At 29.0% G+C, this 72089-nt stretch overlaps 1 protein-coding gene and 1 long non-coding RNA gene across 3 annotated transcripts; one reads left to right on the top strand and one right to left on the bottom strand.

The window, feature by feature from the left end:
- Positions 1–8573: 8573 nt before the first annotated feature.
- Positions 8574–18026, bottom strand: LOC136081081 (uncharacterized). The gene is made up of 3 exons (XR_010638875.1): positions 17788–18026; positions 16312–16401; positions 8574–9709 (listed from the first exon to the last, which is right to left on the bottom strand). It is a non-coding gene; the product is annotated as an uncharacterized LOC136081081 (long non-coding RNA).
- A 9544-nt stretch (positions 18027–27570) lies between these two features.
- Positions 27571–43722, top strand: LOC100207524 (apoptosis-stimulating of p53 protein 2). Of its 2 annotated transcripts, none has more exons than XM_065800516.1 (8): positions 27571–27679; positions 35767–36163; positions 40777–40988; positions 41150–42319; positions 42461–42594; positions 42695–42861; positions 42939–43141; positions 43250–43722. In XM_065800516.1, the coding sequence occupies exons 1-8, from the start codon at positions 27656–27658 to the stop codon at positions 43277–43279; spliced, it is 2337 nt and encodes a 778-aa protein (XP_065656588.1). In that variant the 5' UTR covers positions 27571–27655; the 3' UTR covers positions 43280–43722. The 2 variants fall into 2 exon arrangements, with proteins under 2 accessions (XP_065656588.1, XP_065656589.1); XM_065800517.1 differs by lacking the exon at positions 27571–27679 and adding an exon at positions 34899–34972.
- The last annotated feature ends 28367 nt before the right edge of the window (positions 43723–72089 follow it).

Below are 72089 nucleotides of genomic sequence, written 5' to 3'. Positions count from 1 at the left end.
CCATTCTCAAGATTTTCAATCAGTTTTGGTAAATTAGAAAATTTGGAGAGCACAGTCCAAACTATATTGAAGTGCTAAAAAACGCAGTATTTGCTTAGTAATACAAACACTTTTAAAGTAGCTTTCAATTTGCAGATAGCTCGTAAAAAGTAAAATATTAGCCTCCTATGAACAATTGTTTGACATATAATTTAATATATGTTATGATAATATATGACATGCAAAATATAAATAATAATCCAACAACATATAACAGAAATTTCCTTTTCGGCAATAAAGTAATTGTAGCTAACCCAATTGTACCCCTAATAGCCCACCCCTAAGGTATGGTTTCTAAAAAGAATTTTTTAATACTTTTTCGTGTTATATTAAACCAGATCGAAACTTATCGGCAAATGTTAAACTTCATCAAAAAAAAAAATTTCGTTTAAACGGTTACGATCATTCAAAACTATTTCAGGGGGTAAATGAGCGGAATGATAAACTTCTTATGGTCATAAACCTTAAGCGAAAGAAAGTTTTTGATGAAAATTAAAATATTTTAATAAGTTTTAATTTAACTAATGATAAAACTTGAACACTTTTTAATGATCTCAGAAGACGTAGTTCTAGGAAAGAGGCAAATAGTGGTCGGGAAGGGCCTAGGTTAGCTCCATTTACCTAAACTTTTTGCATTTCATTCTCATTTGTACCAGTATCAACATACTAGAAATTTGAGTCTTGAAATCTTGAACAACAAAATTACGGGACATTTGCCTAAAATACGTGATTTCTCCCCAGCAACCCGGTAAAAAAATTATTTTTTACATTTTTGGAATAAGGAAGAGTTTTCTGATGATAAACAAAAAAATATTTCTGGTGATGTGTTGCAAGGAGCATGTTCCTATGCACCGTGTAATAGTATAAAAATATAACATTTTTATTAGGCAATGGGATTACCGCATTGGCTGTTAGCACACACAGTGTTATAAAACAGGTTCTAACCTTAACTTTCTGACCCGGAGACTCCTTTAGTAGAATGATAGTCTATACTATGGGGATCACTTAGATATAAGTATCGAAATCAGATTACAACGTCCTGGCATGTTATTTACATTTGAATTTTCATATTTTATTGATTGAACAAACATGTGAAATGACAGCTTTTTTTGCTTTTTATCGATGGTAAAACCTTCAGTTTACAAACAAGGAAAACAAATGATATATTTTTGAAGCTATATAAGTAACAAACATATAATATTTTTGCAAAATAACTTTTTCTTTTACATGGAACGAATTCTAAAATAATTCTTTCTTTAAATCACTTCTTAAAATGACTTTTTACAAGCAATTTTTCCTATTGAAGTTAACGAGGCAACATTGTAACTTCTTTCTGTATACTAGATAATATTGGGATTTTTTAAATTTTGACAATGTATATGAATGTTTTGATGCATTGCTTCAGTCACCGGTTCTGAGTAAAGCCCAAGAGCTTGACCATGTCTGTCGATGAAATCTTTCATATGGAAAATACTGCATGGACCTTGGGTGCTACAGACACATTTTGCAATGCCAGATAAGACACTCTGAGTGCTTCAACTATTTTTGGGTACTTTAGATGGTTGCATCAAAAAGAGCCAAACACTATCACAAGGTTGCATCAAAAACAGCCAGACACTATCACATTGAATTTTTGAAAAACCTCAGTCAATGGGATGGCTGCATAGCATGAGTGTTTCTCAGCAATTGATTGAAGAATATTAGTACTGTGTAGCAGCTTTCTGAATTCATTTCCTGCAAAATGTCCGCCATGATAAGACTGTTGTCTAATAGGTAAGACATCAGTTTAAAGAGTTGCTTGAGGAAAAACTTGAAGTAGCACAACAAACGGATGATTAAAAACTCTGATTAGGAGATACAATTTCATGGGAGAAAGGAACTTCAAAACCAATGTGTCTCTGGGTAGTTTAAATATTGGAAAAGGAACAATATTTTTGTAGCCACGAGCATTTCGAGTATTGGAACCTGCTGACTTAAATAATGGAATTTTTTTCTTCTTGAGATTCAAAAGTCTTCATTTTCCCCTGATTGATACGTTTCTTCGAACTAGATTCACACCAGGTGCAGTTATGCGCACTTGAGTGTGCTTGAAGCCCACAATTAATATTTGGAAGTTTTAGATCACAGGACAGGACATTTCCCGGTCTTTCAAATTAATCAACTCAAGTACTTGCAAAACGTTAGTATAAATTTTTTGCAGCTCCTCAGAGACAGCAATAATGACGTTTGATTCCAGTGTCCTTAGAAACCTTGCTTGTGCATTTGAGTTTTGCTGGGGGAACCCTAGGTTCATGATTTAATTTGATAATTTCCCTGCCAACTTTCAGAAAACCACTTCTTTTATCAAATCTAACCTTTACAATGTGATTTTTTGACGTACATCTCATTGATATAATTTCATTTTTAAGATCATAGTTGTATGATAGTCCTAACACATTATGCGTTTTCTTGAATTGATGAGCTTGTGAAATGATGTGCAAGCTGCTCGCTGAATTCATAAAATTTTACGGCGTAATTTTTCTCATCAATTTGTTGTGAGATTGACTAATTAATAGTAGCTGCTAACCTCTTGATGTCATTGTTTGAAAGTTCTATGTTTGTTTGAACTTGATCAAGTGTTAAAACTTATTGATGGATTTGGAGGAGAAAATTGTCGAGCTGATGAAGAACCTATAATGAATTCAAAGTGTTAAAAGTTTAACCTATCATTAATTTGAACTAGAAAAAACTAAATTCATACCTGGTGTTACTGGAAGCATCCTTCCACCATAAGATTCAATTAATTAAACTGTTCCATGTGGAGAAGTAGCTTTATTTAAAACAACAAGAGCTGAATCTCTTTCTGATGCCAAAAGATTTTTTGTAGTAACAAGTTTATTTCTGAAAGTGTCTTTTGTGCAATTGTGAGGCAATCATCTTCTAATAATTGAAAAACAATCTAAGCATCTTTTTTTGACTGTTGAACAAGGTATTCTAGCTGCTGAACTTTGTGGAGATCAAACAGTCATAGTGGGAGTCTCGAATTACTCTTTGAAGTTTAATTGTCTCAAATTTATACAATGATGTGATATCCTCTACACTTTCATTTAGATTTGATGTTAAGTTTGATGTTAGGTTTGATGTTTGTTCGTTGACTTTTACTGAAGCAAAAAAAAAAACAGTTTTCCTGCATTCTTAGTGGTTTTTAGCAGTATTTGACATTTTCGGTCAAATTAGATGTGCACAGTTTAGCTTTCATCGGTAAAGTAAAAGCGGCGTACATTTTTCTAGAATACAAAAGTAGAAACTTTTTCAAAAATTATTTATGCCATAATTAAATCCGTTGCATATCAATTTAAAAAGATTTTTACAAAATAATCATAATTTAGGGCTGTAGAAATGCGAAATAAGCTGTCATTTCGCATGTTAGTGCAATCAATAAAATATGAAAATTCTATAGTAAATAACTTGCCAGGACGCTGTAATTTGATTTCGATACTAATATCTAAGTTATCCCCATAGTGTGGGCTATCATTTCACCAAAGATTTTCTCTGGGTCATAAAGTTAAGGTTAGAACCTGTTTTATAACACTGTGAACATTGAATCGCAAACAATTTTTTAGATAAATTGACTCGCAACAAATCTCACAGCATTTTGCTGTATATACAGTTTTTTGTAATTTGTCGGATTTTTGGCAAATAGTTTCCTCTAAAAATATTTATGTTATAGCATGTTAGAAAAATTATGCTAAGCAGTACCTTTACTTGCTAGCCTTGCTAAAAGCTACTTATGCGTACCAGTATCCTCTGCTTCATAACTAAATTCGCAAATAAATAAAAACTGGTTCAATATCGCCTTTAGTATCAATTTTTTGATACATGAAATAAACTTTACACAACAAAAGCTAAATATGTCAATTTTTTATGAAATCACTGTATATTTTTGTATGTACATATTCTAAATATAAATGGCTATTTTCACAATGGAAGAGATAAACTGTTTTTCAACTTTTTTTTCTTTAGATGTAGTTTAAACACCTTAAAATTATTGTTAAAATAAGTTTTGAGTAGAAGATATTTTAACCGAGTAGATAAATTTGATGAATGTTAGCAGCTGTTTTTTCTTAATATTATTCGGAAAAAGTGAGTAAAATTTGAAGGTATGTTATTGCAACATTTTAAACAAAACATATTCATATTTTGTTTAAAAATAATCTTTGAGATAATATATATGACTTAAGTAAAAAACTTTTGGGCTTTAAAAACAATTCAAGTGCTTTTTTGTTTCATACACATCTGCAAAAATGAGGTTGCGTCATTGAACTAAAAAATAAAAAAGCTATTTAATTACCGCTATGAAGTTAGGTTTTAGAGCAAGCTTTTTTTAGAAATTCTATATCATAATGTGAACTTTCTATTCTAAAAAAAAATTAGTTAAAAAGCATTATATTAACTTATAATTATAGGTTAAAAGGTGTTGCATCACTTAACCCATCAACGGGATAATTAGCGTTTTAAAAAATTGCGTGGCAAGGAAATCAAAATATCATCCAAATATTTTTAAAGGTATTCCAAGAAGTCCTTACGATCTAATCATAGAGCACCGTAGAAGAACATTTAATAGGAAGTTCGCGCCTCCTTCCCAACCGATGTCACAAAACTTGCCCTGAGGTGGGGTTTGAACCACGTATCTTACGTTTCTGAGGCAAGTGTGCTACCATTGCTGCTCGAGAAACATAATTAGCTTGGTATTTTGCATAAAGTTATTTTGAGTTCTTCAATTTTGTTCAGTTTTCGCTGTGAAATAAATTTTGTCTTATAGTATTGTGAAGAGCTATTAGTAAATATTTGTAAATTATTGGATTGTAAATTGTTGGCATTTTCTTATAAAGTTGTTCATTTTTAAGAGTTGGAATCATTATTAGAAATAAGAAAAAGACGTTATGCAGAATACCAAGCTAATTATGTTTCTCGGAATCCTGATAATAAGAAAGAAATTTCCAGAGTAAGATCTGAGAGAGAAAATGAAAGCCGAATCTAATAACAAAGCAGCCTGTACTGCTAAAGCAAAATTAAGAGTTGTAAAAAGTCGCCTTCTAAGGAAAAAACTTGAAACTCATTCTCAAAGACTAAGCTCATCTTTTAAAAATGTTCAACAAAGAGAAAAGCATTGAAAAAAGTTTTAAAAACACAACGAAATTCAAAAAAAAACAAAAAACAAGCCGAAATTCTTTCTATTTTTTCAAATAACTTTGCTTGTAAAGAAAATTCGGGTCTACCTCCAGTATGTTCAAAACTGTATGGTCTTACTGAGGAAAGACCATACAGCTTTGTATTGGATGAAGTTTTATAATATAAATCTTATAAGTACAGATTTATAATGAGGATGAAGTTTCCTAAATATCAACGAACAAAAAAATGTCACTCGGATTCAATTATCTGACGGAAAATGAATAATATTCCGATACGTCATTTATATTATACGCGATTTTCTTTTGAAATTATACGCGAGCATCAGCACATCAAAATTGGACTCAGCAAATTTTGTGACCTTCGTCATGTGAAATCTGTTACGAAATTTCCGCATAATGGTTGTGAATGTAGTTTAAATAAAAATATGCAATTTGCTTTTATGCATTAACAAAATCAATTCAAGCGTCTTCAATCAAAGTTGGATCTGAAATGAGCAATAACTTTGTTTGTAAACCTTACCCATACGATTGCGTCTATGACAAATTTGTTGCATGCAAAGGTATGAAACAGTTTGATAAACACTTACAAACTGTTGTGCATTTGGTTTCAAAGTATCTTGGGTTGAATGGAGAAAGCCTGAAACTAAAATATATCCAAACATAAAAAAAATTTTAAACAGGTTTACTGTAACAGAACTCATCCAAAACATTAAAGTTTATCAACAAAAAATTAAATAAAAATAAAACTGCAACAAAAGTAGTGTCAATAACTATTTTTTTAGAAAATTTATATCATTTATGTATTTATTTTAAAAGAGATATTTTAAATCAAAGTCATTTTGTAATAAGAGACTCTTAGATTCTTTCCTGAATTGTTCCGAAGAGATGTTTTGAATATCATTTTTTTTTGTAATAAATTTTGAAAAGTGTTTCCATAGAAACGGTCTAGGGTATTGACTTTGGTAAGAACTTAGTTTTAAATTAGTTTTTGGTACAATAAAGTTGTTAATTGAAAATTTAGCAGGATACTAGTGCGAGATTTCACTAAAGTAAGACTGAAATACAATAAGAGAAAGCTCATGTTTTACTTTAAACATGAATTGTAGAACTTGATGTATATTTAGTTTATAGACACTAAGGGTACCAAGCTTTCTTAAGAGAGGCTCGCAATGTAAAGTTCTGTGTGCACCAAATACAATACTACATGCCTGTTTTTGCTTACTATAAAGTTTTTTTAATTAACTATAATTAGTACTACCTCATACAGCATTACAGTAAGAGATAAAACTATGAATAAATGAAAAGTATATTTTTTTCAAGGAAGCAGTGTTAAGATATGGTTTAGTTTCATATTATATGGAAATATTTATTGAGATTTTATTTTCTATGTATTTTATATGTGGTTTCCATGACAAATTTTTACCTAGTATTACTCCTAAAAAATTAACGGTTGGTTCCCTTTTAATAAATGTTTTATTGATTAAAAGATTAGGTAATTTTAGAGGAACATCATCACCTTTACTAGGTTTGGAGAATAAAATAAATTAAGTTTTTTCTACATTTAACGAAAGCCTATTAATTGTAAACCACTCATTTATTTTTAATAGTTCTTCATTAAATATTAAAGAGATCTTTTATGTTTTTGTTGGAATAAAAAAGATTAGAGTTGTCTGCAAACAATATAACATTTAAAATACTTGATGCTAAGTTTAAATCATTTATACACAATAAAAATAATAATGGTCCAAGATTAAACCTTGGGGCACACTACATGTAATGTGTTTTTCTTTTTCAATTTTTTTATAAATAATACATTATGACCTGTTCGCCAGGTAATCTTCAAACCAAAGAAAGTTTTTATTTTTTACTCCATAGAGTTCCAGTTTTTTTATAAGTATTTTATGGTTAACAGTGTCAAAGGCTTTTGAGAGATCAATAAAAACTCCTAAGGTAAAATAGTCATTATTGAATGGATCTGATACATGATTAATCAGTTCGATTACCGCATGGTTAGTTGAATTATCTTTTTTAAACCCAAATTGTTTACTGTACAGCAAACTGTTTTACATCAAATAGTTATAAAGTCTGTTGTACATAATTCGTTTTAATAATTTTGAGAACCAAGGTCACTAGATTTAAAGTTGGAGTGATTACGGCAACTTTAAGTTTTTTGGCACAACACCTAGTTATAATGAAAGGTCAAAAATATGAAATAATGACGGTTCAATGATATCGAAAACTGACTTCCCGTCAATTAAAAGCTTTTGGGGGAGATTATTTTATGCGCATTTATTTTTATCAATTATTTGTTTAATTATATTCCACGTTTTTTTTAGTGTCGCAGTTGGTTTTTTCCAACAACTTTGCATAATAAATTTTTTAAGAGCTTATTTTTGTTTTTTCAAATAAGTTTTATAGCTTTTGCAGTTTATTTCATTTTTATATGTTTTATGCCTTAAATATATAACATAAAGTTTTTTTTTTTCTTAGACGATTTTATTAGTCCCTTTGTCATCCACGGGTTTAAAAGAGACTTGGATTTTATAACTATTTTTTAACAGGAAATGCTATGTCATACTGTTTACAGAATTGCGCTAAAAATAGTTCATATGCATTATTGACTTCATAGGATTGTAAAATAAGATTCAAATCGATATTTTCTGATAAAAGAGTTCGAATATACATTAAGGAGTTTTCATTGATCTGTCGCGTTAAAATTGTAGAGTTCGAGGGGGAATTATGTTGGGTAATGTTATCAGTAATTAAGAATATTAGAAAGTGATGTGTTAAATCAGTTTTGATTATGCCCGTTCCTAAACGATAGTTTTGAAAACTGCTAGTACCTATATTATCAAGTAATGACGATGTGGAAGAGCGCTCACTTCATGCTAGAGGTTCCGAGTTCGATTCCCACCACGTCCCTGGTAGTACCGCGCTCAACTTATTTCTCCGCGCAGCGGCCTTGTTCGTCAAGGTTCGTGTTTCGGAGTTATAGAGTTGAGAGAGGGTTATAACCACAAGTAGCCTCCTCATCTGTAGTGGCCTTCTCGGCCTTGGGGAGGTGAATTACAAAAAAAAAAAAAAAAAAAATGTAGTCTTAGTTATTCTTGTTGACTTATTTATTGTTGGTTTTAGGTTATATTGGGTAGTGTATCTAAAATGTATTGAACATTTTTATTTGAAGCCTACTTAAGCCAATTTAAGATAAAATCACCAGCTAAGTAAACATGATTCTGTGTTAAACTAGTTTTGGTTAAAAAACTGCTTAAATAAGTTTTAAATTTTCTCAAACTACCAGATGGTTGTCTATAAATAGAAAGAATTACAATATTTTTGGTGGTTTTATTTATATTTTCTATGCACAACAACTCACAATCTGTTTCATTAACATTAAGATCATTACGTAAAATAAAGTTAATTGATTTGTGGACAAAAATACTAAGACCACCACCAGCGTAGATTTTTCAATTAGATCTTTCTGATTGCATTCCTTCACGACAGTATGGCATCATAAAAGCTCATAAATCAGACGAAAACTATATAATGAGACCAGTGGTTTCCACTACCGGTACTCTGCATTATGGTTCCTCAGAATATTTTTTAAAAATAGTACAACCAACTCTAAATAAAATAAGGTTACTAAATTCCTCTTCATTTGCCAACGAAACGAAATCTTGTGTTATTTATTCTAATGAAATTCAAGTCTCATTTGATGTGGTAGCTTTTTACCCCTTGGATCCAATTGACAAAGCGATTTATGTGATTATTGGCATACTCAACATTGATAAAGATGATCTTCAAAAAAGGACTAGGTTAACTATTAGTGACATCGCACATCGTCGTTGTTGCAGAGGCATTTTTGCAACATTTGGGAACAAATACTTTGAGATTTGCGGAAATAAACTTATTCTCACCGAAGTCATTCAAAAGGTATGTAGATGACAGCCATGCAAAATTTGACTCTTTTGACGTTAGATTTAGTTGGTCGATGTCGCACAACATAACCTAACATAACTTTAACGTTGGATTGATGTCGTGTGTCCACTAGATAAAATTCTTTTTTTGTTGTTTTATTTTATCATTGGCTCCAAAATTATTAAACAATTCAACAGTTTTTTTGTTATTATCTGCGACTTTATCAGATTTTAAAGATTTCTCTGATTCAGTTATTCCATAAACTGTCATTTTTGGCTCTTTTATTTCTTTCATTTTGTTTATTGATAGCTGCATTTACTACCAATAGTTGATCTGGTGATCGTTTTTATACGCTGCGTTAGCTATAATCCATTCAGTTTTTAAGTGCATGAAAATCTATAGAGTTCTCTTCCATAGTTTTAATTACATTGTAAAGAATTTAAATAGGATTTAAATTTTTTTTACAATTTTTAAGACCCCTTGTGACATTTTTGTGAAGGCCTTGTCCAGGTGGTCATTCAGACTTCCTCTTGTGTTGTGGTTGCAATATCCAGGTTTTTTTTAGTTGTTGATTTCGCCTTTTACTATAAATACAATTTTCATATAAATACATATACAAAAAAATAAATAGTTGGAGCAAGAAAAAGACATAATATCACCATTTTTATAAAAACGTAATTTACAAATATTTTATTATAAAGACACAAATACATAAACTAGAAGATAATATCGTATTGTTTTATATAAGTTAATACATAAAAAAAGCAAATAGTTATTGCTTAACTCCTTACATTTTTTACAGTAGCAAAAAACAAAAAAAAAGTATTTCATACGTATAGCATTCTGAGAGAGAGGTAATATTAGCCTTCTTAAGAAGCGTTGACGTAGGACGCATTTTATGTTCGAAACTATTATTTACCTATGCTCACCGCCATTTTTGTTTCTACAAGCTGTCTATTAAAAATACTTTAACTCTGTCCATAAAAAATCATTTATAAGTTTGTGCGTAGACAGTGACCCTTCATTAAAATAATTATAAATTGTAACCAAACTAACAAACAATTATTAAATGTTGTGTGCATGAATGTTTTAAAAAAGAAATATTATAAAGATAAAAAAAAAATAAAAAAGAAGTAATATTATTAGTAATTTTTATTAGAACTCTACTGCGTTAAATATTTATCATAACCTATATTGTGTTCGTGAATTTTAATGTTTTAAAATTAAATTTAATTACCAAGTATTTCAAAACACGTCAAAGAAACCATTTTTCTTACCACGATATAAACATTAATAGAGCAAGAGCCCTTGGCTGCCAGACCTACGTTATTTTATAAAAGCTAAAAATTTCTCAGCGTCTGTTTCCAACACAAGTGGGAACGATGGTCATATATGTATTTTAGATCATAGTGGCGTTGGTTGGTAACAGGTACCAAAGGTTTTTTAAAAACCAGCTAAACTATGTCAAATTATAAAGCGTAATTTTCTGACAATTTTGTTCCTAGTAGTATTAGATTTCATGCCATCCATTCCTAGACACTTATCATGGTGGCGACCCCTTGCCAGACACCCTTAAGCTACGAAAAATTGTAATTAATAATAACAACATTGTCGGTTTTATATCTAAAAACATTCTAGCGAAAACCTTAGTTACATAACAATAGGTGACATATGGGGTACAGTAATTAAAAATGAAAAAATCATTTTACCAAAAATTCATTTTTATATCAATAAAATCATAGAATTTTCCTATTTTTTTGTTGAATTGCAAAAAAAACTTAGGTATCTACATCTAATTTTTGTTTAAAATAATTCAGTATCAATTTTTATCCATAGCAACGCTTTGATTTTTCCGTTGCTACGCATTTTTGCGATGAAATTATACCACAAAATGCAATAAAAACACCTTTATACTGACTGTATAATACAAAGTACTGTTATTCACCTATATCTTCTTGTTTATTGACTTGATTTATGCGCGTTTATTGCACACAAGACAGCTATTTGTACCACTTTATATTCTTGTAAAGGTTATTTGTGACTCTATGCCTTAGTTTTTTTTTAATATCTTGTCTAAATAAGTGCTATGGATGGATCAAACAGCAAAGTATTTTTAAAAAAGCTTTACCAAATGTAAAATCAAAATTTCATGAAAACAGTGATAAAAGGGTTTACATTTTTAAAAAAACCACTGCTATACTTTCAGGCTGAAGTTCGATTGAAAATATTCAAGGCTCATCCTCCTTCAATAAGCCGTCGAACAAATAATTTGTACAGGATTTTGTAAATATAAATGAAGATATTAACTTTATTATGAGATTTATTTTACCTTAAAATATAGTTATGCTTCTTAGAATGTGAAGATTTTGTAAATTTACAATTTGATTCTTCTAAAAAAGTAAGTCTTGGTATTGGACTGTAAACTTGTTGCAATGGATGTTAATAAGAAACTGTTTATTTATTTATCTACTACTATTGCTAAAAAGAACTCTAATGCAAAGCAAAATGATCTAGTTAAATGTGTGTTTGACCACTTAAACACACATTTAACTAGATCATTTGACACATAAACTCTAATGTTGTAGCATTACGTTAATTAGGTTAAAGATTGCAATCAGTTTTGTCTGTGCATCAAAATGTTCATGTTACAAATTCCAATATAAAAGTTTAGCAACAAGAATGACATATTTTTGAATTTTTTTATTCTAGCTGTTGTGAACACTATCAAACCAATAATTATAGTCATTTCTTCTGATAACTTCCCTGAAAAATGTTTACATGAAAAAAGACAGATTTCCAATGAATCACTAAATCAAGTTATACGAGATGTCTAAACTGTATACATGTTGAAAAAACTGCTCTAAGTGTATTAAAATTTTTAGATAACTTTTTAATGAGTTTGGAATGACATTTAGTAATAATGGGCAAAATTGTAGTTTATGAAGGACACCAAACAAGTCTCGGAAGCAGAAAAGCAATGGAACCATAAATCAAAATCGAGAAAAAAAAAAATGTTATTAGAAATACAAAATAGTTTTTGTGATTTAAAAAAAACATTAGTTAATGTAATTTTAAAATGAGAAGATTTTTGAACTTAGTTTGTTTCCTTTTTTTTTTTACTTGCATTTTTCTCAAAATCATGTTTTTTGGGCTGGTGACGGAGTTATTTTCAAAACTGATTATCAAATTGATTTGAAATTTGGCCTACTTATTTATTGTATTAGTATTTACAGCATACACTAGAATAATCTTTACTGTTTCTCTCGTTTAGTATTTTTTAAAGATTTTTTGCCCTTAAATTAACCCATTTTTGCCCAAATTTACAAAAATGCTGATAATTTATCGAGTTTTGGACCTAACTTAAATTCTTTTAGTCCATGACATAATGACACATAATATATCACCAGGCAAAATTTTAATTATAAATTATGAAAGGTTGCTGAAAAATCTTTGTCGCCTTTTACCCCGTTTTTTGACCTTTAATTATTTTTAAATAATAATTTTTAAAAAATTTTTAAAATTTTATTTAGTTTTAAATAGTAAATTATACAATTTGAGGAAAAAAAAAACATTTGTAAAAGTTGAATACAAATCTTTTTTCTAATTACTGTACTACCATCTTAGTTAAAAAAACGGCATTTAAAGACATTATACAGTTAAGAAAATACCGCAGCAGAAAAGAATACAATTGCAATCTGGTTAACTAGATATTAGTATTGAGGGATATTGTTTTCAAATGAAAACAATAAATAATAATATAACCTAAATATAATCTATATACAAATTCAACCAAAATTACTAGTTTACTATATTATTTTGTGTATACTTTTAATAATATATAATTTTAATATGAATGATATAATATAATAACACATTATATTATATCATTCATATTAAAGATGTAATTTTGATTATATTATATTATATTATTATACTATAGATATATCTTATATAACTAGGATTGAATTCCTACAATTCAAACATATTTTGAGACCCTTTTTAATTTTCAATTTTAGCATTAAAAGATGGAAATTAGTAATGCGTATGTCCTCCATTACACTGGATCACCTTAAAAGTTCTGCCTTTCATTGACTCCACTAGTCGTTGAAGTGTAGTTTGATCCAACTCGGACCATGCTTCATGGATTTTACACTTTAACTCAGTAACGGTTTTAAATTGGTGTCCGGCTGCTTTAGCGTCATAAACTTTTCTTGATAGCATTCCCCACACGTTCTCGATTGGATTTAAATCCGGGCTACAAGCTGGCCATTCGAGAATCGGGATGTTGTGGTCTTTAAACCATTTCATAGAATGCCTAGATGTGTGAATTGCAGCATTATCTTGCTGAAATATGGCATTATCATCCATATTTTCATCCATATAAGTTATGAGAACATCATCCAACATTTCTGTATACTTTATCGAGTTCATTTTAGGTAAACCACAACACAGAGTCAATTTTCTTGAATAAGAAAATCCACCCCAAACCATTAAACTTCCTCCTCCATAACATCGTTTTGTTTGTGGGTCATTTATTCCTCTTAGATTATGCCAATAACAACTGTAAGAGTCCGGACCATCTATATTGAACTTTTTTCATCTGAAAATATTACGTTTTGCCACTCATGAGTCCAATGCATATGGTTTTTAGCAAACTGTAATCTAGCAATTTTATGGTGTTTTTTTAACATTGGTTTTTGGTGTGGTTTCTTCCACTTTACGTTTGGTGTTGTACGTAGAATATGTGCAACATGTTTATTGGTGACAGGCAATACAAATTTATCCTTTATTTGTGTTGCATTCAATTATACTTGGTTGCTTCGAAGCGAATTCGATTAATTTGCCGATTTGTTAATACTTTGTTGCCGTTTGTTGCTTTTTTTACACCGTAATTGTCACCTTTTGCAATGTAGTTTCGTACAACGTGGTCAGATCTTTCAATTTTTCTTGCTATTTCTTGTATAGAAAGTGCTGGTGAGATTTCTGAGCCACGATATAGATAAATTTGTATTTTTTCAGCACCTGTCAAATACTTTTGTTTAGGCATTTCGTAAAATGCAATAAAAATGATACTGGCAGAGCAAAAGATCAAATTACACTAAAATTTATCAATTTATTTGTTTAAAAGTGATTAAAAATCAATAATTACCGTTGTTAATCTGATTGCGTCTATAGATATATTCCAATTAAAAAATGTGCTTTTGTATATCAAACATACTCTCATGTTAATAAAGACACATAGAAAAAAAATTTTTGTGGTTTTTATTAGCCCACAACACAGCAACTATTTTGATAATAACTTATATGCATATCAGTTGACAATACATAGAAAAAAATTAAGATAAAGAGAAAAAAATTGATGCGTCTAAACGAATATGCCTCAGTGTATATTAAACTAATTGATTGCTTCATCAGTTATGCAAATATATCATGGGTAAGTACGCAACCATAAAATTTAAAAAAAATTATAGCTTACATACACATACGTGCAGAATCAATTACTTTAAAAATAAGCGTGAATACGCTAAACGTATAATGAAAGATATGAAACTGATGGATATTTTTAAATTAAACATCAATCAGCATTTAACTTTTATATATCGATTCAACAATAATCTCTCTCATGAAAACTTTAATAACAAGTTCGAAATAAATAGAAATGAAAACTATTATCTAAGAGCAAATATAAGTTATACAAATAAACTGTCTTAAAACTTTAATAAATATACTGAATATAGCATTGCATAACGATGACCAAATGTATGGAATATTTATCAAAAAGGATTCAAATATATGGCAAAGTCATTAAGTTTAGTTTCTAATCAAAATAGAAAATTTTCAAATTCAAGTTAAACCTTTTTTTAAATTTTGATTATTTAAAAGATTTAAATAATCAAAATTTAAAAAAAGGTTTTGTCGGCTAAAAAAAAAATCCTCAAACTATCTACTTAGCTAACTTAAGATAAATAGTCTAAGTCCCATTTTGCCAACTGTATCTAAAAAAAGTTCCAATTTGCCGACTGAAAGTGCAAAAAAGCCCTTGTTTGCTGACTTATTATGAAAATATTTATTGAATGATGGGGATATCTCACCCCCCGACACCCCATTCGTGGCAATCTAGCAAAACGGATTAACTCCCCAAAAATTAATTCCTTGTTAAAACATTTTATCTCCCCGGTTAATAAATCTCGAAACAAATAACCGCGAGAGTTAAAATATTTTAAAATATGGCGAAATTGATTAACCAGAGGCTAAAATTTCTCAAACACCCACCGAATTAAATTAATCTTATTAAAAATATAATTATAATGTTTCAATTTTTCATTGTTATATTATTTAATTAGAAATTTCTGATTAGAAGAACAAAATTTTTGAGTACTATACTCAGAAACTTTTTTAATTAAAATACTCAAAATAGGTAGTTTAGGAGTATAGTCTTCAGATATAGTCAAAAATATTCAGTTTTTTTGTTTTGGTTTTATTAATTTGTTTCTGCAAAGTTTAGATTTTTATAGTTTGTTATTCAATTTATTTATCAAATCAGCTTCTCTTATATCAGAAATTAAGTTGCTCCATGGCTTTACAATCCGATTGGTAAAAAAAAGATGCAGATATGAGTAAAAGAATCGAGGCAGTATGAGGCAAATAAAAAATAGTTGCAAAGTACAAGTATATGTATAAAAATAATTATGATAGAATTAAAGAATTAGTTGTATTAATAAATAAAACAGTTAATAAAAAAAAAATTTTACTCAAAAGAGAATTTATTTTTTTCTATAAAGTTTATAAATTAGGGTAGAGCGGGGCATATAGAGACACTTAAAAAATAAATGCTAGTTGTAGATAAACTAATCATAATTAACGCTTTTTTTATCAGCTCCCTAAAATTCATTGATATAAGGAAACGAATAAACAAAAAAAAAATTCTAAAAATAAGCTCTGACAACCAAAGTAACGAAACTCTATACTAGCAAAATTTCTACATTTTGCAAGTGGTTGCAATCCAAGTGGGTGGAATTCAAGTGGGTGGAATTCAAGTGGGTGGAATGCAAGTGGGTGGGGCAAAGCGGGAGAGTTAAAAAACAGCTGTTATTCTTTAATTTGAAAGCTTTAAAATTGATAAAAAATAATTTATTTTATCATTTAAACATGTTCAGACATTAAAATCTCAAAAAAAGTAACATACCCATACAAATTACATGCCCATACACCCATACACCCATACACCATACACCACATGCCATACACCCATACACCACATAAAAAGGAATAGCAACTAAAATAAATTAAAAAAATTTAATTTCATTATAAAATACTTTTAAAAAAACAAACTTAAAAGATTGTTCTAAAACTTAAGTAGGGCAAAACTAGTATATATTATTAAATTGGTAACTTCTATTAAATTTAAAATTAAACAAAAGTATTATGGAGTACATAAATCACACAAAAAATAATCAAAAATGTTACTAAATAATAAATATATCATTTGGTAATACTTTTGATGAGCTGGCTTATTAGCATGATATGCCAATGTGGAGCAAATTAATATATCTTATATTCATTTGTAGCTTTTCAAATTTTAAGTTCCTGTTTGTTCACAGCTAAAACTGCATTTCATTCCATTTTGGATGGTTGATCTTTCTTATATAATTTTTTACCATCGTTGTTTACATTAAACACTATTAATAATGGAAGTTAAATTGTAAAAATAACAATTTCTTTGAATCTATTACAAATATTGCTTTTCAAAATAATGAAAATAATATTTTAGATTAAAAATAAAATCATCAAACTGTAGACAAAGTTGTAGTAATATAGTCAATTATATAAATAACTTGTTGTCCTGATATGCCCCACAAAATTCATTTTACTAAAATTAAAACCATTCAAAAAGTTCAATTTCAACTAGTTAAACAGCATTAAGTTTTGGTTTTGCATAAGAAATTTTTTGCAAGCGGTTAGAAAAAAATGCTCTTATTTATCATAAGTATGATTAATCGCTTGTAAAAAAAAAAAATGCCTTAAAAAGTGCCGAATAATCTATTTTTCTCAATAATAGAATATTACTTAAAAATTGCCTTCTTTAATGGGAGAATTCCCCTCCCGTAGAATAGCCTCCTATAAATATTTGTTTTATTGCACGACAAACAGCATTTAGTATTCTCCTTAATGGTGTTGTATATACTGATGGTGTTGTATATACTGATGGTGTTGTATATACTGATGGTGTTGTATATACTGATGGTGTTGTATATACTGATGGTGTTGTATATACTGATGGTGTTGTATATACTGATGGTGTTGTATATACTGATGGTGGTGTTTTAAAGTTAAACAATAAGTAGTTGGAACATGGTCAAATACCAAATTATTTTTATTCTTTTTTATTTTTAATTCATAATATTTATCAAGAGTAGCCAAATTTTCACAGCTTTCGCATAAATTTCGGTTGGTAAATACACTCTAATATGTAAATAAGTCAGGATTGTTTTCCGGATATTTAGACAATGAATACTTTTCAAAAATAAAATTAATTTGGTTTTTTTATCTTATTTTTATAACATTTATAACAATTATTTAACAGTGCATGCATCTAATTTATAAATATTCAAATAAACCTTTTTTTTAAAGACTCAAGAAAATGACTTAAATAAAAAGTTACCTTTCTAATTTTTTCTTTGAAAAGCATGTTGTCCAGCCGTGCTGTTATAGAAGACCAGATTGCGATTACAAAGTAAAATCTACAAGTTCCCATACCATATCATTCGGTACCGCACCATATCATACGATACCGTACCATATCGTATATAAAGTGCTTTTAAAAAATTATCATGCATTTATCTTTCCCTTGTTTTTAACAAAACTACAACCTGGTTTTATGTTTAATAAAAAAAATTTTATAATTATACATAAAATTTTTACACTTAATTGAACTTTTTATTTTTTATTTTTATGAATATTTCAAAAACTGAACAATTTAATAAACTAAAAGATAAAAAAGAAAATATATGGAAATAAAACAACGTTGTCATGAAAGTAGTAAAACGGTCGTCAAAAAACCTTATTGATTAAGATAGGTGTCACTTTCTTCCGTCTATAATATATTTATTAAATCCGGTGAGTTCTTTCACAACATTGCAATGAATTGTAATAAAGTAATCCGATGTCTTGTTAGTTACTTGAACAATTTTTTATATTGATTTTTAAAAATTTTCCGTTTAAGTTTTAGTTTTACATAATAATCTAAACGCATCTTTTTTTTAATGTTACTTCCCCAAGTGCATTTACATTAAAATGCAAAATTACTTGAAATGATTTTTCATTTAGATTTTTTTTTTAATAATCCGTTGTTTTGTAACATGATATTTAACTGAGTTCTGTGAAAACTTCTGTACCATTCCTCGACCTCTGTACCATTCCTCGACTTAAGAGGAGACTTTTCTATTCATAACTAAAAATAATAAAAGCAAATAAAATATAAAAAGTAATCCTAGTTTCGTTGATACCACAAAATAAAATTTAAAAAATGGTTTAAATTTTGCTGGAATCTATTTCTATTAGGAAAATAGATTTCAGATTTCAGCACGTTTTGCAATCTTAACTAAAAAAATGGATCTAAGTATCTGCTACAAGGTCTTGAAAACAAAGATCTAGACAGCTTTGAATAACAAATGCATCTACGAAATCTCAAGTACTGTATTTAAAGATCATAACTTCAATTACTTTAAACTAATCGAGCCCTTAAAAATCAAGACAACGAATTATGAAAATTGTACAAAAACTTGAACAAAAAAATTGCGTATTCAACAAAAATGGAAAGATAAACTCTGATATTCCAGGTTAGGTTCTGTGAGGGATCAGTAAAAGTTTCCAATTTTTTTAAGGTTCTGTGAGAGATCAGTAAAAAGCTCTGATTTTTTAGGTTATGCGAGGTATCAATGAAAAAGTTAAATTTCAGCTATTACTATAATTGATGAGGTACTCAATTTTATTTGAGAGTGTGTCATACTTTATCTTTATTTGAGAGTATCCCAGGTAACACATTATACAACAATAACTTTTTAAACTATATTTAACTTTTTAAACTTTATTATAAACTTTAAAAATCGTAGTTTTTTATCAAAAAGATCCCTAAATTCGATAAGAAGTAAAAAATTTAACTAGTCATTTGAAAAAACCTGGCTAGATTTTCAGTGAAACAAAATGGGCTTACAAACATGAAAATTTTTGTATATTAAGTTAAAATTTTAAGTAGGAAAAAAAAAAGATTAAAAAGAAAAATATAAGAAATGCTGGACTCAAATAAAAAGAGATATAGGAGGTTTGGAGATAATTTGATTTTGAAATAAGTTATAAAGTTGTGAATGAATGTAAGTGTGTTCCATTGTGTTTAAAGAAAATATTGATTCTGAATATTAAGTGATCTATATTGAAAAATTGTGATTTAGTTTGTATTATATTTTGTTTGGAACGGATTTAAGTCTTTATTTACTAATATTGATGTAAATTATGTTATCCTCAATAATAAAAATTATCAATGCTTCAAAATTTAAATTCTTATCCTTTTTTAAATATAAAATAATATATTATTTTCTCTATAACTTGTTTACATTGTGTTAAGACAATTGTGTTTATATATTAACTATATTATATTAACTTAAAATTATATTATATTCACTTAAAATTATATTATATTAACTTAAAATTATATTATACTAACTTAAAATTATATCATATTAACTTAAAATTGTTTAACTTGATTATAAACTTTTCATGTTATTTGCTATTATATTAACTTAATATTATATTAACTTAATCTTATATTAACTTAATATTATGTTATATTAACTTAAAGTTGTTCAACTTGATGATAAACTTTTCATGTTATTTGCTTTGAAATAATCAAAAATTTTATCAACTATACTTTTAAAAAGAACTTCTTTAAAATTAATAAATAAAAATAGACTACCTTTTTCATAATTTTTTCCACAAAGTTTTGCTTTTTAATTTTTATTTTTTTTTAAGTTACAATGCGTTTATAAAAGTTCATGGATGAATAGAAGGGACTTGGCGATAAGACAACTTTGTGTTTTATTGCCAAGTCTCTGATTGTTTTATTTATTTTTTTTGTATTCGCAATCTTTATATATCTTAATACACAAAATATGTAAATGAAGTACTCAAATTTAATTTAAATAAATAAAAACAAGGTGTATGGCAGACTCAATTTATTTAATTACACTGCAAGTGATTAAAAGCACCTCAAGTATCACAAAAAAGCAAAGAAAAAGATGATTTAGACAACTTGCTTATTTAAATTTCAAACGTATTGTCAGAGGCTGTGGTACTTGATGGACTCAAGTACGAGACGTACTTGAGTCGATCAAGCACTACAGCCTCACGATTCTGGTATTTTTATACTTTTAACTAGTGTTAGTAGCTAGAGTTAATGCAGAAAAGACGTCCTTCTTTACGTTCCGCCCCACTGGGACAGTTCAGAGCAGTGGCCTAGCTAGCATGGGTGACACCCGGGGCGGACATCGATGGTGTCACCCCTTGAAAACGGTTAAAATTAACATTATGTAAAAGAAAAAAAAACAGATATGCTTAAAGTATGATTTTAATTCAACAATTTAGTTAAACATTAAAAAAAGTATTCCTGTACCATTTATAACCGCATATATTAATGCTTGTAAAATAAGTAAAAAGTTAATAAGGAAAATAAAATGAACAATATATCTTCAATACTTTAAGCAAAACATAAATGAAGAACTTCGACATAAATAAATTTTTGTTAACATTAAAATATCAGTTATTTAAAAGTTTTCATTTCCCTTAAAGCTGCAAACCTGTCAATCACACCATCAAAATCATTATCTTTCACCATATCACTTTCAATTGATATTATAGCCAGATCGGAATGTCTTGACTGTCCCATGGTGATCGCAAATAGTTCTTTACAAGTTTCACTTTTGAAAAGCTCTTCTCATATGAAGCCACAGACACACATATTGTAAGAAATAACTGTTAGTGAGAGTATTGGAAGAGATTCAAGGAAATCCCAGTAAACTATGAATTTTAAAATATTAAATATTGACTAGTCTCTGGCTTTGTGGATATCAAGATCTGCTGCCGTCATGTGTCTTCTAAGCCTTGGTATTTCTTTTAAAAGCTCTACTTTGGATAGCTCATCATAGAAAATGGTCAATTTTGGAACTGACACACTCAACTCTTCTCCAATTGCTGATAAAAGATTCTCGACTTGAACAGCCTCAAACATATTTGCTACTTCCTTGATTGCTGTTAATCTGGTCTGCAGTTCAGAAATAAAACGATCAATACACTCCAGCATCGCACTATTGTTTTCTTCGTGCATAGTGAGTCCAGCATCTCTGAGTTGATCCCCTGTAATTCTCTTCTTGAACCTTAATCTTCTTTCTTCTGTTATTCCAAATCGGTCTGCTTTTAAAAGTGTCTTTTCAATTGCATGCTCCACTAAGTGACTGCACTTCTCCTGCAGAAAAAGTCTTGTCAAGAGTTAAGCCTTCAGTCTGCAAATACTGCTGTGTCAAATTAACTTCTCAAGTACAGCAGCCCAAAAGTAAAGGTATTTTACAGACAGCAGGTAAAAGACCTTGCGCTGCACCTCTTGTTTCCACATTTTCACAAAGATTACATTGAGCTTCAATCGCCGCCACACATTCATCAAACTTATCTTTCACCAATTTAACAGCAGCTTGATGTGCACCCCAGAGTGTTGTTGATCGCCTTTTAACCAACATTGCAGTGTGTTTAATTAAAATATCCCATCGACGGGTGGAAGCAGCAAAGAAGGAATAAATTTTCTCAAGGGTTACAAAAAATGTTACACATGAAGAATTTTCAGAAAAAGAGTGTTGACCACACAAGTTAAGCAAATGGTCTACGTATCCGTTAAAAATAACTTTCTTGTTCTTTTTTTCAGAATGGCTTGAACACCTCCATGAATTCCAGACATTGTGGCAGCATTATCTTAACCTTGCATTCCGCATATCATTATGAATTTTTTAAAAATGTCTTAACAGTTTTTTTACCCTTAAAAAGAAAAAATCCTAGAAACACTTCTCTCACTTCAACTTTCCCGTTGTGGAAATTCACATATCTGATTGCCTCAAACATCTGGTCAGGTGTGGTGTCAAACATGATTCCAAAATACCTTGGAGCCTTTATATCATATAAAATAATTTCCTTCTCATGATTTGCCAGAGCAGTTATAAATTCATTCTGCGTTTCTGGTGAAAGATAAGATACAGTCACAGATGCCTTTACTGTTGCAGATGTACTTTGCTTTAATATCATTAAGTGTTATTTTAACACAGGGTCACATATAGAAAGCATCTTAACCATCACAAGAAATCTTACTTTATTCAAAGAAGATGCATCTTCCTTATGGCCACAAATTGATAGATTTTGCTTAGCAAGAAACTATGTGATTTCAAGCAACCTGTGCAAGATATCCCTATATTTTTTTATCCCTATTCATTACAGCAACACAATCGGCATCAATTGTTTTGCAAAGCTAAAGGCCTGCTACCAATGTTTTTCATTTTTCAAGGCAATCTAGATGGTCATCTGATATCTCATGATTATGTAATTTTGGGCTCAGCACTGATGAAACCCAGTGACACATTTTGATGTTTGTTCTGTTACATTAACAGTAAAGAGTCTGCATCAAAAACAGTATAATTTATCACAGAGGAGCGAGTAAACCATCTATGACCGCAGTATTTTCTCACCATTTGGCATCTTATTGTAAAACCATTCTTTAGACAGATGGCGTACATCTCTTTTAGTCTTTGCACCTTGCCTCGTCATAGTACTGAAAGGTCCATCCTTGTTCTGAAAAGAACTACTTCCTCTTTTGATAGTTTTAACTCTAAAATGATCTGGAATAGGTGCATTCCAGCGTTAGATAAAAGCGTTAGATAAAGCATTCCATTTTTTCTCATCTACTTGACTCAACACATTTACAGTATCATGACAAGAATCATTTTCAGTATGCATTTCTGTTTTAAAGTTATTCACAGCTTCTTCATTGTTTATTTTTTTTTTTTGTATTTAAAGTCCAGTCAGTGATTTTAGTGATTAACATTTTTTCTTCTTAGTTTTTCGCTGCTCGCACCCATTAAGTCTCTTTGATTTGTGCACTCCATGTGACATGATGGAATATTCTAACCTAATATATAGATAATATATAAGGGAATTAAAAAAATAAAACTCAACAAAAAGATATATATATATAACATATTATATATATATATATATATATATATATATATATATATAACATATTATATATATATATATATATATATATATATATATATATATATATATATATATATATATATATATATATATATATATATGTATATATATATATATATATATATATATATATATATATATATATATATATATATATATATATATATATATAATAATGATGGCTATTTGGCAAACAGCCAATTCTCAGTTGAATATGATTAGTCAATGGTATGATCAATTTTAAGAAAATTTTTTGTTGCTGTTGGTTGTTCTTTTAATCTTAAAATAATAATTGTAAAATTAATAAAGTATATAAATTATTATTTATAAATATATAAGATCAATATACCTTAAATTAAAAGTGCTGCTGAGCTGTAATTGTACAAATTAAAGGTAACCACGTGTTTTATTTAAATTAATTAATATTTAAATTAATTTAAAATAAATACTTATTTTGTTAGATTTTTAGAATTCGTTATTTTTAAAATAATTTTAGTATTCGTTATTTTTAGAATTCGATTATAGAATTCGTTAGGTTTTTAGTATTTCAGTTGATTTCGGTAAAATAAAATAAATTTTTTATTATTTTTTGGTGTCACCCCTTGATGGTGTCACCCGGTGCGGCCCGCATCCCCCGCACTCCTCTAGCGACGCCCCTGGTACAGAGAAAGTAGAGAGGAGGAAAATAATATTAATGTTATAAATGTAAACTTTATATGTTCACAAAATATAAAATGATTTTTTTTGGTATTAATTTTTAAATTTAATGAGAAAAACTTTACTTATTAAAATTGGATATAGTTATTAAAAAGCTCTGGATGGCCAGTTAACAAATCAATATAATAATGCAACATGATATATTAACATTAATATCTTAACTTATTATTATATAAAACTTTGTACTGCTTTAACTTTGAATAAAAAAAAAGAGTTTTATTTTTGCAATAGTATTGCAGATTTGATTTAAAATTATAGATTTTTTAAAATATTTTATAAATTTACTATATTTGACAAACTTAACGATAAATTTAATCAGGGTTTAACGTCTTTAATGATAAATGATCCTTTTTTTTTAGACAATTAGTTTTTAATTATTTTACTGATTGTGAAGGAAACATTACAATAGTAGAGCTAATAAGACGAGTTTTACAAAAGTTGTACTCTTACGTTGAACTGGAGTTTAAACTTACAATTCCGCTGCTGACACCTGCTATTTTATGACGTTATATATACAATACTCTTTTATTTAAAGATATTGTCTGAAAAAAAACTTGCTAAAAGTTCCTATATCAAAAGTTGTTTTGACAAGTTATTTTCGTGCTAAAGTAATCAAGATTTTTGGATCAATGTGACCGGATTTGAACTGGTATTTTTCAATAACCTACTAATCAACAGTATCGCGTTAAAGTTTTAAAATTCTTAGTCCAGGGCCGACGACTCGAGTTTCAAAGTAGAGGAGCACAATCTTCAATTTTTTAAAAAAGTCCTCAATACAAAGAGTTTTCTTTAAAAAAAAAAAAGATCTTTTAGAAAAAAAGTGGGGAGGGGCAAGATCCCCGGTGTCGTCAGCTCTGCAGTCTGTTATCTGACTAAGGTTTTTAAAAATTTTACGTGAGTCTGCAAGGATTTCAAAACATTTTTTACAAACTTTTATTACATTTTATAGTAGTATTTTGACAAGTATAAAGTCGAGGAGGCTTCATTTTTTTATTTTTTCAAGTTATTGGCTCTAAAAGATATTATAGTATTGGTTTATTTTAGACCTTTAATTGCGGAAGTAACAGTTTTGAAATCTTATTTTCATTATTTAATTTCAATAATTCTAAAAGAATTATTTTTTATGTCGGATACTCGTTTCTTACTAAAGTAATAGTCAAGTCTAAATTCTGAAATGGATAACTGGGTACTCGTAATACTCATTTATTTGTTTAATGATTGATTAACCTGTTCAAAAGCTTTTAGAACACTTATCCATATCTGTTTCTACTCATTAATTCTAAAATTTTTCTCCGTATTATTGGTCTTTGAAATTAGTTGTTGCATATAAAGTATTTAAATATCAGCTTTTATTAGCAACAGTAAACAGATTTGAATACGCATGCCGAATAATTACCGAATAAAGTCTGCAATTAGATTTTTAAAATTAAATTGAAGTAGTTTTAACCCCCTAACTATAAACTTTCCTTATGATGTCATTCAGAATATTTTTAAACCAATAGGCTTTAACTTTTTATTTAATGTATTACTATGGAATGTAATAGAAATGATTTTAATTGATGTTCATATAACATCAACAAAAGAATGCTGCTCTTATAATGGGTGGTTAGCACTTTTAAAGTATATGATTTTTTTGGTTATAGTTAAAATATTATTTGTAAATGAAATTCTTGTATTTCGATATTATTTTTCTCAGATCTTAGTTTCTTGTTGAATAATATTGAGCGCATTATTTTTACAATTATTCCAAAGAAAAAAAATTTAAGCAATTTATATAAAAGAGTATCTGTATTTACTTTGCATCACTAAATAAATAAACGATAAAATATGTACCCCAAGATTAAAAAAATATTCATGATAAATGCGATTTATGGCTACATAAAAATAAAATATCAAAAGAGCATGCAATCGTTATTGTTTCGAGTATTTTAGTATTGTTTACTCAGTATTTTATTTTATTCGAAGCTTGAACATTTGTGTGTACGCATATAATAGAAGAATATCTGTATAGAAGAATATCTGTGATAGTATTTAAATGGGTTTTCTTTAAATTTTTTAATAATTTTTATAATATTTCTTTATGTTTAAACATAGATTATAAAAGATATTAATGTCACTTCTAGAAAAGTTTATTTTAAGTGCAGAAAGTTTTTTATTGTTTCTTTGCGTTTGTATTTAAGTAACATTTTAAAAAACAATGAAAACAAATGAAATGTGTAAATAAACTTAGTTTTCTGTTTTGTTTGTTTCTCTTCATTTATAATGTGGATAAGAGTAAAAAGTTTTTAAATATGTTTGCAATACTATTTTTTAAATCTTTAAGCTGTAAGTTTGATTTAAAACTGCCTGATTATTTGTATGAAAGCACACACACACACACACACACACACACACACACACACACACACACACACACACACACACACACACACACACACACACACACACACACACACACACACACACACACACACACAAAAGCAGATACATACACACATATATATGTATATATGTATTTGTGTGTGTATATATATATATATATATATATATATATATATATATATTATATATATATATATATATATATATATATATATATATATGTATATATATATATATAAATATATATATATATATAAATATATATATATATATATATATAAATATATATATATATATAAATATATATAAATATATATATATATATAAATATATATAAATATATAAATATATATATATATATATATATATATAATATATATATATATATATATATATATATATATATATATATATATATATATATATATATATATATATATACACACACAAATACATATATAACAATAAATAAAAAGATTGCTGCCCCATCCCAAACCCTCAGCTGATGTAGAAGCACTACTGCAAGTCAGGCTATTTGTCAGTCGATGTATGTATTGAAGCCCCCAACAGCAGGCTATTTCTGTATGATGTCACACTGCTCACCTAAATCAGCAGTATAAGATATATATATATATATATATATATATATATATATATATATATATATATATATATATATATATATATGTATATATATACACATATATATGTATATATATACACATATATATGTATATATTATATATGTGTGTGTATATGTATATATACATTAATACATTTATTGTTTAATTTGATTATTAAAAAATTATTTATTTTTTTAAATATTGAGCATTTTTCTACAAACAAGATTTAAGTATTTTCACTACTGTATAAAGCAAAACTAATATGAATTCTAAAATGTAATAATTTGGTCCTCTAACATTGAAAAAATTTTCATCACTCAATTGATGAAAATAAATTGATGTAAAAAAAAAAAGTTCATTACAGCCTTCATCAAGATGAGTATTTAGTTATTTTGTATATATATATAGTTGATATATTTATTTCTTTTACAGCTGCAAATAATACATTTGGAAATCTAATGAATGTAAATAAATTCTTTTTTTGGCTAATCATATTCAATAATGAGCATGATGGTGCAGAAACAGGTTGCTTTTTTTATTTAGATACTTTTATTTTGTTTTGCAAGAGATGGTGTTAAAAATATTAATGAAGACGAAACTCAATATAGTAGAACCTAATAAAGTAAATAACTATACATCCAGTATAGTTATTATTTATGTCAATATAATCATGTTAAAAATTGTTAACATTTAGTTACTAGTAATTCAAACCTTCCCAGGAAACGCATGTGATTTTTTGGTCTTGTTTATCTACAAAGTTTTGGCTGTGACCAAGTCTAAATAAAAAAACAAAAGTTTTTTTATTTAGATTTGGTCACAGCGGTTTGCAAGTTATATTATATTAAGCATTTCAATTCTTTGTGGAAAAAACTAAGTTTCTAAAATTAAGAAAGCAAAACAAACAAAATAGGAAATTAAAATAAATTTAGATAAAAAATTAATGATTTAAATAATTTGTGTACTGTTTTTATTTTCATTTTTTAAGGGTGGTTGTTATTAAATTCAGTATTTCAAAAGTCTTTTTTTGCAATACATATACTTGTTAAATTAACATTTATCATCCGCAACCCGAATTGAAAACCAGTTACACATTCAGTCGTAGGAGCCTCAGGGAAGAAAGAGAAAAGATTATGTTCGAGTAAGAGTTGGTTAAAAACTATTAAAAGGTGTTGGACAGCTGTCCAATATAAAAGCACAAAATTCAAGCAAAGATTTATTAATAATTGTTTATGTATATTTCACAATAGCATATAGTATAGTAGACCAAAAGGCAGAGGGCGGGTTGAACTAAGCGCACTAAGCTGAATCTTTAAAAGCAGCAGATATCCAAAATTATGAAGCGTTAAAAGGTTAAGGATAAAAAACATACAGAAATAGAAAGGTAATATGAAACAATTAAGGCTATATGAAAAATGTGTAGATGACATGGCATAAATGAAGTTTAAAAACTATGTATAAATGTGAGTGTGCCTTACTTAGAAAATACATTGAGAGGCTTAAATGCTATAAGAAATCTGACTGTGAAGAAATGTTTATCATTCAAAAACATACAATAGAAAGATTTTTTATAAACAAAAAAAAAGAAGATAAATGATTACAAAGAAAGTATATGAGTATCAGGGTTTTAAAGAAAAACAATGAAAAATTGGATAGTGCTGGGATTTTGCTGCTAAAATAGCAACCACCTTAAAGAAACGAAAATAAAAACTACTTAAATTGTTATTTTTTTTTTTTTTATTTCATTTTAATTTCCTATTTTGTAAGTTTTGCTTTCTTTGTTTTCAAAACTTTTTTTTTGCAAAGTATTGAAACTCCTAATATTATAAAACTTGCAAACGGCCGTGACCAAGTTGTCTAATTAAAAAAATTGTGCCTAGACAAACGAGATAAAAAACCACACGCATCTCCTGGGAAGATGTGTAATCTATAATCATTATTAATAAAAAATAATTATACATTTTTACAAAGTTTCTACAAATTTATATTTACCAAACAATGTAGTAATTTATAGCAGATTTAAACTTATTTTTGACAATATTGTATATATATCAAGCCTTACCGGGAAGTGCATGCCTTTGCACGCCTTGTTCTTCCATGCCTAAAGTAATTTTTTTAGACACTCAAAGAACCGAAGACTATGCGAAATAGAAAATCTAAATAAAATAAGCTAAAACATTTATTATTAAAAAAAGAAAATTGTTCTCAAAAAAGTAATATACCTAAATATTTTACTGTTTTTGTTTTCTCATTTTTAGGTCCTTTGTTATTTTCCACTTCCAAAATTAATATGTCGAGGAAAAAAGTAGATAAGAATATTACGAAAATTAAAAATATTTTTTGATATACAATTTTTTCGCGACTTTTTTCAGTCAGTATATCAATGGAATACTTTGTAATTTGCGCTAGAATCACTGACAATTTTTAAATTGGTTTTTCAAATATTTTAACTAAACTTTACTGTTTTTATCAATGCACAAGAAAGCGAGAAAACTAATTGCTATTTATATGTAAAAAGAAATTTTTTTTTTCATTAAGTTTTTCATGTGAAAAAATAAAAAGTCATTAATACTAATATTTAAATATAAGATATTTGATTGTTTTTAATACCCCCATTGAAATAGTCTGTACTTTTGTAGGATTATTCAAATAGTGCATTTAAACCCAATAGTTTATTTCCTGATAAACTATTGTTATTGACGATGCTCCAAAAACTTGTGGGCTAGTGCATTGTTACTTTACTGAACTTTTTTAACGAAATGTTTAGGAGCCTATTTAAATTTTTTTTTTAATTTTTTAAATGCATATTTTTTAATACAGCAATCTTTATGTTCATTATCTCTAGTAATTTGTATTAATGTTGGAAATTGGGCATTATAAAGGAAAAAGTTTTAGACATGCATCAAATGCGGTAAATATATTTATTTAAAAAACCATGTTGTTCTTTTATTTAACTTATTCCCTCATTACAAAAATTATTAATCAAAAAATTTACAAATGAATAACAATTAATTTTTTCATTTTCCTATTGCATAAGTATTGAGAAAAAAATGTCAAATTTAGCAAAAACATTTTTAAAAGCAAAAAGACGTACAAAACAAATAAACGTAAGAAAAAAAGATTAACAAAATTTCTCATAGTTCTAGTGTATATAGCAAATTAGTTTCTTAATTAAATGGACTGAGAAAAAATGTGAATAAATTGTATATCAAAACTTTCAATTGTTGTTAAATTGTTATAAAAGATAATGTGTTTTTCAACAATGACTTTAAAAAAAAGAATACATAAGTTGTATGAAAATTTTGTTTAAAAAAAAAATATTTTTATTTACTTTTTTTAATTATTAAAATTTCTAGTTTATTTAATTAAACTTAATATTTTGTTACAATTTTGTTTCTTTTTTTAAGATTTTTTTTTCTTAGTAGATAAGTTTAGCTTTTTGCCTCAAATTATTAAAACGCTTTATAAGTTAAAAGATGCAAACTGCTGTGGTCAGTTTGTCTAAAAAAATTACTCTAAACAAGGACGAACAAGGTGTGCTTCCAGAAAGGCTATATATATATTTATATATACATATATATATATATAACCCTTGGAATAAAGAAATATAAGGTCGGCTATAATTTGCTGACCTTAGTCTGTTAGAGGTTGGCATCAGGTTAGCAAAAAAATTTGATACTAAGGTTTTACCATAAAACATATATATATATTTTTAAACATCTTTGCTTCCGACATGGCTGCAAGCAACCATTAATTAGAGTTGAAAGTTACTAGAAGAGGAAAGATAAAGATTGTAGAGCAAGATATTAATTGACAGGCGACTTAAGAGATTGCAATTATATGAATCAGGAAAGCAAGATGAAGGACGTGGATTCCAAAGAACTGATGTTCAAGGAAAAAAAACTTGATGAATAAGAGTTTTAGGAGCACTTAGGAACAGTCACAGAAAAAATTATATGAATCAGGAAAGCAAGATGAAGGAGGTGGATTTCAAAGAACTGATGTTCAAGGAAAAAAACTTGATGAATAAGAGTTTTAGGAGCTTAGGAACAGTCACAGAAAAAGGATGACACTTAATTGAATGACGAGTAACACGAGAATGAATTTTAGTAGATAGCGCAAGAGGTGCTTTCTCTTTAGAGAGGTCCTGTTATAGTATTTAAAGAAAAGAGAAAGAGAAGCAACATTACGACGATGTGATAATAGTTGGAGGTTGGCTGCAAAGGCAACTATGTTTACAATGTGTTTTTGCACTTTATCTAAAAGAGAAAGGGAATCATCCGATCCGCCCCATATATTTGATATATGGTTTCCAAGAAAGATTGGAAGTAAGAGTTAATCCTAGAAGATGGGGTAAATAACTCATTGAGTACATTACTATTCATATATATAGAAAGATCTGAATTATTGCGATAATGATTGGCTGAAATTTAGAATTTCAGCCAATCATTATCGCAATAATTCAGATCTTTCTATATATTTTAAATTTAAATTGGCTGAAAGAGAGTTTTATCTGAATTAAAGTTTATCAGCCACTGTGAGCCCCATGCTGTAGCAGAAGTGAGATCCTTTTCAAGTTCAATGCCCCCTCCAAGCAATCAGAGGGTGTTGGTTTCTTATCACGACAAGAATAAATGATAGTATCATCAGCAAACAATGCTACCTTAGATGTGAGAATATCTGGAAGATCGTTAATGTAAATTAAAGAGTGTAGGGCCAAGGATAGAACCTTGAGAAACCCCTGAAGTTACAAAATATGAAGAAGAGTGCTGTCCAATCGTAGTATAAAAGTCCAACTTTTATACTACGATTGGAAAGGAAGGATTTAATGATTTTAAAGATGTTACCAGATACACCGTAAGAAGAAAGCTTATGGAGAAGACCAGCATGCCAAACTTGATCAAAAGCTTTAGAAATGTCAAAAGTGATGACTCAACCTCTTCACCTTTATCTAATGCACGATAAAACCTATCGTTTATTACTGTTAGCAAATCAGCCGTAGAACGAGAAGATCGAGTTACAGTAAGTTATTAGATTCAAGATTAGAAATTAAGTGTTTGTTAATTTAAGATTCAAAAATCTTGCTTATGATAGAAAGAAGACTAATGGGACGATAGTTAGACAAATCAGATTGCTCTCCAGAATTCTTAAAGATAGGGATAACGGATGCCGCCTTACAGCAGGCTGCAAAACAAGACTCTGATAAGCACTTGTTGAATAGTTTTGAGAGTATAGTAAGCGACAGAGTTTTGAGAGTAAGCGACAGCTCCGGAGAACACTTCTGCAAAACAATAACAGATATGGTGTATGGGCCTCAAGCTGTAGAAGAGTCTAGGCAGGAAATCACTTTAGATACAGATGCTGGAGTGATACGAATGTCAAGCAATCGATCAACCTGTTTTTTGGCAATATCAGGTAGAACGCAACTAGCGGAATCAAGAGGTAATATTGATTAAAAGTTTTTAGCAAACAATTCAGCTTTGCCTTTAGGTGAGGTGACAAAGTCTGAACCTTACATGTGAGGTTAAATTACAGATTTGCCCTTATTATTGATACTATTAAAGATTCTCTAGAAGTCACGAGAGCCTAATTTTTGAGATGAGATACGAGATTTCATGACCTGAGAATAGCAGGCTTTGGCGTTAGACAAAACGAAAGCACATAAACGAAATAATAATGCTAAACGAAAGCACATAAAAGAATAGTCTGTGCATTCAAAACTAGTTTTCCGACAAATGGGTGAATTCTTATGAATGTAAATGCCCAGACAAAGCATGTGACTGTTGGAGTCTTTACGAATTAAAGGAAGATAACTATCAACACTAAGATCAAAAGATGAGATAGCCGAACTCAAATTAGTCTCACAAAGAACAAGTAGGTCTGGTGAACTTTGCAAGAGATAAGACTCAACAGAAGAAAAGTTGCTTCGAAGACCTCGAATATTAGTGAATGATAGGTTAGAGAGCTAGGTGATATGATTGTTTTTTGTGTTTTATAGTTTTGGTACTTTAATCATTTTTAAATTAGTTAAAGAACTTGACTCAAAGCATAGACAGTACTCAGTACACTGTTTAATAGTCCAAGCAAATGCCTCATTACTATTAATAAACTCTAAGCCGTAACAAAAGGCTCCAAATATGGCCTTGACAAAGCACACCAAAAGTACAAGTAGGGACACCATCCATGCGCAACATGGCACTGTTAATACTTTGATATTTTTCAGTTGTTGATGGAATCTGAGAGCTACCACAGAGTTCAGGAAACCTGACTGATATTTTCATTAAGTATTTCTTAAATGTAATTTTTACAAAAAGACCACTCTCCTTATTCTTATTTTAATTTATGAGATGGCTTGGCCCTACAGAAAGATTTTATGCAATTAACTTGGCCATACAGAAAGATTTTTAGAAAACATGAATCAGCGCTTTTTAAAAGGGCAAATTTGCTCAAAACATTTTGAAAAAAAAGTTCATATAATAAATAAGCTACATCTGCATTTTAATATTACCCCAATGAAATTAAAACTATTATGTTTAAATTTTAGGATTAGCTTTTGTAAAATTACCAAGCAAGCAGTGAATGCATGTCAACAACAACAAGGAACATTTTGATCTGGTCAAATCTGTTTAAATTAGATAACTGTCAACTTAACATCTTTTTTTTTTTTTTTTGATTTCCTAAAATTTACCTTTTTTCAAGTAATAAATAATATGTACATATTTATTTCAGTTTCAGAAAAAACCACTCTCTAATTCTTTTTAATAACTTAAACTAAATTATTTATTATTTAGAGCAACTTTTGAAAGCTATATTGGCTTTTTGAAAATTTTACCCCAGTAAAATGATAGTTAACATTTGATGATGACATGTTTATAATTTATTAAAATCTTTCAATAAATTATAAAAATGGTATAAAAATCAGCAATTTCAACAAAAAAGGCTAAGGATTGCATGTCTTGGATGTTTTCACATGGAGTTGCCCAGATTGAACACATCGCCTGGTTGCCTTGAATCTCAAAACATTGATTAGTTCTGTTATTAGTTTGTGGAGAAAACTAAGTAATAATTGATAAGATTATTGTAAATAATATGAAGCAGAGTGTTGTATTGTTGTGCATATTTTTACAGTGGTTATCATTTTGAAAGGATTGCTTTACTTGATCATTTCTAAATATGTTCAAAAAAAAACAATAACATCAATTAAGCTTACCTTATAAAGCAAATGTATGGATTACCAAACCAAATTACCAAACCAAACAAAGTTTTGGATTAACCAGCCTCAAACAACGCTGCTTGCATGGAAACCATATTGAACTTTCACAATGTTTAATAATATCAGAGCATGCCATTAGTTCAACAACTTTAAAAACAACCTCAATACATAACTCATCATCCAGACACGCATAGTGTCACTTATGTCAGATTTCCAGCTTCTATCATACATTATACTACTACAGTTATATTTAAAAGTTATTAAAAAGCTGGAAATGGAGCTAATCTGACATTAGTGACACTATGCGTTATTTAAAGTTTTATTATATATATATATATATATATATATATATATATATATATATATATATATCTGTTTTTATTTATAGATTTATTGTTAATTTTTTCTTTCATTCATACTTTAAACTTTCTTTTTTTAAATAATTTAATTTTCGATTTGAATTATTTAGCTTAAAAGTAATAAATTATTCAGCTTAATTCTGCTTTTAAAAGCAAATCTCATATAACTTTTTATTCAGCTTTATTCTGCCTTACTCTTAAAAGCAAATCTCATATATTTTGTTATTTTGCATTTAGTAAATCATGATGGTAAGCTTTTACAAATATTAAAAGATTATAAATTTGCATAAAATTTATAGAATTATTTATATTATATTTATATTTATACTGTTTAAATAAATACGATTAAGAGAATAATGTTTTATAACTGTATTTAAAAATGTAATGATTCTAATAGATTATATTTATAACTTTCTTTTTTTAATTTTAAAAGATTATAAATTCAAGATTGTTGCTAACATTGTTGTTATTTTTTTAATTGATTTTGCATAACTTTGATTTTTAAAATCTTTATGAAAAAATTTGTTATAAACTTTAAATAAATGTCAACTGGTATAAGAAAAAATATTTTCATATATATATATATAAATATATATATATATATATATATATATATATATATATATATATAAATATATATATATATATATATATATATATATATATATATATATATATATATATATATAAATATATATATATATATATATATATATATATATATATATATATATATATATATATATATATATATATATATATATATATATATATATATATATATATATAAGTCATTATGTATAGTATACAAAATTTTGATTTACTGATTATGTTATGTAGTATACAAAAGAAATGATTTTATGAGTATAAATTATTGTTGTTAGTGTTTAGATTATTGAAAATGTTAAAAGTATAATTATTGCTTATATATTGCGTATATTACTGATGGTATTAGACTTTTTTATGATATTTATTTAATAATAAGAGGTTAGTGTTTCACTAACTATTTTAAACAAATAGTTAATTAAAAATATTTTTAACAGGGTTTCCAGCGTGCTCAGTTGACGCTCCAGGAGGTGCAAGATCTTGCAGATCGTCAACGCCAACAAATCCTTTACAACAGCCAGGAAATTATGGAGAAACAAAAGCAACTAATGAGAATGCACACAGACTTTAAAACACGCTTTAAAATTCAAAACGGATCTCAGTCTATGTCTGAAGACATGATTCCTACTGGTCCATCTGCACCTGGATCGAAACAGGCACGCATTTCTTCCCCTCAATCAACTACACTAAGTCCTAGCACCCCAGAAATTAAACCTGAAAAAGAACAATATGCAAGAATGCTTAGACAAACTTATCAAAATATGGGTAAAATGCAGAATAGAAATCAGCTTCTGCATGATTTGAACATAAAGAAGTTTACTAATATTGAGTTAGGTAAACAAAATTTATTTTTTATCAATTTTGATAATATTCAGTTTTTATGTATCTTTTAATTTTTATTTCCTGAGATGCTGTTATTTATATAAAATGTGTTGTAAATATAGTTAGATTTTCTCTAGTAATACAACATTTAGTTTTATTGCAATATGGTCCATCTCTTTCTACATAAAGAAAGTTTAGCATTAATTTGACTACCATGAAATTAAAATTACTATCATGGTTGCTGTCAAAAAAAAAAATTTCATTTATTTTTCTGTGATCATTTACCTAAGTGGATCGAACTCGGAATGGGGATCGAAATCGGAACCTCTCGCTTCATAGAGAGAGGTTCCGAGTTCGATCCCCACCACATCCCTGGTAGTACCGCGCTCAACTTGTTTCTCCGCGCAGCGGCCTTGTTCGTCAAGTTTCGTGTTTCGGAGTTATAGAGTTGAGAGAGGGTTATAACCACAATTAAGTAGCCTCCTCGTCTTTAGTGGCCTTTGGGCCTTGAGGAGGTGAATTATCAAAAAAAAAAAAAAAAAAAGTGACATCTTTTCCTATGACTATTTCTATGTGCTCTAAAATGATTTTAACAGATGATGCATAAGTTATTGGACATAATAAAAACTTTAATATCTTATTAAAAAGTAAAGAAAAAACTGTTTGGATTTTTATCTAAATTAAAGTATTTATTTGTGAATAAAAGTCTGTTATTTTTTACATTTAAAACTCTATTATCTGCTATAGATTTCAATTTTGCTTTCACAACTTTGATTGTCAACTGTAAAAAATTTATATTAATTTTTTCAGTTTTGATTTGATGCAATCAATCAAAACTTTTTCTGATTAAGCTAGTCAACATCCTTTGTAAATCTTTTAGGCCACATACCCTCAAAAGTTGTCATTATGTCATACTTGAAACACAGCCAGTACAAAACTCTTGATTTTTCCATTTTTTGACTATAGACAAATGTCTTTAGTCTGGCTTTTTTACTTTAGGATGTATGATGACCAGATAGCTTTTTATCAGAAAATGAAAAACCAGTTTCAAGTCTTTTTAAGTTATCATAGGTTGTATTTTGTACTAATTCTTCTTTTTCGTAATTATTTAAAATTTCACTTTTTTATGTATTTTGATTTTTTAAAAAAAAATATTTTGAGAGGTTATCAAAAAAGTTCTTGTTCTGTTGCATTTAATCGTATAATTTGTTTTTAATTAATAAAATAAACATTTCATAGATTTTTTATGCATACCATGTGATGATTAATTAGCAAAAAAAAATTGAATTAAAATTTTTTCAATAACTTATGTATCACCGGTTGTTTCGATAGTTTGCAGCTTTTTGAGTTGTTTTTGTGTTCTCTATCTCACTATCTTATTTTACTAGTAGCTTAAATAGTGATTAACCCTATAATTTGCAAGTTTTTTTTTAAATTAAGAAAAACTGACAATTAGAGCATTTTTCAAAATTCAAATGCAACTTGTAATGACTTCAAAATAAGGCAATGATGATAAATCAAAGAGAAATTGCTGTAAATTTGATATTATTTTAAAATAAAAGGAGTATTTTAAAATAATATCAAATTTTATGTATTTTACTGCATGTTGCTGTTTGGCAATAGTGATAAGATAGTTTGAATCAACTCTATTTAACTTAGTTTTCAGTCAAGAATGTTGAATGCTAAGTTTTTAAGAGTCAACTCATTGATGCTTGCTTAACTCATTTAGTGATTTTTATGCAAGGTTTTTGCCAGGCAAACTTAATAGTAAAAAATTTAAATACTTTCAAAATCAGAAATTTGAAGTTATCAAGTTAGTAACTAATTGTTTTTGATTATTTTAATAAAGAAAGTTTTGAGACTGTAATGATCTTTAGTTCACAGTATATAAAAAAAACCATGAAAGTTATTTTGAATAAACAATAACACTGAATAATAAAAAGTACCAATATTTTTAATTGGTGGAATAAACACATTTTCAGATCATATTAGATTTTTTTTTAAATATAATAATAAGGTACTCCAAGAAGACTTATTGGTCTTATCACAGAGCACCACAGGAAGCATTTAACCAGGAAGTTCACACCTCCTTTCCTATCTATGTCGCTAGAGCTGGCGTTGAACCACAAACCTCTTTGTTCTGAGCTATACTTTAACAACTGTGCCATGGCTGCTCATAAATATTTCAAATTTTTCAGTTTAAAATTTTATTCAATTTTAAATAATAAAAATTAAAATAAATCAAAATGGTAATTTTTTTTGAAGTTCAAGTAATAATGCAAGCTTTTGATTTGAAAAGCATTTTATAAAACATTCTTTTTAAACATTATAACAATTTAAGCAATTTAAATTGTTGTTACTTAAATTGTTATAATGGTCTCAAAAGTGTGAGATCATTAAACGTCAAAACAATATAATAGTTTTCATTTTAAGGATCAAAATTGATTAAAATATATAAAGTGTATAATAAAATATATAAAATGTATTTAAAATAGTATAAAATCGGAAAAAAATAATACTAAATAAAAGAAAGTTACAATTACAAACACTTAATATATGGAAATATCATATTAGTTAAAAATATTTGAATCATCCATAGAGATTAGAATTAGAGATCAGATCACCCATTTAGGGTGATCTAATCTCTTAATTCTAAAGCTGTCTTGTTAAATTTTCATTTCTCATAGAGGCAGCTCTTATAGAAGTCTCATAGGGCAGCTCTTATAGAGGTCTCATAGAGGCAGCTCTTATCGAGGTCTCATAGAGGCAGCTCTCTTATAAACCCTGGTACAATGTTATTAGCTCTACAACATTAGAATAATAATCCTGTTGGGCATAAAATTGTTGGTTTTAGTTTTGTAAAAATCTTTAGATTTGTTAAAACTTCAAAAAAAAAAAGCAAAAGCATAATCTCTGTTGTTCAATTTGTTATTTTAGGTTAATATACACATCTAATAATATTACTAACTTCCATTAAACATCTTTTTTCACCAGATTTTTTTTTTCTTTTTTTTTTTTCTTGTATTTTTTCTGATTGTATATTGAATCATAGATAATGCTATATTATTCTATATTTGCATTATACTTTTTAAATATATATAGTTCAAATATTTTTATTTATCTATTTAAAAAACAGTTAATTGAATATATATAACTTGAGTAAGTTTAGTTATTTTTAAAATAATCTATTTTAGTTATTTTTAAAATAATCTATTTTAGTTATTTTTAAAATAATCTATAGCGAAGGGAATATGTAAAAAATTAATTCATTTAGTATTGTTTTGTATATTGTTGTATATTGTTTTTGATGTTTTGTATACTCTCGTAAATTTGTATAGTTCAAGTGTTTGAAATAACGGCTGGTATTAATAATATTAATAAATAAGGATCTTTTGGGTTATTGACAAAATGTGCTAAAAAAATTAGGCAGACAAGAAGTTATTTTGAAGTTAACTACAACACAAAGAATGAAAATAGTAGACAATTTATTTAGATGATAATTTCTGAATCTAAAGGTAAAGATAAAATCCAGCATAGCATTCTTTAAGTAAAATAATTAAAAAACAGCAAAAAGTTTTTTTGCTGATTTTTAATATTTATTATTTTTTTACGAAAAATATTTAATAATTATTATTTTAATATTTTTCGCAAAAATAAAGTGAAATGTAGATCGATGGATTTAAAAAAGTTTTGTTTTCCAGAAAAAGAATATTTTACATCTACAATCTTAAGTAGATAAGTTAACAATAAAAATATGTATCCATAAGGTAGCTCGAAAAAACAGCATTATTGAGAAATGTCTGCGTTCACCTCCTAAATGTGTACTTTATAACAAAATTTCAAACATTTCTTTATAAAAAAAATTTTATCCTCAAGATCCTTGAAAATTAAAGGTCAAATCAAGCAAAGTTATATAAAAATTTCAAAAATAATATTTAGATAGCCAAAAATAAATTTTGTTAAACTTTTTTGATAATATTAATGTCCATCTAAGGTTCTTAAGTTATCCCTAAAAATAGTTTTCTAAGTGTTACCTCATTGGACATGCTTTTATTGTTCACTTTGAATCCACGATTTTTCTAATGAATGGTTATATTGAATATATGAATGGTTCTGGAGCAGGCTCAGAAGCTGTTTTCTTCCTCAGAAGCTTATTTCTTCTTGTGTTTCTATTCAATCTTTACTTTTCACTGGTTTTCTTTGTTATTATTTCTAACTATAAATTTTATTTTTAAAAGTGATTTCTTTGCTATTAGAAATCAATCAGCATTATATAAAATCTAAGAATAAATCATTATTATCACTTCAAACTATCAAACTGAATTATTTTTTAATTTGTATAGCTCATGTTTTATTATTTTATTAGGCAAGTTATTTTCAATTTTTTTTTTTTGAATGGTTCTGGTCTTATTAACGCATTAATTCAACCTTATTAATTAGTTTCTTTCCTTGCCATATAGCTTTTCTTATATTATTAATCAGATATTTATTTAAAAATCTTTTTCCTTAATTCTTACTTGATGATGATGATGATTATAAATGTTGACATTATCATAATCATGATATCATAATTATTATCAAAAACATGATGATCTTGTCATCATTATGTTTTTTTTTTGTTGTAGGTTATGAACTTAATAAAGTTCGATCCATCTTTGCTTCAAAACAAAACGAGTTAGCTGAAGCAGTTAAAAAGGTTGATGTGTTAACTCATCAGTTAGATAGTCGTAGAAATAGTGCATCTGGAGCATCTGTACCAACACCTGAGCGTATTAACAGAAGAAAAAAGATTCAAGCTGCAAAGGATGAAGTGGATCGATTACGAAATGAACTTATAGTCAGTTGTTTTTTTTAATTTGTAATTCAATGTATATGTAACTCATAGGTTTAGATTTTTTTAATTTTTTAACAATTCAGAAAAAATAAAATTATGATAACTTATTATTATTTAGTTAAAAGTTTGTAATAGCTTTATTCTTCTTAATTACGTTGTTATAGGTACGAAATGAAATGAGCTCTCAGCAAAGTCATCAACTTCAGCTTCAACGAGACATTATACTAGAAAAAAAAGCTGAGCTGCGAGAGCTTAACAATCGTATGAATGAACTTGGCAATGCATTAAAAAATCAAAATAATCAACCTGGAAATCAGAAAGAAATAGATGTTTCAAAAGATAATCAGCAGTTACGTTTTAATGACACTTATTTGCAAGATACTTTAAATCGAAAGCGCTCAGTAGGAAACAAGCCTAATGTAGTTGACATAAATTCTAATATAGTTGCTACTGAAAAGGAATCATTAAACAAAAATTCTGTTGAGCAAGTATCAAAAACTTTGTCAGCTGACACTCCTTTAACTCTAGAAGAATTTAAAAAGAATTTATCTACATTTAAATTACCCAAACCCTTACCTCCTCAACGTACAACTCCTGTCTCTATTGTTGAAAAAAAGGAAATTCCTATATATACCACTAAAAATAACGAGGAAAATATTACATTGCTTCGCCAAGATATAAAAGGAGAATTACTAGAAGACAAAAAGTCTATCAACACTACACCTCTAAATAGCTTGACTAACTCAACCCCATATTCTGATTTATCACTCTCATTTGATTCAGACAAAATTGTCATAAAGTCAAATGATTCAGCTCTAAATTCAATTACAAATAAATCTGATGATAGTTCTAAACCTTTAATACTTGTTAAACCAACCTTGTCAGTTAAACCAATGATGGAAAACAACAACCTTGATAAAATTGATGATAGCATTGCAGCATATTATGTGAAACCGTCAAATGATATAACTGTTTCTGAATACGACAAAGAAATTTTTATTCCACAGCCTGATTATCCTAATGACTTTCCTAGTGAACCTGATGGATTTGAACTTTCTTTCGCTGACATTGATGAGATTAATGAAACTCAAACAGATCTTTGGACTGGAAGCTTGATTCCTCAATCACCATATGATAGTGAGTCTGATGATTTTGAAAATGTTCCTGTTCCATTAATTATAAGCTTACCTCCTGAGAAAATGCCTCCACCTATTCTTATGAAACCTGATAAACCTAGAAAACCTAAACGTAAACTAGTGCTAGACCCTTTTGCATTGTTGCTTGATTCTGCATTAGAAGGAGAGTTGGGATTAGTTAAAGAAATTTTGAACCAGGTTTTTTGAATTTTACATTTTTCACCTTCACTTTTTCGTTGTTTTTTAGCTTCTTTTTTTTTAATAATCTGTTTAATTTTTGTTTTCTCACTTATTGAATTCATTCAATAATTTTTATTTTTCAATAATATTTTCAATTAGGTTCCTAATCCAAGTCGTGCCAATCCTGAAGGTATCACTGCTTTACACAATGCTGTATGCGGTAATCATAAAGACGTTGTACGTTTCCTTGTTGAAGTTGGTTGTGATATCAATTCAGCTGACAATAATGGATGGTACATATTTTATGCTTCTTATGGAAGTTTAAAAGTTGTATTTACGTTTTTTTCAGTATGTTAACATGTAACTTTGTATATATATATTTATATTTTTTAGGACTCCTTTGCATTGTGCCGCATTTTATAATGATACTGAGTTATGTAGGTTTCTTGTTGAACACGGTGCTTCAGTATTTGCTATGACCTACACTGATTATCAAACACCTGCACATAAATGTTCTCAACTTGATGACAACTATGATAATTGCTTTGGTTACTTGCATGGTATTATTACTTTTATCGAGTTTTTTTTGTAACATTAAAATTTTTTTTCGTCTTTAATTATTTTTATTCTTTATTAGAGTGTAAAGAAAATGTTGGGCGTATAAATGGCGGACTTGTTCACGCTCTCTTCGACTACACAGCTGAGAGCGACGATGAACTAAGTTTTTATTGTGGTGACACGCTAACTGTTTTAAAAAGAGGTGATAATAATGAAAAAGAATGGTGGTGGTGTCGCAATAAAAATGGAGAAGTTGGATATGTCGCGTGTAATTTAGTTGGCGTAATATGATTTCTTAATATTTTTTTAATTTAAGTACTTTTGCTTTGTTAATTTAGCATCTTTTGGTTTGAAAATTTTGTTAAATCTTTATTTCCTTTTTTTTTTTAGAATTTTCCTCGTATTGCAGCAGAAGTTTGAATTTTTCTACCTTGCTTTCTCAAAGATTATAATCTTTAAGAAAGTTCCAATAATAATGGACTTTAATGAGTTTAACGAAGAGCTCGTTAATGTTTTTCAGAGACCAATATAAGGTTGCATTCACGGTTCAAAACAATGATATCGAGGAATCGTAAAAATATCGAGGAATTATAAAAAGATTTGCACTGTATGATAAGCAGCAAGATTGTGACGGATGCAATTAATGGCAAATGAATCAAATTTTCAAATAAATAAATTTATACATTTTTAAATATTAAATTTATTTAGTGATCTTTGTTATGTTTTTACTTCAAAGTTTTGTAATATGATTTTATTTTTATATTGTTGTAAATACCTGTAGTAATTGTACATATGGCATGAACTCGTTTTAGGTTCTGGTATGTAAAGTTGTTTTTATTAAATAACAGTTATATAGATGTTTATTTTATTTTTTTTAATCTCGAATAACTTAAAAGTACTTTTTCGACCTTTTTGAAAGGCTTTTTTTAGATAAATCTACCTGAAAAAGGTGTATTAGACAGCCTGCATACCTGTTAGGTGTCGATCGTGTCGTTTTAAGAATTTTTTTTGTATGAGAAAGCTCAATCAATTCAGATTAATTATTTGAAGAAGAAAAAAACATTTAAACTTTTTAAAAAGTGTTAATTCCTAAGAAAATTTGTTTGGAATTTACCGTTATCGATAACACTAGAGATGCAAAAAACGTGTTCTTTTGCTATCGTGTTTTTTTCGCCCAAAATAACGCGGGTTTTTTTTTTGTGGAGTGTTTTTGGCTTTTACAGATTCTTTTAGTGTTTTTGTCTTCTTTTAGTGTTTTTTGTTTTGTTTTGTTTTTGTTCTTTATTACAATATTTAATACAATATTTACAAATATATCAATAAGAAAAATTACATGCAAAGAAATCGTTAAAAAAAAATAAAAGATAAAGAACGCAGATACTCAAAGAAGGCCATACAGGTCTTGTCACCGAGAACCGCTGTTGAAGAACTTTGAACTTAATTTAGATTTTAGAAAAAACAAAAATAAATAAATCCAAATTTTAAACTTTTCTTTAGTTATGGCCTTTATGGCTTGAATTAAAATACCAATTCTTCTGAATTGCATGACTCCAGCGAAAACAATAATATCATAACATTCTTGATAAACAAATACGTCTCGCATCTATACAATCATTGATTCTTGTTACTCAAATATATCTTACAATCACACTAATCTTAATTGTTAATTAATAAATAAACGAAAATAATAAGAATATGATTGCACTAGGTACATCTAAATGCACTCTAAGGTTGTCCAAAAGATTGTGTAGAAGAATTTATCAAATGTTGGTGCGTTTATGTTTACGCTTCCACCGACAAAAATGCTAAACCACTGCCAAAGGATGGTTAACTTCCAAAAGTATCATACATACAATATTTGCAGATACATCCATTCACATATATCAATTATTATTTATTTTTTTTATCTTTTTATATATTTTTTATTACAAAATTAAATTCAATATTAAAAGTATATACCGTTCGTAATACAAATAATTTACAAATATTACGAATTAAAATAAAAATTAAAGTAAACAAGTAAATAATAAATGTAAATAAAAGTAAATGACTAGTGTACAAATAATGTCTGTGCGACTTTTAACAAAATTCAAATAATAGTGTTTAAATATAGTTTCTCACATTAACTTTAAATCAATATTGTATAATAGTAAAATATAAATGAGTGATAACAAAACTGGGTTTAATTAAAAGTATAAAAATATATTTTCTATTGAGAAAATTACTTTTTTTAGTTTTCTTTTGAACATATGTTGTCTTTTAACTTTTAACTTTTTTAAAATGTTTCCAACTTTTCTAAAATGTTTTTATTTAGTTTTGTTTGAGTATTTTAGATTCTATATCAAATTATATTAAAATTAATCTATTTTTATTAAAGCGTGATCGGAGTTTACAAAAGAGTTAAATTAATGATTTTTTTATTTCTAAAATGGTTAACAAACTATTTGTTCTTTTCCAAATTTGAATTCAAAAATTGATAAAAAAACAATTTTAGTTTTAGTTTTATTATCTAAAACTCATCTACAGAAGAATCTTGACTAAAAAACTCTAATTCTTGGTCAAGTGACTTTTGCGATAAAAACACTAATTTTGCTGCTCTTTCATTTGTTAATCTGTTTCTTTTGGCACTGAGTATTTGCATAACTTCTAAAACTTCTTTCGCAAACAGCACTTGTAGCAGGAAGCTGAAGAATTTTTGCTGCTAATTTTGATAATTCAGTAGATGAACATAATCCGTTCCACCAGTTTGGACCAAACGTTGGGTCAATAGCTGTCCATATAAAAGTTTTTGAAAAAGCTCCTTCTTTACATCGGTAATTTGCTAAATCAGCCAATAAAATATCTATTTTGGTGTTATGTGAGTTTACAGCAATTGAATATATTACTTCACATGCATCAATCTGTTAAAAAAATTTAGATATTGCATTAATGGTTTTACTTAGTTTAATAAAAATAAAGAAGGTTCTAATAAATTAACATTTTGTTCCCCCATATCTTCCTTAATATTGAGGGTCAAGTAGATTAGCCGCCATGAATTTTTGTTAAGTTGGTTCCTATGAAACCAAAAATATATATTTTCGAACTCCAAAAATATATTGATGATCACATAGTGGCCTATAATAGTCAAACTAACCCCTAAAAATAGAGTTTACTAGAAAAACAATTACTCATGAGTAAAAGCTCATTTTACTTTCAAACTTGGTATACTTGTGCATGCTACCTGTACCTAGTGCGTGAGTTTTTTTAATTAAAAGACCTTGTTTCTTTTAATAAAAAAGAACCGTATTTTCGAAAAATCTGCTACTAGGCCTCCGATCTTAGTTATTATTATTATTTATTATTATTCTATTTTATTTTGCCGTTTAACAAATTTGACAGTTTCCATAAATTTACAATTAAGTTAATGGCCGGAGCCAGGGACGTGGTGGCACCTGAAAAGCAGGTACGAATTTCCAGAAGAAGGGCCCGGTGAAGTACTTTTAACGAGAGACAAATACGCGATCAAGGAAATTATTTATACTAAAAAAAGTTTTTAATGGATGCAAAATATTGCGTAATTCATTTGTATCAGCATATTTTTTTATTATGTCTGAATGCGTCAAATTCCATATTTTCTCATGTTCCATTGACAAGAGAATACAATCCCCAACATGCTCTAATCTCAACCGATTTGCTGGACGAGTTTTGACAAGTTTCAGTTTGCTGAAAACTCTCTCACACTCTGCTGAATTTGTTGGAATTGTACTGAATATCTTGGAAAGAACTGCAACTGAGCATCTAACAACTGCAAATACAGCATCTAACATAATCTTCAGTATAAAATTGTAAATGGTGAGGAAAGAAGACAAAGTTTCGTTATCCTTCTCAGCAGCCTTTCTTGTTATCTCCACAAAATCAACCATTTTAGTAGCGAATTTATTTAAACTGATACCAATTTTGAATTTTTTAAGCACTGATTGATTTTTTTCTTGTGAATTAGAGTTAAGCAAATTATGACTAAAATCTTCAATCATATTCTTCAATAAAAAATGTCTATGCTTTCTAAAACTTTCCGCTGTGAAGAAAATCTGTCAACAAGAATTGCAGTTACTAAATCCATTTCGGTATAAAACACTTCTGCTAGCCACTGATCTTTAGCCTGAGTAAGCCGTTCATCTTTGTTTCATCGAAGTTCAATCGTTTCTTTTTGCGAGTCCTTTTCTCAACAAATGTTTGCTGTTCAAGCTGACCTTCAGTTGAAAATTTAACAGTAGATATAATAGCATTTTGGCTAGAACTGTCCCTTAGTACTTGAAGCTTTTCCAGTGATACATCGACAGATATTATAGCGATGGAAAAATCAAGTGTTTCTCTTTGAAGAATTTTATTTAGGGGACCCAAGATAGTAAAAATTTCTTTGAAGAGATGCAAGTCACAATTGCTTCATATGACTGAAATTAGGATAAAAGACCTTGTGCTTCACTTCGAATATTCATTTTAAATGCCATTTGAAATTTGTTCAAGGCAATCGATAACTGCAGGGTATAGTGTCAGCAGTCGGTCTGTAGCATTTTGTAAGGAACTGAAACAAACACTGTGGGTAGCAGCCAGTTCAAGAGACTGATCCACATCCTCAAGAAGAGATTCGCACTTCTTAAATATATTATTTCGTTTCTGTATAGAAAAGTCTTTTATTTCTGTACATCACCAGGCTTGTTTTCTGTTCCAAAAAGGTTAACAGAAACAACAAAAGATTTTGCGCAAGCTTTCATAACCAGATTTGTTCCATGAGATCCACAATAAATATTTAATGCCGTGGGAGAACACTGCATCAAGTGTGTTGCAACTCATTTGTTTATTCTTTGCATATTGCTTGCACCATCAAAAGGCATACACTTTTAAATATCTACGTTATTTAATTTGAGCTCATCTTTGATTTTTTCACTTATTCCTTTACCAGTTGTTGTTTCAATTTCAACCATTGAAATCAGATGCTCCTTTACAACAGCCTCTTCTGCAGCAAGCGTAAAATAACGTAATACAATAGAAGTTTGCTCACAGAGTGTAATATCAGTGGTGCCATCAGCAGATAGTGAAAAGAGTACTGAATTATCCTTCTTCTGAAAGACTTCTGAAATATCCTTCTTAACCATCTGTGTCATAGTATGAATTAGCTTGTTTTAAATATATAATTAGAAAGAAACGTAAAAAGTTAGAAATTTTTTGCAATATTTGGATTGCTTTGCAAACAATGCAAAAATCTTTGTCTAGTTATAGAGAGTAGGTTAGCCATGACCTTTTCTACACGACTTCAATGTCATTAACTTTAACTGATTCAGTGTAATACTTAGATAACCTTGAATGTTTTGTTGGCTGATTTGGCTTTAATACAATAAATTGCATTTTATTAATCATCTTTGCAATTTTTAGTTCTAGAAATTTAGCTGGATCATTATCATTGACATTTACAATGTTGTCTGGTTGCTTCTGATAATCTTTTCTGCTAGAGTTAGGTCCATCGCTGCAGTTACAGGCACTTCATAATTACCCATTTCTACAGTCACTTACTTAGTTTCAGTAATGTTTCAGTTTCTGAATGTTTCTGAATATTGTAGTTCTACTCCTTTATCTGCTGCAATTATGACATCATGATTACTGTCTGTTTCTTGTACAGATGATTGGTCACTAATCTCTGTGATTGGCTCTGTTTCAATAATAGGCTTACTTGTGATGTTCATAATGGATGTTGATGTTAATTCTACATTCTCTGTTGCTGTAAAAGATGTCCCAGATTTTTCTCTGTATTTATTGCACTTGCATTGACGTGAGACCTGCCGTTTACTTTAATTGTTTTGGATTACCAGCTGCTTTCAATTCACCAGATTTGTTTTTCCATGTTGCCTCTTTCTTTTTTTTTTCCTTTATTTCAGCTGAAGCATAAGTAAATATAAAGTTAAAAAAATGTCCTATGATAGAAACCAAGGCATTGGTTTCTTTGAGTTATAACTATTATCAGTGCATGGAATTTATAAATAGTAGCACTATTCATAAAGTCCATGGACTGATAGAGAGTGGACTGGAGCATATTGAGTAGTAGTGAATGAAAGTAATGGCAAAAATTCATTAGGCACATAATTTTATCTATCAAACATATATTAACCATATTTGTCAATGCAAAGCAAATGAATTCATGCGTTTTATATATTTATTGTTTTGAACTTTCTAATAACATTTTTCTCTTTTTTCTGTTCATGGGATGGTTAATTTCATCAGATAAAGAGGAGAATTAATTAATCGTTCGTCACTACAATGCTTGTTTTCGGTATCCTTTTCGTTTAGCAATACTGCCTAACCTTCTTCTGTCAGCCATCCTTGCGTCAACATACCGTTCTCTTCGTTTTTTTAGCCGAGATGCTCGTTGTTCAGATGATTCATTTGCTCTAGCACGAAATTTCCGTTCTCTTTCTCGAGCAAGACAAGCTAATCGATTAATTTCAGTTTCCAGCTTTCTTTTTTATATTTAGCTATCTTCTTTATATTTCTACGTTTATAAGATATTTACTTTAAAAACTTTATTATTTCTTAATTACTATTTATAAGTAAAGATTAAAGCATTACTTACTTTTTTACAGTATAAAATCTATCAATTTCAGGTCAACAACTTTTTTTATTATTATTATACGCTTTATTTATTTACACTAAAAAAAGATTGTTGTTTTTTTTTTGTTTCAATTACTTTTCTTAACGAACTTTTTATTTACGCTAAACTAAAGTTTAGCGTATTTCTTTTATTATTACCGCCGACTTAGTGTTTGTTTTGCGCGGACATCAAACAAACAAACAAACCGACGTGAAAGCAAGTTAAATAAAATGTTGTAAAAAATGCCCTGATAGAAACTTATAGAACTAAAATAAATTTTTTCTCTTTGAGGATTGGGGGCCCAATTTCTTTTTGGGGGCCCAGTTTACTGAGCCAGAATCAGGGCCCAGTACAAGTCCTCGTACCCTCGTACTGGGCCACCACGTCCCTGCCCGGAGCAAGAAGAAGGCATAATTTGCCTTATCGCCAAGCACCGTGTTACAATTTATAATTTTTACAAAGTGGGGCAGATCTTCTAATGATACCCTTTCTATTTTAGACAAGGTGCAAAAACGCATTGTAAACATAGTTAGACCTGCTTTTGCAGCCAACCTCCAACCATTATCACATTGTCGTAATGTTGCTTCTCTTTCTCTTTTCTACAAATACTATAATGGCCACTGCTCTAAAGAGCTAGCGTCTCTTGTGCCATCTACTAAAATTCATTCTCGTGTTACTGGTCATTCAATTAAGTCTCATCTTTTTTCTGTGACTGTTCCTAAGTGCTCCGAAAACTCTTATTCCTCAAGTTTTTTACCTTGAATATCAGTTTTTTAGATTTCGCTTCCTTCATCTTGCTTTCCTGATTCATGTAATTTGCGATCTTTTAAGTCGACTGTCAATCATTATCTTGCTCTACAATCTTCATCTTTTCTCTTCCAGTAACTTCTTCATCTTTTCTCTTCCAGTAACTTCTTCATCTTTTCTCTTCCAGTAACTCTAATTAGTGGTTGCTTGCAGCCTTGTTGGAAGCGAAGATGTTTAAAAAAAAGAATAAATAAATAAAACTTATAACATAGTCATAAGAAATAGATAGTCTGGTCACTCGAGCCGTATTATGTAATTTTTCTAATATTCGTTAAAAACACTTGAAAACTGTCGAACAACCAGCAGCAGAGTGCACAAAGTATGGAAATGGACAAAGAGTTCAATGGTGAATTTGATATTGAAACATTCTCCAAAGAAAAAAATTATTTTTTTCTTTGGAGAATGATTTTCTTTTTGCAGACGAAAATTTTAATAAAGATTTAGACGCCTTGGTGTTGGAGTAATCTAGTGAACCTATTGAAAGCAAATTTTCTTGCACAATTTGCTCTAAGAAGTGCATATCTCAAACCCTATCTCTATTAGAGGCAACAATAGATAGTTTTAAAGATAATGGCGGTGCAGAAAAGTTTTATCCTCAATTTTACAAAGATATTAATTGTGATAGAGGAATTTTCATTAACAGTCTATGAACTATGCAATCATGTTTTAGCATTTCTTACAAACTCATTTTACAATAATTTGTTTTTAAACTTTAATGATTTATTGTCAGTTGAACTTCCAAATAGAGATAAAGAAATTATTTTGTATTTATGTGGTTATGTATTCAGTACATTTCCAGAGTTTGCAGTTCGCTGGTATGGCAGAAAAAGTTAAGCACAGACTGCCTTTCGCTTCTTAATGCTGGTAAAATAAAACAATTCTTTAAGAACCCTGAAACATCCACTGATTCTTACCAAAAATTTGTAAATGCTAAAAATCGAGGTGGTTTGTGGAAAGTGTCTCCTCCAGTTTTAGAAATCTTTACAAAAGTTGAGCTTCTCATTCGCCAACAAAGTAATGGTTTTGTAAAAAAAAATTGATTAAGAACTAATTGTAACCAAAATTTTAAAAATCAGTGTTGTTATGGCAAGCATATCTGAACTTTATAGTCTTTGCACAAATCAAGTATCCAAAGAACTTTCTTTAAACACATAAAAGTTACTTTAAATAAAATTATGAGTAAAATATTAATACCAGAAAAAAAACATTCGAAAAATTTAGAACTATATTAAAAAATACTTTATATATATAAAAAAAAAATCTATTCCTCTCTTGTTTTAACTATTTGAGATTATATACAGGACCGCTCTAAGCTCAATTGAGTCAAGATTAAATTATGACACCATACACCGAAGTGAAAAGGTGTCAAATAAAGGTTTTTGTTAAGATTTCTTACTTTACAGAAAATGTAAATATGCTAAGAGCAGACATTAAACCACTAATCTATTGCTTCTAATGCAAGCAATCTAACCATATATATACATATATATATATATATATATATATATATATATATATATATATATATATATATATATATATATATATATATATATATATATATATATATATATATATATATATATATGTATATATTATAGCATATTTATGCAACTAAATGTTATCGTATTTTTGTTACATTAATTATGAATATTTAAATTTTTCATAAATATGAATTTTTAAAAAAAGAAATAAAAAAACAAAGAATAATGAAAAAAAAGACTGCTGCCCCATCCCAAACTCTATGTCGATGTAGCAGCACTCTGCTGCGAGTCAGGCTATTTGTCAGTCGATGTATGTATTGAAGCCCTCGGCAGCAGGCTATTTTAGCCTGATGTCAGAGTGCTCCTCTTAACTAGCAATTTAAGTTACATATATATATATATATATATATATATATATATATATATATATATATATATATATATATATATATATATATATATATATTATTTTAGTGAAATAAAAAACACTTTTTAGTTTAAAATACATGTTTCAAATTTACAAAGTTCATCATCAGTTTAAAATGACCAATATAAATTTTTTCAATTATAGGTTTAATTGCGCAAACTGTAATGTTTGTTACATAGGGCGAACTGTCCGACACATTTCTCAACGTATTGATAAACACTTTAAGGAAGATAAAAAATCACAAATATTTCAACATATTAAATCCAACATTGATTGTTTTAATAAAACAACTGCAGAATGTTTTACCAATCTGGATTCTACCAATAGGGAAATTTAATTAGAAATTAAAGAAAGTCTTTATATAAAATGGCAGAAGTTAAACAAACAAGTTAGGAACAGAGGTATTAAATTGTTATAATCTAACTTATATTAACATCCTGTCCTTTATTGTACAATACCTTTTGTGTAATGAATGTTAACTGTAAATTTGAGTGTGTTTTTATTATTTTCTTTTTAATATATGTATATATATATATATATATATATATATATATATATATATATATATATATATATATATATATATATACATATATATATAAATATATACATATATATATATATATATATATATATATATATATATATATATATATATATAAATAGTTTACAAAATTTATATATGTATATATATATATACACATATATATAAATAGTTTACAAAATTTATACTCTCTCTCTCTCTCTCTCTCTCTCTCTCTCTCTCTCTCTCTCTCTCTCTCTCTCTCTCTCTCTATATATATATATATATATATATATATATATATATATATATATATATATATATATATATGTATATATATATATATTCATACATATATATATATATATATATTTATATATATATATATATATATATATATATATATATAAATAGTTTACAAAATTTATTATATATGTTATCAATAAGGCAAGGTGATTTACTCCAAATGTTTAAATTAGCAAAACGAATTGACGAAATAAATCTGCTTAACCGAATTGAATATTTTAGTACTAATTATCGAGCAAGAGGTCATAAATTATGACCTCTTGCTCTATGATTAGTATTAAAATGCCTAAGCAGTCAATAACACAATCAGAAAAATTTTTTCACTAATAGATTTTTAAATGACTGGAACGTACTAACACAAGAAATCATCAAGTCAACAAACGTAAATCAATTCAAGAACCACATTTATAAATACTTTTAATTTTAACCTCAAATCTCAGATATTGTGTATTGTTTTTAAACCTTGTTAACTTTTTTGGCTGTTATAAACTAAAACTCTTTGTAATTTCAGTTTCAACTCTTATGAGTTAGAGCGACATTTCTATAAATTCTATAATAAATTATCTATTAATAATTTTAATTATATAAAATTCTAGTATATAGTTACTACTAATAATAGTAATTGTAATATTATAGTATTTTGATAAAGACATGAGTCATATCATAATAGTATTATGATTTTATTCCTTTTTTTATTTTTGTATCTATATGTATGTGTGTGAGTTACATTTTCAGTTGTGAGTGTCATAAAGTTTTATATCAGATTTAAAATCAAGTAATCATCTTCATTGTACTACAAGTAAGATAATTGTTTGATTTCACAAGTTGTAGTTAGTTTATGATAAATAAGCTAGAAATTTAGGCTAAATAGTAGTATTAGCTTAAAATGTAGCATTAGCTTAAAAAGTAGTACTAGCTTAAAGAGTAGCATTAGTTTAAAGAGTTCTTCTTCTTCTTTTCCTTTATATTTATACTTATTTTGTTTATAATTTTATTTATGCTGGAACTTTATTTGTTTATTTGGATTTTTTTTTTTTTTTTATGTATGCTTGGTGCTTTATTTATTTATTTATGCTTGGAGTCTGAAGAAGTTTTTTTGTTATAAGGTTTTAAAGACTTGAAGTTTTTTATTTTTTATTCATATTTTTTTTTATTTGTTATTTTATTATAAAATGATTATATTTTAAAAAATGATTCTTTTTTATTCTTTTATTTCATTTATTTTTGCCATTATTTTGTTTTAGTTTGTCTACTGTTGAAATATGGTTTTAATTTAGTAAACTTCTATGAATTTAAGTTTACTTTATTAATCATTCGCCAACAGTTAAGGAAAAATTGAATTCAACTCAATAAAGGTAGGATTAGTTTTATTTTCAGGTAACATCGCAAAATAGGATTTAATTGTAGTTAGATTATATATTATTGCTGTTTTGTACCATTATTTATTCACATTTATTTTACATTTATTTACATTTATTTACTCTACTATAATATGTCTGTTGTACTATTTCTTAAACCCCACAAAATACACCTTATCTAATCAAACAAGCATACCATTGTTGTTTATGCAGTTGTATGTCATTAATGGAACAGTTTATTTAATAGAATAGTAATAAACTAAAGTAGTTTAAAACTGCTTTTAGCTTATTATTATTGTTGTTTAAAAATGAATACTAATTTTTTTTAATTATAAAATTTTCTTATCATTCTTGTAATTGTTTCAGTTCGTTATTTTACTTTTATCATTGCTATTTGCATCATTAATATTATTACCTGGTATTTACTTAAACCTTTCGTAAATGACCTACATTATTGGTAACAAAGAGTTGATCAAAGGAATACCGCAAGTGGCCAGACTATCTATTTCTTATGACTGCTTATAATTATTCAATATTTAACAACTTGGACGTACAAGGCAACATTAGGGGATAGGGGAAGGCGTAGGCAATTTCGTGACGATTTGAAACAATAATTTTACATGTATAATATATTAGTATGTATTATATATTATATATATATAATATTTTACATGTATTATATATCGGAAGAATAGGTTTTTAAAATTGGTATCATGTTTCGGATAGCGATGTTAATTTATAAAATTTTACACAGAACTATTGGGATGAAAAAAAAACATTAAACAGACTGAAAAGTACTAAATAATTAACTTAAAGAAGCTCAGAGAATAAAAGACGTTATTGTATTTAAAATCGTTTTTTATTTTGTAAAATTCTGTAGCCCCTCTCCCTAAAAAAATTTCAGGGGGTGGAGGGTTCAAAATTGTTGCGTAATATGGGGGGGGGGGGCAATAAAGTGTTACGGATGCGTTACGAGGGAGAGTGGGGGCTGGGGGTCAAAAAATGTCAAAAACTGCGTGACGTAATTTATGGACGACCTCTAAACAAACTTAAAAAAAAAATTAAACCACGAGAAAGAGCGTTAAACTTTACATTAGGGTATCTAACTTGCCAAAAAATCAATTTTTGAAATTATTTTTGATTTGTGATTATGTAGGAACCACCTTAAGCAAAATTTTTTTCTTTTAGCAAATAGTTCTTTCATTTCTACTTCCTCTTTTTTTGTTAACGGACTGCTTACTATGTTTTGATTAACATTATTTTCAAAATTGTAAAAGATTTCAACTATACACGTCAACATTGGGCTGTCGGCTTTTGTTATCTTGATTGCATCAGATATTGGTGCTAGAAGCTTTAAAAATCCTTGAACCTTATTCCAAAAAATATTTGATAATAAGCTATTGTTTGTTGTAGAATTCAATACACATCGCTCAGAGATGCCTAAAGATTTTAAAGACTGTTTATTTTTCTGTATACTCTTGAGACACGCCACAGTGAAACCCCATCCATTAATATATAGATTTTAACCACATATCCTAATTTAATAATATAAAAATAAGAAATAAAATAGTTTACTATATAGAAATATGTTTTAATCAGTTGTATAAAAATAACAATTACCTGGTCTTTACCGGTAGTTTTAATGAAATATTTGATTCAACTGTTGATTTTCAAATTTCTTTACATATTGCGCCTATTTTTGATTTCCTTTACAATATCTGTCGCTTAACACACAAAGAGAAGCTATTTTTATAAAATCATAAAAACCAAATTGAGACTATAAGATATACATCCATAGCAATTAAGAGGAGAATAGCTGCTTTTTAATAGTTTCCGTGCCTTTTTCATGTTTGCTGCATTGTCTGTTATTATTCCCATAACTTTTTAAGGATTACTTTCTTCTAATACCCTCCAATAGCAGTATTTCATCTGCTATGTATTCACCAGAATGACTTGATGAACCTGAAAATTATTACTTTTATCTAAATACTTTACAAACTGTTCAGTTATAAAATTAGAAAAAGTTTTGAACGTGAAGAACTAAGTTACGAGTTGGGAGAGAGTTAAAAACAATTTTTAAAAATAATTTATTTATTATTTATTCTTAAAAATAAATAAGGTAAGTATGGGTATTAAGGCCCACCTAAAAAAATGAAAATGTAAAGAAATGCTGATTTTTTTTTGCTGCCAGTGATAAAACCAGATAACTCTAATATTTTAATGTCGAAAAAAAGTTTCACAATTTATTTTTCCCTAAGTTTAGATTAGTGGGCCTTATTACCCGCCGGGCCTTAATACCCACACTTACCTTATACATTTATGTAAATTTTACCTGAAGGTAGTGATTTCCATAAAATAGGCAATGATGAAGGCAATGTCAACACAAAGTTGATAACTGTTTCATTTCGGCAAAATATAAATAGTTTTCAAGTTTTAATTTTTAAATTAATTGCATAAAAAATACATCAGTATTTTTATTTAAATTTATTAAACTAATATTCACCTAATATTACTTCATCCATCACACATAGTCATACAGAGTCTGCTATTGCAATTAATTCTTTAACATTGCTTGATATTCTATTGAATTCTTTATCCAAAAGTATATTTGACACTTCATACTTTGACGGGAGCTGATAAGCTGGGCGTAAGTTATTCAAAAAGGTTTTCCAGTATTTATTATCAACTAAACTCATGGGTGACCCACTTGCGTAAATAGCTCTAGATAGATATGCATCAATTGATTCCTATGACATTATTAATCTTAGATAAACAATTAAAAACAAATATACTATGCAAAAAAAAATGTTGTTACCTTTTCACATTGTTTCATGCTATCAAACATTGAACAGGATTTAACACTTTTAGAAATTGGTTCTGAATGTTGTAAAGGGTCTGAAATAATGTTAGTGACATTTGTGCTATTACAATGCTTACTTGAAATAAGGTTTTTAAATTTGCATGTTACTTTACTTTGTGTTGTTTTTGTCGTGATTTTTTTTTTTGACATGTCTGTATCATCATTTAAAAATTTGTATTTGACTTCAACTGGACATTTTCTACCTTTCTTAATATGCATGGTTATAAGTGTTCCGCTTTTTGACATTACATCATATTCTAAAATAATTTTATAATTCAGTTATATTATTAAAAAAACTAATAATAATTGTATTACTAAAAATTTACTTTACTACAAATTATGATAAACTGGTACATAAAGATTTTCAAAAGAACAATATATCATCATTAATAATCTTATGTTTCAAAACAGTTAACATAAAGGTATAAAAATAAAAAATAAAAATGCAACAACACACTTATGCAATATTATTTATGACATGATTGAAAATACTATTTCCACTTTCTGAAATTAAATGTTGACAAATTTAATTTATTTGCAATTGCAGAAATATAATTAAAAAAGAGAGAGCATAAAATAAGGTAGCAAAATTAAAAAAAAAGTTAAACTATGCAAAACTTATACAATACATATAAACTTTGCAATTCAGTGTTAATTCATTTATAAATTAAAAAACTTCATTTATAAATTTAAAAATTTCTCATTCATTCTACAAATTATAATAACTAGTTTTCATTCATTCTGTTGAAAAATTTATTTTTAATGTTAAGGAAAAACTGTTTTGAAGTCAAAAAATATATCTACATAAAAAAAAGAAAAAAAAAGAAAAATCTCCTTTACTTATGATGTCTATGTATTTTTTAGGAAAAATGTTTCTTTTAATAATTTTTCAATTTTATTTTAGCTTATTATAAGTAAGTTATTGAAGAACAATTATTAAAGTTATTTGATAAACATTTGAAGAACTTGTAAAACAAGACAGATAAATGGTATGTTAAATAATAATAATAATAATAATAATAATTTATTTATTTCAGACAACAAGTACAATACAAGGTCCATAGTAAAACAAAACAAATAAAAGTCAATAAACAATTCTGTTTAATCCATACGCAGTTAAATTATTACTGGCGCAGGCGACAAGCTGATTTTAAAAACTATGTCTGCAGTTAAGCAGTAAAGTATCGAGAGTAGGCAGGCCCAGCTCCATAAACATATTTTTAGCACTTGAGTACTTGTCATAGCCAAAAAATATTTTAGCACATTTCTTGTAACAAGGGGGCCGTCCGTAAAGGACGTCACCATTTATAAGGCATTTTTTGACCCCTTCCCCCCCCCCCCCCCTTTGTCACTGATTGTCTTTTTTTTCTATACGCCCCCCCCCCCCTTAAAAAGGACGTCATAAAGTTGAGCACCCCCTCCCAACCCACAACCCCTATAAATATCATTCCGAATCTGATTAGGTATTTCCACGTATGTTTTTGTTCTTTTGCCTTTCTGAAAAAAAAAATTTTACTTCAGTCTTATCCGACATATTAAATTTAATCAAAATGTATCAGTGTATCAACTTGCCTCACTCATCATCTATCCAAGGATTTTTTAAGTGATCGTCAATTGATATGATTGGAAAAGAGCAGTCCGGTTTGTCTGAAACAGTTAAATCATTCGGAATATGAAGGCCCTCCGTTTCGATTTCGTCCTCATCGAACCATTTAGCAAAGGCCGCGTTCACTTCTACTGCAACTACGGCCATTAACTCTCTTTTGCGCTTGGCGGCAATGCGAACAGACCTGATTTGCAAAACAGTAATAGTCATTCGGTTAAAAACATTGGAATGAGTAAAGTTGACATGCTTTTTGAGCATGACTTGGGAGGCAAAATACAAGTTATAGTGCTTGCAGATTTTCTGAGACAAACTTGATTGCACAGAAGGACAAAACAGGTCGTAAGGAGGAGGTTTGAATGATTTCAATGATCGAGTAATGGTGCTCTGAATATTGGAAGTGATAAGAAAAAATACTGAAGGAAAACGATTCTTGCTTGCGATGTCTGAAATGGATACAGCTTTCAAACCATCTTCTGACTGGCTGATTGGAATATGTGGAGGCAGAAATAGACCAGGAGTAATATGGAAGTAAGAGCTTCTTTTCAAAGCGCAACATCTGGGATCTTCACATTTCACAATTTGCGTGAAATATTGACTGGTGCGCACATGAGAGGCAAACCAGTCTTGATCCTTTGATAAGAGATGATGGACGTCGAGCTCCGTCTTTTTGTCTGGATCGATATACTCGGCCACCGTTGGAAACTGGTCAGTCATCAGACCTAAAAAGACCGAGGCACAGCTCTTTCCAGCAAATTCAAAGTTTTTTTTCTTCAAAAGAAGATCCACTGTCCTGCCTTAAATATAAGTCGCAATGCATATAATTAACTCCTTAAGCCTTGTATCTATATTGTATTTTGATAAACAGTTGATATTAAAAATGAATTTGAATACCTTTAGAGTCTAGATGAGGTCCATAATGATTGTGAGGTAGGATCAATCCCGCCAACTCTTTACTCAGTGGAGCCATCCTTCTCTCGGCTCGATTGAAAGCACTCCGTCCTGGCGCATTTGTCATGATAAATAAGGCATCCAAATCATTTGTAAGGAAATGATGAATTGCTGTAAACAAAATAGATATTTAAATTAGAAGAAACATAACTGTATTGATGAATCGCAATAAAAAATTTGAAAAAAAGGCTATACCAGTTTCGATGACTTTAGCGTATCGTGGATTTTCATCTCGTCCACCATCAACACTGAAAACAACCACTGGCTTGACCAACTTGGTCAAAGGATCTTTTGTGATAGAATCAAACTCTGGGAGAGTCAAAAGTCGTTCAAAGTTCAATCCGTGAGCATACGCTATCGATGATGAATGCTTTCCAGATCGAATAGCAACATAAGTGGGACCGGAATAGGAAACTGCGTCAGATTTTCCAAGCCCGTCTGGTTTGATTGCAATACCTGCGTAGACGGACGGAATGAGTTTGTGCTTTGCAGCGATAACCCAATCATGATCAGGAAGAGAAACTCGATATTCCATATGCATCAATATAGGAGCTTGTTTGTTGGCAGCGGTGATTCCAATAAGGATCCGAGCTTTATCGTCTTGACTTATAAAGCACACATCCTTGGGGCCCAAAAAAGAGTAAACTTCTTCCATATTCTTTATAGTTGCTGTACAAAATGGACCATCCACGTGACTTGAATGGAGGTCAGTTTGAGCCCGCATCAACTTAACTGGAACCGTGTGGACGTGTCTCTTTCCCTCAAGCGAATCGCTCCGTTTTGGCAGCAAACGAGTATATAAAGCACTTCTGCTAAAATTGTAACCTTTCTTTTCGAGCTCGGCACCAAGCTCATCCAAAGATTTAAGGCTCTTTAAAAGTAATTAAAGAATAATCAGTGAATAAGTTCAAAGGCTGAAAAATTATATTGAGACCTAATATAGTACATTAGAATTATTTATTATCTAAAGTTGTACTCTCACCCTATACACTTCAGATTGTCTTTTCTCGTGGGCAGCAGATCCATGTTCAGAAAGTTGAATGATGACACGCAATATCTCAGATTGTTCTACCTCAATAGTAGGGCGACCGATTCCGTCACGTACTTTAAGAGCTTTTTTCACTTCCGGGTGGTTAGCGAACACCTACAGTACCGAAAGAACTATACAAATAAGTTAATGTTTATTTTCTACAATATTATTATTGTAACTTATTATTATATGATGCAATAAATATTACCTGATTCATGACAGTTTTCTTTTCAGCCCTTGATCTTTGTTTTGACTTCATATTGCCAAAAAACCTGTTTAGATTACTCGTAAGCTCCTGGGCATTGGCCTTCTTTTTTTTAATGGTTCTTCTTCAGCATCGGTCCATAAGCCACTTCTTTTTCTGCTCTTCATAGCAACTATTTCTTGATTCAAAACAATAATCTCTGCTTTGATTTTGTCTTGAACATGAGTCTTGGCCTTCTTCGTCTCAATTTAAACTGTGCTCAGGATGCTTGTCGAGAGGCATCTGACGTGGTATCAACAACATCTATTGGCTCATTAAATTGATCTGAAAAATGCTGGAGCTCTAAGGAGGAAGAACTGGCATGGGAAGGAACAGATTGCTTGGTTGTTTGATGGGCCCAAAATGACATTAAAGAACCTTTTTGTTTCAAGATCATTGAGGTATATTTTTGGATCAAAGTCTTTACTTGAACCTCCAAGTCTTGCTTTTCCTTGATCTCATTCCATATTTTATGGACTTTTTTTTGACTATCCGCTTTTTTCTCGAATGGATGAGCATTATTGTAAAATTTTATAAGCGAATTTAGAAGACTATTTCTATCCATCTTTTAATATACAGACAACAATGATCTTTTACAAAATTTAAAAATAACAAAAATTAAACAAAAAATTTTCAATAATATTCAAAAATAAAAACGTGTCACCCACACACACACACACAAATATTTAGTCACGAAAAGTATAGAGTTTTCATAATAAATGACAATATTAAAATAAGAAAGTAAATCATGTCAAGCAAACACATATAATCCTTCAAAAATAATAAAATTTAAAAAATATTCTTTTTTCTTTCTTCAAAAACGGAGCAATTTTTATATTTTATTTTAATTCTTTTTAATTACTTTCCATTCTCGAATGTTTATTTTCTTTTAACTTTGGATTTTTGTTTGCCATTCCGGAAGTTTCTGCACTGACTTTGAATGAATTTCTGAATCTTTGAAATTCTGTCTAATTAACACAAATACTGTAAAAAGTAAAGATGTGTTTTTTCCCGTCAAATTCCTTTTCGGACAATCATTTGTAATATTCGCTTTAGACAATCATTATTAATTGCTACGCAAGCAATTCCCTTTGGACAAATATTTGTAAAACTCTATTTAAAATCATATATGATATTAACACTAAGTCCTTGGGGACGAATTATGCAAAAATAATTAGCACGAAAACCCGTAGCGATCAACTAATGATACGTATGGTACGAGAAACTACCAAGGGTTGAGCAATATATAATTAATTGTAATATATTCAATATATTTTTTATACAAAAATAAAATTTAAATAAATATCAACACTAATTTCTTTCCTATATTACGATAGATAAAAGTATAACATTCCCGTACGTTAACTCCATCAAAACATATGTTTATATAAAAAAAATTATATAAAGTGACGTCCTTTTCTGATAAACCCCCTCCCCCTTGTCCTTTTTTGTCCTTTTAATCTGGACCCCCTCCCCCCTATTTGCATGACGTCCTTTATGGATGATTGTAGATTTGAAAAAATATTTACATTGTAGTTAAGCCACAGAGCAGCATTGTACAAACAGAGGCAGTACGCCTTAAATAACTGTATTTTTACCCTTATTGAGCATCTCTTGAATCGTCTGTTGAGAGTATATGTACGTGTATACAGACATTTAATCTCTCTATTGATGTCAGCATCATCAGATAAATTATTTTAAACTATATGACCTAGGTAATTAAATTTTTGAACAAAAACTAGTTCACAACCGGCTGAGGTAAATAAAGGAAATTTGTTTGATACAACTTTACATTTTTGTTTCAGGTTAAATACCATGCGCACTGTTTTCTTAGTATTAAATGACATATTAATGGCAGTGGCTTCAACATTTAATGCAGTTAGCAATTTTTGCAATGCAAACCAAGACGGTGCAATTAGTACGATACCATCAGCATATGCCAAAAGATTCATAAAAATGCCACCTATGTTACACCCAATATGCAAATTTGTAATATTAAAGTCTACAAAGCATGTAAACACATGGCCTCCTCTAGAAATATAATAATCAACTGTCTTTTTTAAATAATATGTACAAGATGCTGTGCAGTGATTTTGCTTGAAACCAAACTGAAAATCATCAGCATTTGATTCAAACCTTGTCATTAATATAGCTCCAAAAAATTTAGAACAAGCAAGAGAAACTGCAATGGGTCTATAATTATTTACGTCTGTTAAGTCAACAATTTTAGATTTTAGTAGAGGTATTATGGTAGCTTCACAAAATGTTGATGGCAAATGTCCACATTGCAAGCATAAGTTAAAAAAAATACTTAGATAGAGAGACAATTTATGTCCCCCATAGATAAACAATTCCATAAAGAGATTATCTGGGCCGGTGTCATGAAATAAATTAACCCCCATAATAAAAAAATCCCGTTGCGTAAGAAATTACCCAGGGAGTTAATCTATTTCGAAATAGATTAACTCCTTTTGAAATAAACTAACCCCTGTCGGCGAAACAAATTAACTCCCTATAATATTTTAACTCCCTTGAAACAACTTATACGAATTACAAAAAAAATGTTTTAACTTGATGTTTTTCAAATGTGTTGTTTTTAAATCTGTTAATTAGTTATTGATATGGATATAAATTTTATTTCTACTATTATTATATCATATATTAATAGTGACAATATATATATATATAGATCTATATATATATATATATATATATATATATATATATATATATATATATATATATATATATATATATATATATATATATATATCTATATATATATATATATATATATATATATATATATATATATATATATATATATATATATATATATATATTTTTTTTTTTTTTTTTTTTTAACATCTTCGCTTCCAACAAGGCTGCAAGCAGCCGCTAATTAAAGTTGGAAGTTACTGTAAGAGAAAAGATGAAGATTGTAGAGCAAGATAACGATTGACGGACGATTTAAAAGATTGCAAATTATATGAATCAGGAAAGAAAGATGAAGGAAGCGAATTCCAAAAAGCTGATGTTCGAGGAAAAAAACTAGACGAATAAGCGTTTTTGGAGCACTTAGGAACAGTCACAGAAAAAGGATGACACTTAATTGAATGACGAGTAACACGAGAATGAATTTTAGTAGATGGCACAAGAGACGCTAGCTCTTTCGAGCAGTGCCCATTATAGTATTTGTAGAAAAGAGAAAGAGAAGCAACATTACGACGATGTGATAATGGTTGAAGGTTGGCTGCAAGAGCAGGTCCAACTATGTTTACAATGCGTTTTTGCACCTTGTCTAAAAGAGAAAGGGCATCATTAGAAGATCCGCCCCAGATATGGCAACAGTATTCCATACAAGGCCGGATTTGAGATTTATAGAGGTAGAGAATAGAATCCAGAGTAAGAAAGTGGCGAGCTCGATAAAGAGATGCAACCTTAGCAGATGCTAATTTTGCAACCGATTTGATATATGGTTTCCAAGAAAGATTGGAAGTAAGAGTTAATCCTAGAAGATGAAGAGTAGGTGACTCATCGAGTACATCACCGTTCATAAATATAGGAAGATCTAAATTATTGCGATAACGATTGGCTGAAAAAAATTGAGTTTTATCTGAATTAAAGTTCACCAGCCACTGTGAGCCCCATGCTGTAGCAGAAGTGAGATCCTTTTCAAGCTCAAATGCCCCCCCCCCCAGGCAATCAGAGGGTGTTGGTTTTTTATCACGACAAGAATAAATGGTAGTATCATCAGCAAACAATGCCACCTTAGATGTGAGAATATCTGGAAGATCGTTAATGTAAATTAAAAAGAGTATAGGGCCAAGGATAGAACCTTGAGGAACCCCTGAAGTTACAGAATAAGAAGAAGAGTGTTGTCCATCGAGGACAACTTTTATGCTACGATTGGAAAGGAAGGATTCAATGATCTTAAAGATGTTGCCGGATACACCATAAGAAGAAAGCTTATGGAAAAGACCAGCATGCCAAACTTTATCAAACGCTTTTGAAATGTCAAGAGCGATGGCCTTAACCTCTCCACCTTCATCTAATGCACGATAAAACCTGTCAGTTATTACTGTTAGCAAATCAGCTGTAGAACGAGAAGATCGAAATCCATATTGATGGTCAGAAAGTAAGTTATTAGATTCAAGATGAGAAATTAAGTGTTTGTTAATTAAAGATTCAAAAACCTTGCTTATGATAGGAAGAAGACTTATGGGACGGTAGTTAGACGAATCAGATCGCTCCCCAGAATTTTTGAAGATAGGGATAACAGATGCGGCTTTCCAGCAGGCTGGAAAACAAGACTATGATAAGCACTTGTTGAATAGTTTTGAGAGTATAGACGACAGCTCTGGAGAACACTTCTGCAAGACAATAACAGGTATGTTGTCTGGGCCACAAGCTGTAGAAGAGTCTAGACAGGAAATCGCTTTAGATACAGATGCTGAAGTGATATGAATGTCAAGCAATGAATCAACCTGTTTGTTGGCAATATCAGGTAGAACGCAATTAGTGGAATCAAGAGATGATATTGATGAAAAGTTTTTAGCAAACAGTTCGGCTTTGTCTTTAGGTGAGGTGACAAAGTCTGAACCATACAAGAGAGGTGGAATTATAGATTTGCCCTTATTATTGATATTATTAAAGATTCTCCAGAAGTCACGAGAGCCTTATTTTTGAGATGAGATACGAGATTTCATGACCTGAGAATAGCGGGTTTTGGCGTTAGACAAAACCTTTTTACAGTTGTTTCTAGCAGTAATGAAAAGACGTCTGTTTTCTGGAGAATTGTTTTGCTGATAAATATGGAAGTAACGGTTTCGATTGGCAATCGCAGCAGCACAGTGTGAGGAAAACCATGGAGGAGAGTGAGGCTTGACCTGGAATCGTCGAGAGGGAATAAAAGATTCCATGCCAGCCTGAATCCACGAAGTTATATAAGAAGCACATTTGTCGACAGGAAGTTGAAAGATTTCTACCCAAGGGCCATCACGAAGAAAATCACGGAAAGAATCCCAGTCAGCTTTACTGTAGTTGTAAGAGGTTCGATAGTAGGGATATTCAGGTGATGAAGAAGAATGAGATATTAGTTTTAAAGAGATCAAACTGTGATCAGAAGCACCTAAGGGTGAATGTGGAGAAACTGAGCACTGACTAGGATCAGAAACAAGACATAAGTCGAGTAGAGAATGTAAATGATTAGGGTTGTCAGGAAAGCGAGTTAGGAAGTTGACTATTTGAGTTAGGGATTGAGAAAGGCAAAAGTTGTGGGCTTTAATGCCTGCAGAGTCACTGACACTAGAGCCAAGCCATTCAGAGTGGTGGGCATTAAAGTCACCGACAACAACTATATTAGCTGATAGATAAAGAGAGAGGGCTTGGTCAATATGATCAGAAATAACATCAAAAAGTGTACAGTCTTGAGATGAAGGAGATCGATATAGAACAAAGAGAAAGGCAATAGCGTGAAGTGGTGCTAAACGAAAGCACATGAAAGAATAGTCTGTGGATTCAAACCTAGTTTCACGACAAACAGGTGAATTCTTACGAATGTAAATGCCCAGGCCAAGCATGTGGCTATTGGAGTCTTTACGAATCAGAGGAAGATAACCATCAACACTAAGATCACAAGATGAGACAGCCGAACTCAAATTAGTCTCACAAAGAGCAAGTAGGTCTGGTGAACTTTGCAAGAGATAAGACTCAACAGAAGAAAAGTTACTTCGAAGACCACGAATATTAGTGAATGATAGGTTTAGAGAACTTGGTGATGATGATGGTTTTTTGTGTTTTATAGTTTTTGGTACTTTATTCATTTTTAAATTAGATTGAAGAACTTGACTCAAAGCATAGATAGTACTCGGAACACCGTTTAATAGCCCAAGCAATTGCCTCATTACTACTAATAAACCCTAAGCCGTAACAAAGGGCTCCAAATGTGGCCTCCGCAATGCACACCAAAAGTACAAACAGGGACACCATCCATGCGCAACATGGCACTGTTAATACTTTGATATTTTTCAGCTGTTGATGGAATCAGCTTCTCTGAGAGCTACCACAGAGTTCGGGAAACCTGACTACCAGCCGGCCTCAGAACCATAAAACTGAGTTTTAGAGCTGTACCCTCATAAGGAGATAATAGAATGAGTTGCCTAGTCATAAAGACAGTGACACAAGCAAACCCATGCATTGAGTCAAGAAGATCCAGCATTCAACATCCTAAACTGGAAACAATGTATTAAAAATACATCTGCGCCAGCCTAATAGATGAAGAAGGGGTGCGAGGCTGGTCAACAGATAGAATCTGTTTACCCCTTAAGTCTTTGCCTAGGAGGCCTTCTACAAGACAGTAGCTGGGTGCATTTAACATCTGCCCAAGATGAGTATATATATATATTGAGTAATATATATATATATTGAGTAACTGCCCAAGATGAGTATATATATATGAGTATATATATATATATATATATATATAGGGAAGTGGGGTCATAATAGCCCCCGTAAGGTTTAGATTAATGTAATATGAAAATAAAAACGACCTGTATTTTTTATCAGTGTATTTCAACAACTAACAACAACAAAAAAAAGCTTTTAATTTTAGCAATTTAAAACAAAATGCAACAGTTTTTGAAAATGTTATTAAACAAAAATCACAAAAATCGCTGGGATTTTTGTGATTTTTGTTTTTAGTTTTTATGGTGAACTGGTGAGTATAGCTGTTTTGCCTTTTTGCCATCGTTTGTGAGTTTGCTGAGTTTTCTCATTCGAAATACTTACAATTTCTGCAGGTGAAGCAATTGTGAAAGAAGCCATAGATGGTGAAGACAAAGTTTCTGATTCAGAGCAAGATGTCAGGGATAATTCTTGCAGTGAAATAGTTTCTGTTTGAGACTTGGTAGTTAGATCTGGTGTTGCTGAATCCATCTCAGGAAATGACCTGTTGGTTGTTTCTGAAGGCTCAAACATCAAATCATCAAAAACTTCAGGATTAAGTGGACTTATTCCAGTCTTTCTAAAACAATTTACAGCTGTCAACATGTTTGCAGATTTCATATAAGCTATTCCAAATAGTTCTGGAATTTGATATTCGGTCAAACCTCTAGGATAATGTGTACGCAGCCAAATACGAACTTCATTCGAATAGTTGCTACTAAATGGTGCCATGAAGGAGACATCTAGTGGCTGCAGATGGTGTGAACAATGTGGTGGAAAGCAAATAACAGTAACATAATTTTCACGTGTTTTCATTATAAACTCCATACTTTTTGTATGTGTTGCATGACCATCTAATAACAGCAGTACAGGCCTTTTTTTGGATGGCATTACAAAGGACAGAAAATGGTGAAACCACTTCAAAAACATATCTACTTGCATCCAACCACTAGGGTGATATGATGCAATAGTACTCAGAGGAGCTTTTTTGATAATATTAACATTCTTGGGAGCTCTAACACGGGGGAAAATAATCAAGGGGGGCACGTATATACCAGTGGCACTCATACACATTTCGATTGTTATGATTTTCCCTTGTTCAGCTGATGTTAGAGTTCAAACTTGTTTTTTACCCCTCTTAGCAATTTATTTTGACACTTTTTTTGGTACTGAAGAAATTCCTGTCTTGTCAACATTATATATATATTATTTAGAGTTTTGTTATTTTCATCTATGTTGTAAATCAATAGTTCAAAAAAGTTATTCACAGCAGGTCGGTTAAATCCCATTGCTCCAGCTCCAGAATTCATTCCTGCTTTTTTGTTAAAGCTATGTGGCATCTTGTTCTTTTCAGGTAGCTGAAATGCCAATTCTCTCAATTTTTTCATTTATATTTATTTCAGTGGGGGTTAGAAATACGTTAGAAATACGAAATGGTTAATCCTTTTCCTATATTTTAAGGTAAGAAATACGAAATGGTTAATCCATTTCGCTATATTTTAAAATAATTTAACTGCCGGGGTTAATTTATTTCGAATTAGATTAACCTGGGAGTTAAAATGTTTTAACCGGGAGTTAACTTTTTGGGGAGTTAATCTATTTCGCGTCACCGGTAGCCTTTTTTTTTTTTTTGCTTACGTAAAATTATTGACATCTATAGTTGTAACTCTATCATATGTGTCTATCAATGAAGATTGCACTTTCTGTTTAAAATCTAATTTATGCTGATCATTATTATTAGAATTTTTCAATGTTTGGAAATGCATCTTCCACATTGTGGCAATGTCCTTGTCTTCAGTATCTCCACCAATACTAGCAACATAAATGGTCGCCTTTTTATTACTAATTTTGTACACACTGTTGCAGAACTTTTTAGGATCACCATTATCAATATTATCTGCACATTTGTCTGCTTTAATTTGCTCTGTATGATTTATACAATACCGAAGAGCAAGTTTAAATAATGCCCACGTTTTTTTCATATCTTTAAAGATAACTCCCTGTCAAATATAACATAGCCAAATAGGAGGATGACAAAGTCTTTTAATAAATATCACTTAAAAACACACTGTTGAGTGGATATCTATTTGAATGTTAAAGTTCAAGGTGTTAAAGTAGTTAATTAAAAAAATACATAAAAAAAAAATACAAAAATTTGCTAGCATCTGCAACTTTAGGCAATACTAATAAAATCATATGTTAAATAAAAGAATAAAAACTCTCCTTTAATAAATAACATCTAAAAGCAAATTTTAAAAATAAGAAAATAAAAAATAAGAAAATAAAATAAGAAAAAGAGTAGTTTAAAAAGAGCAAACAAAAAAACAAAAAAAATTGAAGCAGTTGGATTTTTTGGCAAAAAAAAGAAGTTTATTTTTGCAAAAAAAAAACAAGAACCAAAAAAACGACTTACATCTCTAAATAAAACATTACCCTACTAGTTTTCTCTATTGTGTTGACAATTCTATTGATTATGTGCAGTGCTCGAAGTAAGACAGGATGCCATTCCGTCACCTTTTTATAAAGTATAAACCATCCCGCCACCTTTTTATAAATCTCTGATTTATAAAAAGGTGGCGGGATGGTTTAAAGTATAAACAATGATTAGGCGAGACTGTTCTTTTAGTTTACCAAATACCATTCCGTTACTTTCTTTTCTCCACTTCGAGCACTGATTATGTATAATATTGATTTTTGCATTGTATTACAATGCAGTTAAAGTAACGCAACAAAATTGCTCTATAACTTTTATCTATATAAAGCGAGCTACAAATAATTTTTTGCATTTTATCATATGTTGCAAAATGTTGTTATTTTATAAAATTTTCATATCTTAGGTAATACCAGTTTGTACCATTCGATTGAATGAGTTTGTTGCAAAACTCATTAGGAATCTGTACTCGGTCACACAAATGAAAATATATTGTAATATCGTTTGTGTCTTTAACTACAATTTCAATGTCCAATCTTTACACTGGAATCTGCTCATCGTGTATTATTGCTCAATATTAGGATGCTCCTTTCACTGACCAAATAACTAGATCCAATTACTAGGTTTCATCAAATTTATCTAAAAATGGTCATTTAGGTTGTGGCTAGAAAAAAGTTTAGCCTGTTAATCTAATTTTTTACCTTCTAATCACAAAATACAAGACCACATCTTTTAGATAAATTTGATTAACCTAAGTGCATCTATTTTGTCCTGCCCGTATAATATTATGAATCTTATTTTAAATAATATTATACGGCAAATAAAATAAATAAAATAATAGTAACTTATTTGGTCATTATAAGGAGCATGCTGACAAAAACATAATAGACATACTATGTTTAATATAAGTTGCTAAAAGAAAAAGAGCTAACAGCAAACTACATTTAGGAAGAAAATAGCAATAAACTTTAAATAAGATATAAAACAAATTGGATGTAATTAGTCTCCATGTAAATTCTGTTCGTACGCATCAAGATCTTAAAAATTCTGAAAATGCCAGAGAGTTCACAGGAAGCCATATTGAAAGGTGCAGTCATGTAAAACGTTGTTAAAAAAATTTTTGAAACTAATCTTAGCAAACATTTACAAGAACCAAAAACATGTTTACAAAAGGTCATCGAAGTTTGGCATTGCATGAAAAAACTTTTGGGTAACATTTTATTTTTACTTGGTTATACTACTATAAATAAATATTTTATTCTAACGAGTTCTTATAAAAGATACCATAAATTTCGAATATTGTCACTATATTATATAGTGGCTAAGATTGACTCCTACATAATTCAAAATAATATTTAAATAAAGGGATTTTGTATAATATTAATTTAAATAGTCATTCAAAGTTACCCCACGAATGGGGTAACTTTGAAAGCGTTTTTTGTAGAAGCAAAACCTATTCAAAAACGCCTTTTTTTGTTTTTAAAAAAAAGATAATATAATATTATTTCATAACAAAAACCCATTTAGTATTTTATCTTGTTTTAATAGATATGTTTTGAGTGGACTAGCATAAAAAGTCTCATTTACATCAGTTTCACTTATAGACTATGCAAGTGGAACATATTTACACTTTGCCAAAAAATCCTCAAAAATATACTTTTAACAAGGTAAAAAGTAATCCCCCCCCCCCCAATTCCTTTGAGCCTGCTTTTTCCTTGACATTAACATGAAACAATTGTTAAAGTACATTAATTACTGCTTGGTGTACTAAAATTACAACTACCATCTGGGAAATGTTTGAAGCTGATACTTATATCTAATTGGTAAACCCCCTATTTCTTTCAAAAACACTGAGCTACTAAGTTGCTGATTACTTTTTGATCTGACAAATATGTTTATAAGTAAATAAAGTAAAAAAGAGATTGATCAAGTATTTTCCTCTAATATTTTCTATAAGGTCCATAAAATTCAACATCAAAAAATAGCAATAAATGGATAGAGTTACCAGTTATAGAACAAGATACTATTTCCTTCACAACAAGATGCTATTTTCTTTTGTAAACTCAAGTATCTTTTTACTGTAAAGATTGCTTAGGTTATAACTAATAGTAGCGTTCCTATAACTTGACAAAAAACAATAACA

The sequence above is a fragment of the Hydra vulgaris genome, chromosome 06 (assembly GCF_038396675.1).
Source record: "Hydra vulgaris chromosome 06, alternate assembly HydraT2T_AEP".
Classification (NCBI taxonomy): Eukaryota; Metazoa; Cnidaria; class Hydrozoa; order Anthoathecata; family Hydridae; genus Hydra; species Hydra vulgaris.
This window is presented reverse-complemented; position numbering and strand designations above follow the sequence as displayed.

Excerpts from the sequence above, each read along its gene's own strand:
- LOC100207524 (XM_065800516.1), top strand. The coding sequence starts at position 27,656 with ATGAGCATGATGGTGCAGAAACAG. Across the intron at positions 40,989-41,149 it reads GATTACGAAATGAACTTATA|GTACGAAATGAAATGAGCTC; the intron begins GTCAGTTGTTTT and ends ACGTTGTTATAG. Across the intron at positions 42,862-42,938 it reads TTGCTTTGGTTACTTGCATG|AGTGTAAAGAAAATGTTGGG; the intron begins GTATTATTACTT and ends ATTCTTTATTAG.